At 37.8% G+C, this 64,801-nt stretch overlaps 1 protein-coding gene and 1 pseudogene across 2 annotated transcripts; one reads left to right on the top strand and one right to left on the bottom strand.

Annotated features, from left to right (window-relative positions):
- Window positions 1-96: 96 nt before the first annotated feature.
- LOC106727460 lies at window positions 97-1,027 on the bottom strand (annotated as a pseudogene).
- Window positions 1,028-28,986: 27,959 nt separating this feature from the next.
- On the top strand, window positions 28,987-53,652 carry MYL1 (myosin, light chain 1, alkali; skeletal, fast). 2 transcript variants are annotated; one of them, XM_005874181.2, is made up of 7 exons: window positions 28,987-29,284; window positions 42,334-42,361; window positions 46,309-46,452; window positions 48,751-48,924; window positions 49,858-49,935; window positions 52,812-52,854; window positions 53,348-53,652. In XM_005874181.2, exons 1-6 carry the CDS (start codon window positions 29,168-29,170, stop codon window positions 52,838-52,840), a joined length of 570 nt encoding a protein of 189 aa, XP_005874243.1. In that variant the 5' UTR covers window positions 28,987-29,167; the 3' UTR covers window positions 52,841-52,854; window positions 53,348-53,652. The 2 variants fall into 2 exon arrangements, with proteins under 2 accessions (XP_005874243.1, XP_005874245.1); XM_005874183.2 differs by lacking the exons at window positions 28,987-29,284; window positions 42,334-42,361 and adding exons at window positions 41,226-41,308; window positions 42,057-42,081.
- The last annotated feature ends 11,149 nt before the right edge of the window (window positions 53,653-64,801 follow it).

Below are 64,801 nucleotides of genomic sequence, written 5' to 3' on the forward strand. Positions count from 1 at the left end.
CCGCCCCTCTTAGCAGCCTCTATGTGGTCTCCACTTTCCATCCTCAGGTGTCAGGGTTCTCTCCAGCGAGTCTTCCGTTGATTATTCAGTAAGTTTTTCTGTATTTTAGTTGTAATTCCAGTGTGGACCTGGGAGCGTGCCCGTGCAGCATCCACTTACTCAGCCGCCGTTTGTAAGGACAATGTGTCTGGCTCTGGAGCAAGGGATGATGAAGAGCTTACCCCACACATCCCAATCCGAAATGACATGTCCACGTTCCCCTCCCAGATATCCACGCCGCTGTCACACCGCCCGAGGTCACTGAAGTAGCTTCTGTTCGTGGCGCACAGTCCCCCAGCCACTGTAGGAGACGTGACTGGTGCGCAGCTCCTTCTGGCCCTCCGAGCTCGGAAAGGGGAACAAGATCCCATTTGAAGTACAGTCCCCAGCTGAACCCTCCAGGCACCACAGGGGACGAGCTGTAGGCCAGCGAGTCCGCGGATGAGATCGATCACAGGCACAGGACCGTCCGTGGTCCTCCCTCGGCAGCCAGCGAGGGCTGCAGCCACGTCACACTCACTTCACGGTGGCTGTCCAGGAACACCAGGGCGTCTCCTGCTCCATGGGCTGCTCCTATCATTCTTCCTTGAATTAATCCCTCACACTTTGTATTTCTTATTAATCTAATTTTTCCAGGGAGGTGTTTTTGGGCAAATTCATCTAGTTCTCCTTTCAAATCATGGAAGTCCCTGTTGTCGTTCATGAGGATGATTTCATGGAGAAGCCGGGCTGGTATGCGGTCCAGGATGCTGTGCACAGTCTGCAGCAAAGCAGACAAGGCTCTGTCGTAGAAACAAATAACAACACTAGCGACTGGCAGATCCGTAGGGTATGCCTTGTCTTTACGAGCTGCATTCCTTGTCTGGCACATCTCTGTGGTAGTCCAAGGGGTTGTTAAGCATATTGAAGGCATGTTTCTGATACCCCAAGTCTCTCAACTCCTGATCATATTCATGAAATATCATACTCAATTCAGAAGAGAAAAAAAAATGGTGAGGTTAACATCAGATGGTCTGTAGACATTGTGGGAACCCTAACCAGAGTACGCCGGATGATCAAGGCCAATTTGCCATACTCGTGCATGCAGGCAGTATTATTAGGTGAAAGGCCCCTTTGTCCTACACAGGTGAGAGGGCAATGACTCAATAGTAGCAATATACATACTGTGCAAGCACACCCTATGTAACCTGCTTATGTTAATGTAGCGTGAGCGTCACTAATTGGCACGAGGCCTCTTTTGTTTGAGCGTGTATATAAGTTGCCACTGACCAGCCAGTGCGTGGCTGCTTTTGCGTGGCTGCTTTTGTGGGGCTTTTGAAGAACTACTTTGTCTGATGGCTCCTGTAGTAGCAATGGCTACTTGGTCGACAATAAAGTCTCTCCTGTATATGCCTACAACCTCTCGTGTCTTCATCTAATACCCAGCAGCCGAGGAGCTGTGCTCCCACAGATATTTAATTTGCAAGTTGTTGTTTTCTTGCTACATTTTGGAACACACACACACACATTTTTAGGCCCATGAAAAATTCCTAGTACAAAGTAAAACTAATCATCGCCTAATGCAGGGGTCCTCAAACTACGGCCCGCGGGCCACATGCAAATACAAATATTGTATTTGTTCCCGTTTTGTTTTTTTACTTCAAAATAAGATATGTGTAGTGGGCATAGTTTTTTTTTAAACTATAGTCCGGCCCTCCAACGGTCTGAGAGACAGTGAACTGGCCCCCTGTTTAAAAAGTTTGAGGACCCCTGGCTAATGGATAACATGGTACTGCTCTGCTTTATTCCCTCCACAACGAGTACAGCCCGACTTGCTGCTGAGAGAGGAGGCTCTATGGAGAGAATACTTTCTGAAATAATCTGTTCAGACATATGTCTTCCCCACCACACCTTCTGCTCCTTGTAAGAAGTGGCCCTGTCCAAGTACTGACCCCTATGTATGTACAGTGTCTAATACCTAGAGGGCACTCAGAAAATGTGTTAAACCACCAAACTGTAAAATGGTTCTCCCAGCGAGAGCCATGGACACAGAAACCTTTACTCAGGTGTATGCATGCTGATTCATGATCTTATGTTTAGCTTGGTTCTCTTTTCTAATTAGTACAACTCTGATTGGTTTAATTAACAGTAATCATCAAATTAGCAAAACCTAAACATTACTGAGTTGGTAATATAATGAAAAACAGGTTTTGTCCAGCAGATGGCAGTAGAGCTCAGTTTAATAATTTCAATTGTTAATGAGCTTGAAAAATTAATAACAATGATGGCAAAAAAAAACCCAAAAAACACTTGCCCCCACAATAGCATTTTTCTGTTGACGTTTGAGGAAATGGCATCTACATTTAAAAAGAAAAATCCACATAAGCATTCAAACATATTGGAAATGCTGCAAGTATGAACTTCCAAACATGGTGTTAATGGTCAATCAATTTCTTCCACGTCAAAGTTTAAAACAGTTTAAACTGGATGTCAAGTTATTGTTAACTAGAGTCAGAATCCCTGGAGATGAGGGACATGCAGGACTGGATATAAAAGATTATTCCAATGTGTATTATGGTGCGAGTTGAGACTTTTCTGAAGACTCAAACTTCATTCACGTTACCAATTATTTAGCTCTCTTTTCTTTCTCAAAAGTAATATCAAACCATACTTTTATGCTTAAAAGGAGAGAGGGCAAGACAAAAGGGAGCCCAAAGTGTTGTGGTTTTGTTTTTATGGAAGAAAAATTCACCAAGCCCAAAGGGTTTTGAAAGAGACTGGTGAATTCATCACACTGGAAAATGTTTATAATTACCATTATTATGAGGTTTTTCCCAGTTCTGAATGTCTATTTTGTTTCTAAGAAAAGGAAGCTTTTCCAGTAAGCCTGGAAAGGCATGTCTTCATCTAGAAGAGTATCCTGGAATGGGGCCTTGTATCTTTTGGGCTCTCTCTCTCCAGGCTCCTGTCCCCCTCCAGCTTTCTCTCTGCACTTCAGCAGCGCACCTTCCTTTCCGTGCCTTGAGGACAGATACACAAAATCACACCCAAGAATCTCAGTGATGTGGTCACTGCTGAGAGGCCACCCTGGCTACCACAGGGTAGGGCAAAGGTATGGATAGAAGGTGAATCGACGGGCCTTCAGGCTTCCTGCCACACTCCAGCTAGGGCAGGTCCATTTTAATCAAGGGGCTGCATGGTAGCTATTCCCATGTTTATTATTTCCAGCTTAGAGTAAAGAAAATGGCTCTTTTGGTGTTCAATCCCTCCAACACAGACACATAGAGACACAGACACACACACACACACACACACACACACACAGATATACACATACACATACACAGATATACACATACACACCCCTCAAACACAAAGCTCTGTCACAGTCTTCTCCATGTCTACCTGAACTCTCTCCCATCCCATCTTCAGCCCCACCCAGCCTCAGATTGCCTAACGACTCCGTGATGAGTCAGGACAGAGAGGTACTTTTATAAAAATCCCCATCCTCTGTGGCAGCCTGTTTACCGTACTTTCAAACTACCATGTCTTAAGGAAGAGAAAGAAAGTTTATATTCTCAGAAATATTAGAAGATTTTTTTAAAAGGGCAAGAAGCAACGGACTTTATTAATAACTTGGCTGGAAAGTGGCAAGGCAACATCTGGAATACTTATTACCCATTGGGCATGCTATTCATCTCCATGGGGGAGATTCAACATGACGAGCTCTGTCTAAGGGAAATCAGCCCCATCTAGTTAAATTAGAATGATTAGGGTCATTTAGACGGAGGAAGTCTAATTTGTGTGGATCTGGAGATTTCATACAAACTGGAATACCTAAGTATTTAATCTTCCCTGAAGCTCAATTTGAAATTGAAAGAGACTATTGCATGGATGTATAATGAGATGAGACATATTAGAAATTAGCTTAACTATCACTGCACTGTGAGCAAGTAGTCCAAGAAATCAAAGACTGTTTCACTGGCAGTTTGTACACAATAATAGAAGAAAACACCCTGTACAACTCATTAGCCATTCTATTATGTGATGAACTCCTTAAAGGGAAACTGGAGCATTCAGAGTGAACTTGAATTTTTTTCTACCGCTCTGTAAAAATTCTCCCACCAAATTTATGCTGTAAAGTAGATGTCAACAGAATTCAATCCTAACCTTACCTTCTACCATGGGGGCGCTGAACCTTTCTGGCGTCATGGATGCCTTTAACAGGCTGCTGAGGGCTGTGGACCCTTATCAGAATAATGCTTTAATATATAAAGTACATGGGATTTTGTTTTAAATATGTAAATAGCTTTAATATGTAGATTACAAAGGAAATCAACTATATTGAAATGTAGATATCAAAGTAGTTTTAAATGTGTGTAGTATCTGTGCTTTTCTTTATTAGCACATCTAATAAACAAAGTCTAGTGAAGTATCTGATACCTCTGATGAAAAGAAATAACTGTTATCCTGTGGTATAAAAATATGGGTGAGGTTATCAGTAAGAAGCCTTAGGTAGTACAATTACAACTGTGTTTGTTGCCTATATTAGTAAATGAGGGAAATGCTTAATTCCAGTTAGAACTGAGTGAAAATTAATGTGCGTTTGTTTTCCATTCATGTTCACAGACCATCAGATCTGCTAAACAACCACCCAAGTTTGGTGAAGAACTCTGGTTCTGCAACTAAGTAGATGGGTGTGACGCAGGTAAGACTGGGGTCACTATAGGAGAACGTAGGGTAGTCAAGCTCCCAAGACTCCAGACACATCCAAAGGAGGCACTGCGCGTGGCAATCCACCTTTCTAAACAGACAAGGTAATAAAGCAGAGTGCGAGAGGGCGGGAGTTGGGGTTGGGCAGATGACTGGTCCTCGGGGCTGACAAACCTACTCCAGGCAGACATGTGCCCCGGAGAACACTGCTACCCGCAGACCTTTGCAGTGACTGCAGGCTGCCCCCGAGTCACTGGGGCTGACAAACCTACTCCAGGCAGACACGCTGCTACCCACAGACCTTTGCAGTGACTGCAGGCTGCCCCCGAGTCACAGTGACTCCAGGCAGAAACCAAATCCGTTAGTCCATCCCCTGTCAACCTGGAGCCAAGCCTAGGGAAAGTTCCACTGCTGCTTGAATGGCATTTGGGAAGGGAGCAAATGTTCTACACGGTGCCACCTGTTGACTCTAATCAGATAAATTAAGGAGTGGGGCATGTTTCCACCATTTGGTTTGGTTTTATTTTAGTCCCCAAGTCCCTTTGCTCTCATTTGAAGGCCTCGCACTTTCTCACTCGCAAAGCACATCCTGCCTCATCACTGAGCCGCCTCCCCAGGCTGAAGCACCCCCGGCCATGAGCGTCCAGAGGGACACCCGGTCCAGCAAACCCTCCGTAACATCACAGAGGCCACCTCTTGGTCTTGACGTACTTAAGATCATCTCTCTTTATAAATACATTAATGAAGTTAAGCTTCAAAATCTCATCCAGACCTTCGCAAAAGGGAAATAGACGCTGATTCTCTACACCAGCATCAAATCTAGCTAGACCTTGAGATAAAAAAAAGTAAAAAGAGCCATCAAAACTCACATTGATCTGACAAAATAAGGTAAAGACCTTGAGGCAGGGATTCAGAGTCAAATCCCCAGAGACTAATAAGTTATGCGGACGCCTGGAGCATCCCTCGGGATTCTAGCAGGGTGGCTAGGCAGTGGGTGTTAAGTCCAAGTCGGAACCTGTAGTCTAGTGCTGTGCCACACACACCTTAGACACTCCTTCTTGCCATTTAAGATGTGTCTGAGCAACAGTTATGACAAAGAAGAGAGAAAAAAAACTGGGCTGATAACTCAAACTTGCCAGGACAAGTACAAAATGTTACGGATTGTACAATTATAGCACCATTGCATTTGTTAAACTGATGATTAAATGGGTGACGGCCTCCAAGAGACAGTACACTGAGATCAGGCAGTTAACAGCCTCCACCCTGAAGAATACTAAAAAACAAAGCACTGCATTGTTGAGCCACCTAGATTGCTAATAGGGAAGTCTCCCTGATTCCAGGTGTCTTATGGCTATGAGCATTTCCCAGCACCATTTCTTGGACTGTTCCCTTCATTTATTTTGTTCTGAGCTGCTTAGAAGAAATGGATATTGTTCACATAATCTCTGAAAACAGAAAACACAGATTCGGAAAAGGGTGTTCAGGCCCGGACTGCATGGCTCAGTGGTTGAACTTTGAACCTATGAACCAGGAGGTTATGGTTCAATTCCTCATCGGGGTGCATGCCCGGGTTGTGGGCTTGATTCCCAATGTGGAGCATGCAGGAGGCAGCTGATCAATGATTCTCTCTCATCATTGATGTTTCTATCTCTCCCTCTCCCTTCCTCTCTGAAATCAATAAAAACATTTGCAAGTATCCTTAATGTAAAATTATCTAAAATAGGTGTAACACTTCTAAGTAACTAGCAAAAAAAGGAAAAATATTAAGGAACATGTAATCAATTCTCCAAGACAGATGGCTTCATGTACAGTAGATTCATTTTTTAATAAAATTATAGTGAGATGAAATATACAAAGTTGTTACTAGGGACACTAATCTCCATTCTTTAGTGGGATTTTATTGGAAACACTTAATACTACGAGAAAGCACTACAAGGCTGGCTTCTAGAATATTTTACAATCATGTCACTTAGCACAGGCATGTTCTGTGAATATTAATAGCCTGATTCCAAGTTATTCATCAGCAGTGACCTTCAAGCATGCTAAGCACTCTTTACAGAGTTTGAATTTAAAGAAAGAGATATTTTAGCCAAGAGTCTAATTTCCTTCTACAATATAAAAATGAGGGAACTGCAGGGAATAAGAATGTATTTGGTCTCTTTCATGAATCAGACATTTAGTACTAAATGTATTTTAACCATAACCATTGACACACTTGAATATGATATTTCTCCAAGATAGAATCACTGGGAAAATCATCCTTCTGTATAACTTCATTATTATATAACTATAGTGATTGGCCTTTTAGATTTAGCACAGGCAGACAGAAATATACCATAGGAGCAGAGTAGAGATACTAAAAACAGATTCTCAGATATATGGACACTTGTAATTTCTTGGAAATGTTCTTACAAATCAGTAGAGGGGAAAATGGACTGTTCAATGCCTAGTCTCAAGACATTTTATTATTTATATGTTAAAAAATTATCTCTATTTTACATCATACTTAAAGATATAGAAATATAAAGAAAATATGGGTAAAATATTGGATTTGTAAAAGATTTCTTAAAAATGATTTCTTAAATAAAAAGCACAAAAGATTAATAAATTTGAAAACTTTAAAATTAAAATGCTGTATACAACACATGAATATAAAAATACATTACAGACTGAGAAAATATTTACAAAGCATATAAAAATGGTTTATATTCAGAATAGATAAAGAGTTCCTACAAATGAATAAGAGAAATACACACCAAAAAAAACTACCTAGTTATAAAATGGGCATAGGCTGCATAGAGGCAATTTACAAAAAGTAAATTGAATTGCCAATGAGCATATTACTAGCAATGCTCATCATCATTAACGGTTGAAATACAAGTTAAAATTAAAGGATATTATCTTATACCTATTCCGATTGGCAGGTATTTTTAAAACCTGACTTTTTCAAGATTTGGTGAGGACCTGTAGCATTGGGAACTCTCATACATGACAGAAATATACAACTGAGGTCCATTGTTGGAGGCCAACCCACAGCAATATGTAGCGAAGTTGAAGATGCCTGAACCCTATGGACTAGCAAGTCCATCTGTATACCTTAAAGAAACTCATGCTGGTGCACAGGAACACACACACAGTGGTGCTCATTTCAGCATCAACAGGAAAAGAGGTAAGTAAATTATCGTGAAATATTATACAGTCATGAAAAATGAATGAATTAGAGCAACGTATCAATATGGATAAATCTCAAAAACGATGCTAAATGTATAAAGTGAGATGCAGCAGTATGTGTAAAGTTTATTATGAGTCTGTGTATTTTTATATGCATAAAGTACTTTATAATTTTATAGGTAAGAAAATAGAATGAAAATTTTCATTATGAGTAGCAGGAAGCAGACAACTAGTAACCCTTTCTAGTGCACGCCACACCATATTTTAAGCACAGGGCTTGCCTCAAGTCCATGATGGGTCTTTTGTTCACCAAAATTTCCTGAGATTGAATTACATTATATCTAATTATTCATTACCAAAACAAAACAAAAACAACACAAGAGAAACACAATCTCTTTTTCTAAAGACACTGGGGTCTGATAGCATTAAAAGTAAGCAACTAATGAAGGGACTTCCATCACATTTCTTTAAATCTGCAAAATATCCCCACACACTGAATCACAGCACTTCCTGGCACACGGAAGCTGTTAGAGGTGGCATGTGGAAGTGTTAAAGAAAAAGCAAGCATGAACCAGTCAGCATGGTTCAGTGGTTGAACGCTGACCTACTAGTATGAACTTTCCATTCCCAGTCAGGGCACATACCCAAGTTGCAGGCTCAATCCCCAGTAGGGGGCGTGCGGGAGACAGTCTAGCAATAATTCTCTCTCATCATTGATATTTTTCTCTCTCTCTCCCTCTCCCTTCCTCTCTGAAATCAATAAAAATATGTATTAAGAAAAAGAAACAGAAGATATCAGCTGGATTAACTAGAGAAGGCTAACTGTGCAGAAGGAGGGTGGCAAGATTGAGTAAACAAAAATACTGGATACTGAGTTAAGTTTGAAACTTCAAGTAAACAACAAATAATTTTTATTTATAGCTGTATCCTAACATAAATGTATTCTCATAACTCAGAAATTCACTCTAAGCACAGGAATGTCTATTAGGAAATAATGTGGAGTAGGACATAAAGGAAATACAGAGCTTGGCTGTCTGCCAGAACTCAGTTTGAACTGCAGCTCTTTAGCTGTGTGACTCCAAGAAAAAGGTTTAACTTCTCTGAGCAACATCTCATTTCTTAAAGGAGAATAATAATATCTATCTTACAAGAGTTACTGAACTAGCACGTGTGAGAATTTGGCTCATAGTAGTTAGTCAGTAAATGACTTTTAAAAACCAATGTAACAATTATAAAGTGCTTAATATGACAATTCTTTTTTTAAATATATTTTTATTGATTTCAGAGAGGAAAGGAGAGGGAGAACTAGAAACAATAATAATGAGAATCATTGATTGGCTGCCTCCTGCACGCCCCCTACTGGAGATTGAGCCCACACCTGGGCATGTGCCCTTGACCAGAATCTAACTCAGGACCCTTCAGTCTGCAGGCCAATGCTCGGTCCACTGAGCCAAACCAACTAGGGTATGACAATTCTTTTTAGGCACTGGGGAAATACAGATGAATAAGAAATGAACTCTTATTCCAAAAGAGCTTAGTGTGTGCGTGTGTGTGTGTGTGTGTGTGTGTGTGTGTGTGTGTGTGATATTTACAAACCAGGAACGTTCTATAACATTGCTGGGTGCAAAAGATGTAGACAACCACTGGATCAGAAATCATCAATTTGACTGTTCACACCCAACATCAGATCCATTTAAGGACCCCTATGATCTAGCCTGGAGATACCTTTGCAGCTTTAAGTTCTATCCCGTCCTCTACCAAGCATGTCAAACTCGCGGCCCACAGGTCACATGGCTCATTTAAATAAGTTTGACATGCTTGTTACACGCTACTCTACTCTCACACTTCCTTGAATGTGCCTGTTATTTAGTTCATACTGTTCCCTGCCAGGCCTTGTCCTTATCTACTTGTCCAAATCCAACCCTATGCTTGAGGTCTAATGTACAGTGCACTTCCTTCTCAATGTTTCATCCATTCCCCTTAGTCAAAATGTGTCTCTCTCTCTTCTGTATTCTACTAAGCAGGTTCACTTAGACCCATGGTCAGCAAACTGCGGCTCGCAAGCCACATGCGGCTCTTTGGCCCCTTAAGCGTGGCTCTTCCTAAGCCTTAGGAGTGCCCTTATTAAGTTAATAACAATGTACCTACCTATATAGTTTAAGTTTAAAAAATTTGGCTCTCTAAAGAAATTTCAATCGTTGTACTATTGATATTTGACTCTATTGACTAATGAGTTTGCCGACCACTGACTTAGACCACTGTTGTGGAACCTAAACTTAATGGCTTTAGACTGTAGTTACTCCTGTCTGTCACCTGCACTTGATTGTGGGCGGAAACACAATTTATTCATTTTCGTGTCACCCTTGTATGTAGCATATGATTCATGTTCAGTAAATGCTTGTGCTGCCTTTCCAGATGAAACTAGGCTTTTATTTCTATAAATGCAAATAAACAATTCTGATAACAAAATCCCTTCTCAGGCAGGAGCCTGAGGGTAAAGTTTTGATTCAATTGAAACATGAAAACTTCACACATATATTTTTTGTATTAAGTGACCCAGAATTGGCAATACAACAAACTCCAGTGTATATACTGTGAACTAAGACAAAGAAAGTTGCAGATGTAAAATACAACCTGTTTTTATAAAAAAATGCAATTATTATTATTACCTTATGATTATATATGTTAGATTATGTATAGAAAACCCTTGAAAATACATGCTAAACTATTTTTGCTAGGAATTATGGAAAATTTACCTTTTCTATATTATAGAGTGCTGCATCATTTTACAATAAGCAGGTGCAGTTTTATAAACAGAAAAAAAAATGAACTTCAAAAAAAATGAATTAACCCAAGGAGTTATGTCATTAAGTCTTTTGCCTGTTTTCATGTTAACATTTTTACTTTTGTTTAACATAAAATAAGACTTTTCCTAAAGTAAATGAGTGGCAGTAGTTCTAGTTTTCAAAGTAAAAGAAAACAAACACTTCTTGTGCCTTCCTTCCCTTCTGTACTGGGGACCCAAAAGAAACAGAAACGTTGGATCATGACAACAAAACTTATATAAAAGGCGAAAAGTATCAACCAAAATTATTTCCTGGCTTTTCCCCCCTCCCTGTTCTTGTTAGTCTGACACACTTAGGAACTTCATTTTTGGTCCGCCTCTCTTCAATGTGAGTTGAGGTTTTTTTCTAACACTGCAAATGATGAGTCAAGTGGGAAGCAGTCGAGTGCAGTATTGATTTAGCAGAGAGATAAGGGGAGCAGGCTCTTCAGTATGTCCCTGCCTCCCTTGGGACAGCTGAGGAGAACTTGGCTGAACCTGAAGTGGTGTAAATATCATCCTGAGATGAAGCCCCTTTCACAGAATTGATGTAGGGGAGCTAAACGCTGTCTCAAAGCGAACGCGCATCTTCAGTGAACAAGCTCACAGCTGCTCAGGGCAGAGGGCAGAGACACAGCAAGGGGGAGTGGGATACGGAACCAGCTTCCCAAGTAGGTAAGGAAATATAGCCCCAAACCATCACTCAGCAAATGTTCTTTTCGACACTTAAGGTACCGCCGAGAAAATTTTTAAAAAAAGAAGCATATCTCATCTTGAAACGTCTTGAATGTTTAGTGTTTAATTTTATTTGGGGAACATCTTGATCTCAGGACAGCTGTGAAGCAAGAACTTCCCTTTTCCAGCTTTCTGAGAGGGAACTAAATGATGGGTGAACTCAAACCAGAGCTGAGATGAGAGGCAATATTCATTTCCATTAGGACTAGGGAGAATCAACATTACAAAGATATAGTGCTTTTCTACAATGCCAGGGGAATAAGGAGAATAGGGATATGGGACTTTCAACTTTTTTATTTCTGAAGTGGAATAGAATTGATAGGTGATGTTTAGTTCTCGGGAGTATGATTATATCACTGAGTATTCCTCTTATTCAACTTTCCTTCTTTAATTCATGTATTCATTAATCTATTCAGTGAATATGTATTACATCTCACTATGTCCAAAGCACTGCTAAGTACATATGATACCATTTCACAAATGCTTAACACCCAGGAATACTGGTAATAGGTTTCTGCTTCTCTCACACAGAGGAAGGAAGGAATGTTACTCCTCCTCCCTCACACTCTGCCCAGCGGCTCCCATTTCTGTCTGCATTGGGCCTTGCTTTGGAGAGCATTGACCTTTAACAAGTTACCTTTAATCTGCATAAACCGACTCAACGGGAGTTTTCAATCACATTTTTAAATAATTTATAAAAAATATTAATAATTTAATGTGTGTTTCAAAACTTTACTGTACATTGAAATAATCTAAAAGAGTCTTTCATTTTTTGATGTCCAGTCTGCATCCATACTACACAAATTAGGATCTCTGGAAATGAGACCAGGCATCAGTGTTTGGGTTTTTTGGTTTGTTTGTTTTTTAACAACTCCCCTAGATTTCAATGTGCAGCCCAGGTTGAGAACCAATGCTTTAATGAAACTTGGAACAACTATGTCCTTGCATCTGGAGTTTATTTTTCCTTATTCCATAAGATTTTTTTTCTATATTTCTGACAGCTGGGAGGATGGAAATTTCATTCTGTGAACATTGGGGTGTCATTTTCTAAAGATTAAAGATATCCTATCTAACAAAGAGGGGATATGCAAATTGACCATCACTCTGCCACAAAGATGGCGGCTCCCAGTCCTCTCAGCCCTGCCATAGTCCCCCAGTCCAGGGGGGGCCACCGCTGAGAGCGGGCAGCATGAGTGGCCTGGTGGAATGCTTGATCCTTTGCCCTGGCAACGAGGCAAGCGTTCCACCCCAGCTGCAGAGGGCCTCTGGCCAGGCTGGGCGCGGAACACTTGCGTCATTGCAGGCCGGGCTGAGGGATTCCCTGCCGCACCCTCCCCCCCCGTGTATGAATTTTGGTGCACGAATTTTGTGCACTGGGCCTCTAGCATAGATATAATTACTGGAATTTAGAGTAGTACAGATATTCCAGGATAGCCAATGCCAAGCATCAAGACCTGTATTTCACCAACTAAGGATAGAATGCTCAGAGACTATATGAGGGAAACCCCAAAGCACTTATACAAATTTAATCTGCAAATCTCTAGGCACTTGCCTAGTGACAAAAGTATAGCAACTATATCATATACAGAAGGGGGGGAGGAAGTTAGCCACCCTCAGAGAGTCCCTTCCTCCATATCTTTCTCCCTTCCTTTTTCTGACCAGCTTTGCAACACTAGAAAAGCAAATAGAAAGAGCAGGAGAACAAGTATTCATTGAATGTTTAAATATTTTTTAAAATATATTTTTTTATTGATTTCAGAGAGGGAGAGGGAGAGGGAGAGGGAGATAGAAATATTAATGATGAGAGAGAATCACTAATCAGCTTCCTCCTGCACACCCCACACTGGGGATTGAACCTGCAACTCAGGCATGTGCCCTAACTGGGAATCAAACTGTGACCTCCTGGTTCATAGGTCGACACTCAACCACTGAGCCATGCTGGCTGGGTGAATGTTTATATTTTAAACATTATTTAAAATATGTGAGAAGAGGGAAGTAGTTGAGAAATTCTTGAGAGGCTAATTCTCCCTTTTGTAACCTGGATTATTTTCGAGGATCTTTATTTTTAATACCCAAAATTTTAGACCTTAATCAAATATTACAGCCAAATAATACATTTTAGGTCAAAAATGACCTAATGCAACCAACTCACTTTTACAGATGAAAATGAGAGAGGGCTACATCTGATTTTACACAGAATAATTACCTGGATAAAAGATGAAGTCAATGTTGGATGTAGCAGAAGTCTGTATAAAAAATGTGGACACTCCAGTGAGAATTATTGCATAAATGTTGTTTGCACATATGTTAGGCATTGTTATAACCCTATTCCAATTCTCATCATCAAGCCACCAACTTATAGTTCTCAGACGATGTCTCCACTTTGGATTTTTTAAATTATGAAATACTCTGCAAAGTAAAAGTATAAAGTAAAGGTATAGAATAAAAACCATATACCTACCATCAGGCACAAGGAATAAAACTACAATTAAATGCCTCTATCTAACAATCCCAGGTCCCATTGACTCTCCTTCCCTCTCACAAAGAAAATTTCTATATTAAATTTGAGGTTTGTCATTTTTATTGATAGTGTTGTATTTTCATTCTGTTTAGGCCATAAATAACATATAATATTGGTTTGCATGTTTTAAGCAATACAAATGGAATCATGCACTATGGATGCTTGAACAACTTGCTTTTTATCCTTCAATATAATGCTTGTGAAACTCACCCATGTTGATATGTGTACTATTTTATTCACTTTTGCTTCAGTGGAATGTTTCATTGCATGAATTATATCAATATTTTATATTCTTAATGCCTTGTGCTGTCATCTGCTTTTGTTTTTACCTTTTATGCTTTCCAATTTTTTTTATATAACAATGCTGCAGTGTACAGTTTCAGGCCCAAGTGGTTGAGCATCTCTACACTGAGCACTGTTATTACTGGGCCATAGGATATATACAATTTCAACTGCACTAGATACTGTTAATTGATCTACAACGTAGTTAGCCCATAACTATATACTCCACAAGCACTGGATGAGGGCTCCTAGTTTTGATTTTTCTGGCAGTGCTCTAGAAAAATCTCTTTAGCAAAGTCTAGCCACCAAATCACTTAATGAGAATTATAATGAATGGCATTCTTATGGCATAAAATGTAACTCGATGCTTCACTGCTACAGTTGGATCATACAGTTTCTGAACCTTTGAAGAAAAGATAAGTTGGGTGGGTTATTGGAGTGTGGATACTTTTACAATTCCAAAAGCATTTTACAAGTAGGATATAAATGTAATGATAGTAGTTGAGGCCAGAGGGATAACATTTATAGAATAGTTTTAGAGATGGATTATGACTAAGGCAAGTAGGTATAGAATTAAAAATATCCATGCTGAGTGTTAGGCATTAAATTTAATGGTTGAATCAAACTCACCAAATGTAAATACTTTTTAAGAAAAACCAAAGAAGAAAGGAATAAAACTGCCCATGAGTGAAAGTGAAAGAACTGTCTGGTTTGTGTTGAATGGGATTCAAGTCTGATAGGCATCTACCCAGACTATGAAAATTAAAAGGTAATGGCCCATTTAATTCTTTTTGATTAAAATCGATGTGTATTTCTGATGTCTGGCAATTGTGTATGTAAATCACAGCACAAAACCAGCCCTCAGGTGCATGAGGGAGACAAGTCAATCCCTTTGTTTACTTTTTTCATTCTCTTGTTCAAAAAAATTCTATTTGTTGAGAACCTTCTAGGTGTTTGTTACTTAAGCAGGCATAATGATTGGCCTGAGGATATCTCTGTGCATGTGAAAATTGATACTAATAAGCACATACTGTTTTCTGGAATGCAGATCTCTACTATAGGTCTCTGTGCCCTGAAATATCTCCTTATTAGAGGGTTGATATTGCTATTGGCTGAATGAGGAAGAGAAACAGGGATGAAAAACCCCAGAAATCAAAGGACACAATCATGTAGGGATCTGTGGAAGCAAGCCTGCAACATGACCTCTAATGACTCTTGCCTTCTGATATTGACATCCTGTATCCCCTCTCACACTGGATAGGGCTGAAGAGTAACAGACAGCACATTGAGAATAAAGATGTGTGACTCCTGAAGCGGTCATAGTAGACACTGCAGCTTCAGTGTGCTCTCTTGGTTCACTGGCTCTTGGAGAACCTGGCTGTCATATTGTGGACACTCACGCAGTCATTCGGAGAGACCCATATGGCAAGGAACTGAGCCCTCTTGTCAATATCCAGTCCCTACAAGGTGGCCATGTGACTGGACCACCCTGGAAGTGGATCCTCCAGCCCCAGTCAACTCTACAGATGATTGTGGCCAATATCTTGATTATAACCTCATGAGTCTCTGAGCCAGAACCACTCGTGTAAGCTGGTCCTGAGTTCCTGATCCATAGAAAGTATATAAGCTAATAGATGTTATTGATGCTTTAGGCTAAGTTTTGAGGCAATTTCTTATAAAGCAATAGATAACTAATTCAGGGTTAGAAAGAGGAAATAAGAGCAACTCTCATCCTTTCTTTCTCTAAAACTCTAATAAATGCTTCTCTTTACTTTCTTTTTATTTAAAGAATTATAACAGTGTCCCAGACTGGAAAACATCTAAGATACTTACCTCAATAAAAACTTGGTATAGTAAAAAAAATCACCTAAAATGAGTTTTTTTCACACACTTATGCAACAGATATTTACTGAGCATACTATATGTCAGATACCGTGCTTAACTTAGATAACTACAACAGTAGACAAGATAGCCATGAATGCTGCCTCCTGGAATTTACACCATAATAAGTGAAATGCATGACAATCAAGTAACTAAATAATTCAAATTCTTATAAATGCCATTAGTCCATCAAATGAAATGCTGCACTGTGGAATGGAGGGAATAGAATATACGTTAGGTAGTGTGAGAAGTAAGGCCTCCCTGAGGAGACGATCTGAACTAAGACTTGAAGAAAAGGGGGGAAAAAGGTGAGAAGGGCAGCCCAGGGAGAGAGAACAGCATATCTTAAGGTCCTGAGATGCAGAGACACAACCACTAAACTGAAGAAGGCCAGAATGACAGGGTCCAATATTTGAGGAGGAAAGTAACATGAGATGAGGTGGGAGTTCATCCATCTTATTCTACATTCTAGGAAAACTAGACCATTGTGAGAAGGCATCTAAAAATTATTCCACCACATACAAGGCCTGATTTAAAATTTTTAAATATATTTTTATTGATTTCAGAGAGGAAGAGAGAGATAGAAACATCAATGATGAGAGAGAATTGTCAATTAGCTGACTCCTGCACACTCCCTACTGGGGATGGAGCCCTGACTGGGAATCGAACCGTGATCTCCTGGTTCATAGGTCAATGCTCAACCACAGAACCACACCAGCCAGGCATAAGGCCTGCTTTAGATAGCCCTCTACTTCACACTTAAAGAAATATAATTTGAGGGAACAAATGGGATCAAACTCGAGCACTCAGAACCTACTGGCTCCTCACTCCTCCAACCTCCAAGCCAAGGTCTCCCTTTGCCAGCATATCTTGGATTTGTTGACTTGAAATATCAAGGCCCAATACCATGGACGTTTTCTACACACTTGTGATGGCGGAGTCCAGTCCTGAAGTTGGAGAAATGTACACGAACATGTACACATCTCAGAAGACTAAATCAGAGGGGAAAACTCAAGGCACATTGGATTTAACAGCTACTGGAGACATTAAAAAGGTTTAGTTGGAAAGTTTCTGGCCCTTCTCAGGGGACTATGTGACAGCTTTGGATTTCGAAGACCAACTTTCCGGAGTGTTCAGACTTAAAATTCTGCCTCTGTGCAAGACCTTTCAGAGTCTGTTTGCTGAAGACCGAGACTGTGAAATGTAAAGCCTCGAAGTCACACTGTAGCACGGCTGGCTGGCCAGGTGCTGAGGGACCTTGTGCTATTTACTTAGCCATGTCCTAATGCCCTTTCCAATCCCACATTCATTCTTGCCTCCAGAAGATTATTGAAATGGGGCTTCTGAGATATACCGTCTATTTCAACAAACAGCAATCTCATTCTTCCTTTTCACAGTCCAGGGAAGGGAAAAAAATCACCTGCCAGCTGGTACACAGGCTGTGCGGCTGGAGCTACAAGAGTCCTAACTGCCAAAGGGGCACCGAGGGGATTGGAATACATACAGTGCGGATGTGTCAGAAGAAACATTTTATGAGGAGCTTAATCTGTTCATTTGAAAAAGTGCGGCGCGAACCGCCCCACGGGGCTCACTCCAGGGCAGACAGCGTTTTCACTCTGTAAAGAATCCCACTTGATGAGAATCAATACACGCGCTTGGTCTTGACTACAAATAGTTCATTACCAGCGGAGAAAAGAGCCTGGGCATCCCATTCTGCCTTTTCCCCAGCTTTTATGGTCCCAACTTCCTCCACGGGAGAAGAGCCCACAATTATTTGATGCCCAAGAATGAATCAGGCAATTAAAAAACTAGAAATCTCACGATGACATTTATAATGACATTATACAATTGTATGCCTGAACCCTATATCACTTTATGAACCAATGTCACCCCCAATAAATTCAATCTAAAAAAAAAATTGTAATTAGAGAAAAACAGGTGTCTCGCGTTTTTTAGATCCTGGTGCCGGTTTACAGCAAGACAAGCGTGCCCTTGGTGCTGTCCCCGCCTCTAAAACTCCTCCAACTGCACAGAGGCCGCTACTCCTTTGGGAATGCTCAACGTGCCACAGTGTGGCCTCCGGAGACATGGATACTCTCCTGGGCCCGAATTAGAAAACCTTGACCGGGACGAGGAGAAGCAGATGCACTGTCAGCCCCGGCTATTCTTGTCTCTGCAGTTGCTGCCGGTCTCCAGAATGAAGACAGCACCCTCCTGCTCTCTGAGTCCCTTACAATAAGTCCCTTTGAGTCCATCCAATGTCATTCCTTTTACTTTGGAGGGAAGTAGTGTGTCGTTTCCTTATGGAAGTTTTTATTAAAGTGTGACTTACATTCAGAAAAGTGCAGAAATCTTAAGTGTACAGCTTGCGAACTACCCCAAAGTGAACGTATTTGTGCAACCACCCTCGCTAGCCCACCCTCCTCTAGCCACCATCATGTCTTCTAACACCATCATTAGTTTCCCTTGGTTTTGAACTTTATAAAAATGGAATCATATCTGAGTTCTTTAGCTCAACACTGTGTGAGATGGATCCACGTTATTAGATGAACCGAGGTAGCATCTACACCCCGTGCCCTTCTGTGCCACTGTCCGGGATTTTCTGTCCCTCTCATACTCCCCTCTTGCCAGAATCACATACTACAGGACCAGAATGACACTATGAAGCAAGCCCTGAGCAATTTTAATCACTATAAATGCCCCTCCTTGAGAAACCTTACACCTCCCACCGTCAGGGGAAGTAAAGAATCACACTGACTCCTTTTCCACCGGCTCGCCATTTCCCTCAGAAGATGAGACTCCTGAGCACTGGCCCTGCTTGTCTGGGATGTTGTGTGACCTCTAACAAGGTAACTAAGACCAGAGGAGAAAAATAATACCAGTCTCCTACTTACACACAGATGAGATGTATTGAGTGCTGAAGAAATAATTCTACTTAAAAATTTAGTGATGAAAGGAGTGCAAATAATCCCCCCAAAAAGAAAAAAAAACTTTATTATCTACTTTTAGTCTCTTAGCAAGCTTGCACTTAAACTATTCTTTTTTTTTTAATTTATTTTATTTTATTTTTTCCATCACCATTTATCCCCTCTATGCCCTCTCCCACCTCCATCTGCTCACCCTGCAATAACCACACTGTTGTCCATGAGTTCTCTCTCTCTTTTTTTCTGTTTTGCTTAATCCCTTTACCACACCTCAACATCCTCTCCCTTTGAGTTGTCTGCCTGCTCTCTATGAGTCTGTCTCTATTTTGCTTAGTAGTTCAGTTTGTTCATTAAATTCCAGCCGAAACCGGTTTGGCTCAGTGGATAGAGTGTCAGCCTGCGGACTGAAAAACCCAGTAGGAGATGTGCAGGAGGCAGCTGATTGATGTTTCTCTCTCATCGATGTTTCTAACTCTCTATCTCTCTCCCTTCCTCTCTGTAAAAAATCAATAAAATATATTTTAAAAAAATAAATTCCAGACATGAGTGAAATCATATGGTACTTGTCTTTCTCTGACTAGCTTATTTCACTTAGCATAATGTTCACCAGGTCTACCCATGCTGTCCCAAAGGAAAAAATTTTCTTCCTTTTTATGGCAGAGTAGTATTCCATTGTGTAAATATACTCTCTTATCCACTCTTTTATCCACTCATCTACTGATGGACACTTGGACTGCTTCCAAATCTTGGCTATTGTAAATAGCAATGAACTAGGGGTACATATATTCTTTAAGTTAGTGTTTCAAATTTCTTGGGATAAATATCAAAGTATAATACAAGGCCATAGTAATCAAAACAACATGGTGCTGGCATAAAAACAGACATATAGATCAATGGAACAGAATAGAGAGCCCTAAAATAAATCCACGCCTTTATAGTCCATTAATATTTGACAAAGGAGGCAAAAACATACGATGGACTGAAGATCATCTATTCAATAAATGGTGTTAAGAAAATTGGACAGATATGTGCAAAAAAAAAAAAAGAAAACTAAACCACCTTCTTACACCACACACATGAATAAACTAAAAAATGGATTAACGACTTACATGTTAGACTCAAAACCATAAAAATCCTAGAAGAAAAAAACATAGGCACTAAAATCTGGGACATTTCTCATAGCAATATTTTTTTCTGATATATTCTCGGGCAAAAGAAACAAAAGAAAAAATAAACAAATGGGACTATAACGCACTAAAGAGTTTTTGCACGGCAAAGGAAACCATCAACAAGATGAAAAGACAACCCACTGAATGGGAGGAGATTCGCCAACGTTACATCTGATAATGGGTTAATATCCAAAATTTATAAAGAAATTATAAAACTCAACACCAAAAAAAATCTTATTAAAAAAAGGGCAAAAGACACTTCTCCAAAGAGGACACACAGATGGCCAATAGACATATGAAAAGATGCTCAAAGTCACTAATCATCAGAGAAATGCAAATTAAAACCACAATGAGATATCACCTCACATCTGTCAGAATGGCTATCATCAATAAATCAACAAACAACAAATGTTGGCAAGGATGTGGAGAAAAGGGAACCCTTGTGCACTGCTGGTGGGAATGCAGGATGGATGCAGCCACTGTGGAGTTACCTCAAAAAATTAAAAATGAAACTGCCTTATGACCCAGTGATTCCACTTCTGGGAACACCCAACTATTTTTTTAAATATATTTTTATTGATTTCAGAGAGGAAGGGAGAGGAAGAGAGAGATAGAAACATCAATAATGAGAGGGAATCATGGATTGGCTGCCTCCTGCACATTGGACTGAGCCTGCAACCCAGGCATGTGCCCTTGACTGGAATAGAACCTGGGACCCTTCAGTCCACAGGCCGACACTCTATCCACTGAGCCAAACCAGCTAGGGCTTAAGAGAAAATAGTTTACAACATTTCAGCACACTTTTGAAGTATCTCATAATCCCCAGTTGGTAAGTTATTTATTTTAACTGAAAATCTTTTCACTCATCCCTGTTAGCCTCACACTAAGAACTAATGACTATTCTCTTAATAGTTAAACTTTACATAGTGAAAAGTGTTTTTAAGCCCCCATTTTCTCTTACTTCAACTAAATATAATGCCAAAGCTTTTATCTTTTCAGAGTGGATTCTACCCACATAAAAAAACATCCGAACCTGGAGAGAATTTTTATAGGGGTTTATTTGATGACATATGCTGGGGAGCAAGATCTCAAATGTTCTGGAGAATAACAGTTTCGTAGTTTTTTATGTGTTTGAAATTAAGGGTGGAAAATATGGAAGATCACATGGAGGTGGGAGAAAGCAAAGCGGGGATTGCATTACAGGATAGTTAACAAGACTATGTGTTCCCTGGAGAGTGGTTGCTGCTTATTTCAAGGGTGTGTAGATGTATATGCACCAAACAATCGATGGGGCTTGCTTAAGGCAAAGATAAACCTTTTATTAAAGAAATTATATGCCTGAGGCTTAACTACTGACCATGACCTGCCCAGTTAGGAATTTATGATCAGATCACCCTGTAAGGTTACTTCCCATAGAACCACTATTTTTGTCCACAGTTCTCATAGCCCATTCTCTACTCATTGCCATTCTTCTCCTCTAGCTACTCAAGTTCTTCCTAGCTCTCAAATTTTGGCACTCCAAACTGTCTTGGGTAATTTATTCATAATTGGCCATCACCAAAACCTATAACATTCTTTCATTTATTTATTCATCCAGTCAATAAATAAATATTTGTTTGGGGCTTACTATGATCTGGGAGCTTGAGACTTAGCGTAAAGCCAGACAGGTGAGTCCACGATCTCGTAGAGCTCACTTCCTATATATATTTGAAAACAAATTAAAAATGTAAAACTTATAAAGGCTACAAAGAAAATAAAACTGAATGCTGGTCTAAAGAATGACCGGAATAGGAGCTGCTTAAGATAGCATGATAGGAGAAGGTCTTTCTGAAGAGGTAACATTAGGGCTGAAATCAAAATGATCTCAGGGTTTAAAAAAAATGATCTCAGGAGGCTGCCATCAAAAGGTGTGTGGAAAAGTATTACAGGCAAAGGGTACAGCAGTTGCAGGCCCTGACAGGGAAGGTCAGTGTGGCTACAGCATCAGCTGCAAAGGGAACAGAGCCCTGAATACAGGGAGGCAGTGGGTACCAAATCAAATCCAACCTGTTGGCTGTCCTTAGGAGTCCCATGGAAAATGCTCCCATTAATGAAATATATATATATATATATATCCCCTCTGGATAATAAACGCCACGAGTGTGGGTCTATCACTATTATGTGCTCTCTTCCGCTCTGTGGTTCCCAGTACTCCCAAGGTGTCCCTGCCATCAGCACCTCTGCTAGCGTCCTAGTAGTTCTATTCCACCTTAATGCCCCTCTTCTTCTGAAAGGTAACCTTAAAGTGGGTCATTTTTTACAAGCCAAGATTTAATTCTGTCATAACTGAAGGGCTGAGGTGCAATCCTCCCATAGTTTTTCACATGTTAATTATTCTTCCTTCAGCCAATAGGAAGCAATGGTTAAGAGCTTAGGCTTTAGATTGCATCAAAACCAGGTTCTGTTTCTGTTTTTTGACACTTATGCTGTAACTAGAGCAATACTTTACCTTTCTGAGTCTTTTGATCTGAAAATTATTCATTTTGTAAGGATTAATGAAGATCATGCACATTAACCCTCAATGGATGGCCATTAATAATAACGATGCTATTCAAAAAGCAAAAACCACAGAACTTTGCAGCACAAAGAAATGTTTGCTCTTACCTCATACATTCCTCTCATTTTATATTTAAGTCTCTCTGAAGCTAAAATAATTTGTCAATGATCACAGAGTCAGGTCAGTGAGAACTAAACCAGATTTCTCTAGTCAACATTCTGATTGAAGAATAATTCAACCATTCACCACTTGCTTTAGATTTGAGGTTGGGCTTTATGAGCTACATAATCATTATCTGAGTAAATCACAAATACAGTCTGATTCTTGCTGGGGCAAATTGTGATTGGAACAGTGTGTGGCTTAATAAATGCTATGTATTAGGCTTGACAGATTCAGAACCAGGAACTATACTTTTCATTCAATTTGTTAAGTGGGAAAGTCAATAAAAAGATGTGATTTCCATGTAGTTCTCATCCACCAAATGTGGATTGTAATTTACAGACAAAGCTCAGACAAGGAAATAAATTGCAGATGATAGAAGAGCTTGGGTAAGCAAATTATTGAGCATAGTGGGTATGTCAACTTTGGACTAAAATCTAAGGAAGCAGCTGTTAGGGCATGTAATTATGTGAAACCTGCCAACTACCAGGAAAGGGTCTTCTTCTAAGCTGAAATGGCAGCTGAAAGCGGGTGTCCACTTCACCTCAAGTAATTATTTTCATGGCACTTGGTTTGTTTTCTTTGTATTGCTTCTGACAACTTGAAATCATTTCATGTGATTGATTACTATCTTTCACAGCCCCCAGTTTCCAACAGAACTTTAAGAGACCAGAAATCAAATCTATCTTATACACCTAGTAACCCCAATGCCTATTATAACATAGCCCAGCATATAATAGGTGGTCAATATGTGTGGAATTAGTAAATTCCTGTGGTTGCCTAGTAGTAGTTAAGCATGTTAGGCTGTGGTAAGGACCAGTGAAATGAAGGGGAAATACTGGTTAATCTCATTTCCTGAGCCCCACCTCCAAAAAAAGGAAACAAGTATTTTATCTTAGCCAAACAGAACCTAAAACCTATCATATAAGATACAGGTTAATGTGTGTCAAATCTTGGGTGGAAAACCCACAATGAAATTAGAAGGTAGAATATAAAGAGCCATCTTTAGTAATGAACTTGTCCCTTCTCGGCCATTCTCCTGGACTTTGGTAAGCATTTAAAAAAAAGCTTCTACAGCAAATGGTACAGTTAAGCATGAAGAACACTTGGAAGATCTGGGCACGGAGTGTATCAGCTGTCACTAAGAACATGATTCCTCAGCTGTTGCCCGTCCTTCCCCTTAGAAGTCACTCTTGTCACACAGTCCTTCAAAAAGGAGGGGTCAAGAGAGAAATTTCATTTTGATTATCACATAAAATGACTCAAGATCATAGTTTCAGAAAGCTACTAAATTCTTCTTTCTATGCACATAATTTTAATAATGCATAGCTAAGTGACACACTCATTCTGCACAACAGGAAAATCAGTTTTTAAAAGGCCACAAGGTCTCAGTGCTGTAAATAGTGAAGATTTTGAGAAGTTCTTTCTATAATATACCTGACCAAAACACAAAAACTAGTGGCTAAGTAGGAATGCGATCTTATACCTCATTTCTTCGAAGTTTCAGGGAGAATTCTTTTTAGTTCTTGGGGGGTTTTATATATTTTTTTTCTTTTAGGAAATTTTAGGTTTGCAGAACAGTTGAGAAGAAAGTTTCCAGTTTCCTCTATAGTTTGCATCTTACTTTAGTATGGTATCATTTTGTAAGGATTAATGAAGATCATGCACATTAACCCTCAATGGATGGCCATTAATAATAACGATGCTATTCAAAAAGCAAAAACCACAGAACTTTGCAGCACAACATTTCCCTCAGAGTTGTAAGGATTAATGAAGATCATGCAAATTAACCCTCAATGGATGGCCATTAATAATAACGATTCTATTCAAAAAGCAAAAACCACAGAACTTTGCAGCACAAAGAAATGTTTGCTCTTACCTCATACATTCCTCTCATTTTATATTTAAGTCTCTCTGAAGCTAAAATAATTTGTCAATGATCACAGAGTCAGGTCAGTGAGAACTAAACCAGATTTCTCTAGTCAACATTCTGATTGAAGAATAATTCAACCATTCACCACTTGCTTTAGATTTGAGGTTGGGCTTTATGAGCTACATAATCATTATCTGAGTAAATCACAAATACAGTCTGATTCTTGCTGGGGCAAATTGTGATTGGAACAGTGTGTGGCTTAATAAATGCTATGTATTAGGCTTGACAGATTCAGAACCAGGAACTATACTTTTCATTCAATTTGTTAAGTGGGAAAGTCAATAAAAAGATGTGATTTCCATGTAGTTCTCATCCACCAAATGTGGATTGTAATTTACAGACAAAGCTCAGACAAGGAAATAAATTGCAGATGATAGAAGAGCTTGGGTAAGCAAATTATTGAGCATAGTGGGTATGTCAACTTTGGACTAAAATCTAAGGAAGCAGCTGTTAGGGCATGTAATTATGTGAAACCTGCCAACTACCAGGAAAGGGTCTTCTTCTAAGCTGAAATGGCAGCTGAAAGCGGGTGTCCACTTCACCTCAAGTAATTATTTTCATGGCACTTGGTTTGTTTTCTTTGTATTGCTTCTGACAACTTGAAATCATTTCATGTGATTGATTACTGTCTTTCACAGCCCCCAGTTTCCAACAGAACTTTAAGAGACCAGAAATCAAATCTATCTTATACACCTAGTAACCCCAATGCCTATTATAACATAGCCCAGCATATAATAGGTGGTCAATATGTGTGGAATTAGTAAATTCCTGTGGTTGCCTAGTAGTAGTTAAGCATGTTAGGCTGTGGTAAGGACCAGTGAAATGAAGGGGAAATACTGGTTAATCTCATTTCCTGAGCCCCACCTCCCAAAAAAGGAAACAAGTATTTTATCTTAGTCAAACAGAACCTAAAACCTATCATATAAGATACAGGTTAATGTGTGTCAAATCTTGGGTGGAAAACCCACAATGAAATTAGAAGGTAGAATATAAAGAGCCATCTTTAGTAATGAACTTGTCCCTTCTCGGCCATTCTCCTGGACTTTGGTAAGCATTTTAAAAAAAGCTTCTACAGCAAATGGTACAGTTAAGCATGAAGAACACTTGGAAGATCTGGGCACGGAGTGTATCAGCTGTCACTAAGAACATGATTCCTCAGCTGTTGCCCGTCCTTCCCCTTAGAAGTCACTCTTGTCACACAGTCCTTCAAAAAGGAGGGGTCAAGAGAGAAATTTCATTTTGATTATCACATAAAATGACTCAAGATCATAGTTTCAGAAAGCTACTAAATTCTTCTTTCTATGCACATAATTTTAATAATGCATAGCTAAGTGACACACTCATTCTGCACAACAGGAAAATCAGTTTTTAAAAGGCCACAAGGTCTCAGTGCTGTAAATAGTGAAGATTTTGAGAAGTTCTTTCTATAATATACCTGACCAAAACACAAAAACTAGTGGCTAAGTAGGAATGCGATCTTATACCTCATTTCTTCGAAGTTTCAGGGAGAATTCTTTTTAGTTCTTGGGGGGTTTTATATATTTTTTTTCTTTTAGGAAATTTTAGGTTTGCAGAACAGTTGAGAAGAAAGTTTCCAGTTTCCTCTATAGTTTGCATCTTACTTTAGTATGGTACATTTGTCACAACTAATGAACCAATATTGATACATTATTATTAGCTAAAGGCCATGCTTTATTCAGATTCCCTTACTTTTTACCTAATGTCCATTTTTTATTCCAGAATTCCACCCAGAACAGCACATTACATTTACTCTTCACGTTTCCTCAGGCTCCTCTAGGCTGTGACAGTTCTCAGACTTCTTAAATTTTTTATTTTATTTTAGAGAGATTAAAGGAGAGGAGAGAGAGAGAGAGAGAGAGAGAGAGAGAGATCAGCTACCTCCCGAACACATCCCAACCAGGGATCAAACCCTTAAGCTGGTTTTGTGTCCTGACTAGGAATTGAACCCACTACCTATTAGTGTACAGGACAACACTACAACTAACTGAGCCACACCAACAAGGGCACCACGACAATTTTTAACTGCTTGTCAGTATTTTGTGGAATGTCCCTCGATTTGGTTTTGACCTGTTTTTTGTTGGAGTTTGTTGTTGTTGTTGTTGTTGTTTTTGCATGATTGGACTAGGTTATGGGTTTAGGGGAGGCGCCTGACAAGAACTACCTCAGACACATGGTCAAGGTTAAAATCAACAATAACATGCTGGTGGCATGTACCCTTCATATGATATGAATGGCACTCTACCTTTGTGCTTCTACTTTTCAAGTAGAAAATTCTGCACCAGCACATTTTCTTCTGTGAAGTCATAAATCATGATATACATTTGGTAACATTAAAGGATTTAGAAATATAGTAAGATCAAGCCATTTTCCCCTAAATATGAAAAATAAATGTGTTCCTATTTAGAATTTTTGCCTTGAAACACAAAACTCTTTTATCTGTAAACCCGTCATGGGTCTTAAGAGATTTCTGCACATGGAACAAAGTATTAATACAGGCTGTGAGCTAGAGTAAGAGCATATCCACCATGCAATAATTGCAGGAAAACCCCATCTACCCTTTGATAATCTAAAGGAAAGCAAACTGGTGGACAAATTCTAGCTATTTACAAAAATAGCGTATATATGATAAAACATGGCATTATTTTTAAATTCTCCTCTAATTATTTAAATTGGAGACAAAGACTATACTTAGATAAAATATGCTCAGATTCTCATGACTGTCTTATATGTAAGAAATGAGTATCAGCATATATATTTATATACATAAATGTATATATGTATATGTGTATATATGCTCTTATATATGTAATGAATAAATATGGCTCTTTTAAAATCTCAAATTAGCTACTGCTTGTTTATTAATTAATGCCTACTCATTAATTAACCTGAAAGAACAGAAGTAAGGATAGTACAATAGTTATTCTTACCAGTATGCTTTTTTTTAAAGACATGTTTTGATTGATTTCAGAGAGAGGAAGGGAGAGGGAGAAATAGAAACATTAATGATGAGAGAAAATCATTGATCAGCTACCTCCTACATGACCCCTACTGGGGATCCAGCCTGAAACCAGGCATGTGCTCTGACCAGGAATTGAACCTGCAACCTTTCGGTGGTGCACAGGACGACACTCAACCAACAGAGCCACTCCTGCTGGGCATTCTTATGCTTCTTAATATGAGAGTCTAGCCTTGCAAACTGAGGACCCCAAGGACAGAAGAGAAACCTGTTACTCACCCAAACAAACTTACACCATAGTGATAATTAAAGTCCTTTTCTCTTTTTATTTCTCTGGCCACTTAGGTTAATTTAAGAATTTATCTTATCTCTTTAGTATGGATAAAAAAAATGTAGGTGATAAATAAATAATCAGACTTTATGCCATTTAGGAAATAAAATGGGTGTCTACTTTGAAAGTCACTGTTAAAAAGAAGTTATTTGACAAGAGGGTAAATCTTGTTGTCATTTCCATTCCATTTGATATTTTTCATTAAATTATAGAAAGAAAACTAAGTTATAAAAAGTATTTTTAAATTATTTTCCTTTAGCATCCACATCCAGTTTAAGAGAGAGAGAGAGAGAGAGAGAAAGAGAGAGAGAGATTGTGCTCCCTAGAAAGGAAACCAGTTTAAGACTTGATGGGCTCTCCTTATACGTCTGCTTTTTATTTTTAAACATCCCGTCCTCTTTGCTGACCAACATATTCTTGCGAGTTATGGCAAGGGGGGAGGAGCATGAGCAAAGGAGCTGGGTGAAAGTTGGTGACACTCCCTGCCAAAATTCCAAGTTGAAATAGAATCCTTCAGTCCGCTTCTTAGGCATGGCGTGAAGAAAAAAAGATTTACAACTTCAGCAGAATTATAATTCCACGAAGAAAATAGTATCCGTCCATCAACTTTACTATCACCAAAGGATCTGAGACTGGCTTTGGCATACGTCTTTCTCTTTTATAGAGGGAGGTGGGGGGAAAAAAAAAGCAAGAGGAGTTTAAAAAAATATGATGAAGCCCTGACCCTTTAGACTCCATTTATAGACAGAGTAGGAATGCCATCCCCCTTGACTAGCGTGCTGTCCAATCCAGCCTCATGTGCGAGATTCTGTTAGGCACTAAGTGAAATATATACGCAGGCCCTTATGCCACTTAATACCCTGGGGCCACCTTCAAGACACTGGGCCGTGGATCAACCGCACCGCCACTCCTCTTCCAAGAATCACTTTGACAGGTTCTTTTGGAGGTGCTTCTTCTCTCTCTCTTTTGTAAAAACCCATTCTTTTCAACAAAATGGCACCAAAGAAGGACGTGAAGAAACCTGCGGCTGCTGCTCCTGCCCCAGCCCCTGCCCCAGCACCTGCACCTGCCCCACCCAAAGAAGAAAAAATTGACCTCTCTGCCATTAAGGTAACTAAACGGGTGAATAGTTTGGTCACTGAAACATCTTTCGACAGTAGGGAACTCTAGAAACTTGCATAAGGTATATTTTTTTCATCGAGACAAATGCCATTATTAGGCGAACTGGTAGATTTGGAGAGGAGAGAATCCTGATTAAAAGGTAAATGAATTCTAACATATAATTTCAATAAAATTACCATGAGTATGGTAATTGCATGTGGGACCTTGATTTTCTCTATATTTTTGCTCTCTAGTTTCCTCCCCCCCCCCTCCCAAGTTGTTAAAGTGCAATTTGGGGTAATTTATATAAGCGTAAAGGTGCTTTACAAATATTTAAACAAATACTTGTTTTAATTTTTTATAAAATCTCTGTAGAAACTAGATCCCTTACTTTAAAGCTATATCAGAAGGAACGTTTGGGTCCCTCCAGTGATTTCCAAAAATTTTAAAGCAGCTGAAGACCCAGTTGTCCTGGATGTCCTTATTTGACAGCAGCTTTATGTCATTTGAAAAAGAGAAGATTTTTGCAATTCAAGCTAATTTCCCCCTCAGCTTTGCTTAATAAAACTTGATACAACACCAAATGAGATCTCAGTGCAGACAATTAGGTACTCAAGTGTTTCAGTGACTATAACTGTCATCTTGTTTATTTATACACAGGATTTAATTCAGAATGCGTGAGCTGTTTCTAAATGAAACTAACACAAAAAATACTGTAAAGCTTGGTTCTATGGCTTTTAGTTTATGTCTTTGAGCTCTTGCATCCTTGAACTAAGGAGAATGTGATTGATTTTTGTGTCAACACTTTACTGTGATCACAGTTCTTGAATAGCAAAAGGTTAGCTGCTTTTAGAACAATGATGCAATGCATGAGGCTGCTACCTCTCAGTGATGTAACCCATCAAATGTGCCCCTTCTCCTCATTCACTGGGCTGAGATTGGTCCAAAGGACAGTTTTAAAATCTTCATCTAAAGAACCCTGCCTAATATGGAAAACTCATGGGTGAAAGTGCCTATGCATGCTCTTTTCCCTGAAGCCAAAAGTTCAGTACACAATAAATCTGAATTTTGCTAACTTAACACTTTACTTGCAGGGGTGATGCTGACCTATAGATAAACACTTCATTGACTATTTTACTATAATTGTAAATTTTAAAAATATTCTTAACATAAATATTTACTTAGATCATCTTTAGATATATGTGCTGAAGTTAAATAAATACATTCATAATTCTTATAACGTTCCAGTTAAACATGAAATTTTATGTTTCAAAGTAGGAGTAGATTATCATAAATATTTTATCTTGAGTTTATAGATAACTGAAGTCAAATTTTCATAGAATCTAATAGTGGTGGTTAGGAACTATTTTTTCTTTGTTAGGAACTATTATTTTTAATGAATATCTACTTAGGAAGAGAAATGCATGTCAGACCTTCTAATAAATATACTTCCACCATGAGGACTGCCTGCATACAGCTCATTAAGAGAAAACCAAATGTTTCATCCGCACAACCTTGTTAATGTAGCTGTGCAGATGCACACTGACTACATTGTACAGTAAGCGTGATTACAGCCACTCCAGTGATTCTGGCTGCCTCTATCCTCTGATTCTGTGCTCTATCCTAACATTAAAGATAAAAATTAATCTCAAAGCAATTCTTCTTTATATTTATTGTGATTTATAAGACAATACCCTCTCTTTGTATCTGGGACTACAAGTATCTGGAAAGGGGAAAATGTACCTTTATCTTAAGAAGAAAAAGAAGTAACTCACTAATGAAAACAGGCATTAATGTTCTTCCCTGAGAAACTGTGTAAGAGTAAGTAAATAAATAAAATGTTAGCTTGGCAGGTAAAAAGACTCCAAGACAAGACAAAACATCACTCTTTTAATCAAGAGATTAAACTGATTCCTTTTTTATAGTCAGCAGAAAATTGGTTTATCTTTTCCTCTATAGGTTGAATTAAAGCTGGTATGAGCTAGTGCAACTAAGCAAAAGAAGGAAATACTCCTCGGAGTCTCTATATATATGGGGTCTGTTCCATCTTCATTATGTCACTGCAGAACCAGAGATGTGATAGGTCCCAGTAAGGGACACAAACCCAAAAATAAGTTAAGTAAATCTAGAAGAAACAGGAAGAAATTAACCTTTATCTTTAATTCAGAGAGCCAATTACTTTTTTATATAATATATTTTTATTGATTTCAGGGAGGAAGGGAAAGGGGGAGAGAGAGATAGAAACATCAATGATTAGAGAGAATCATTGATTGGCTGCCTCCTGCATACCCCCCACTGGGGATCAAGCCCTAACCGGAATCAAACCATGACCTTCTGGTTCATAGGTTGACACTCAACCACTGAGCCATGCCAGCCAGTCCAGAGAGCCAATTCTTGATAGAAAGAGAAAAGAAAGAAAATATAAGTGGAATGAATATATTTTTGTGAAGGAATTTCAATGCCTTCAATGATTTTCATTTATCAATATGAAATGAGTATGTATTTATAGGTATTATAACATGGCCAAAGAATGTGATGCAACTTGAGGACTTTATAAACTTAATTTCATCCAAGTAGGTAACAAGGCTAATTAAAATGCACATTGAAACATTTCATATTATGATGCTTTTAATCACGTAATGATGTTCCTAGTTATATTACCTCATATGTTATAAACTTTCTTCAAGCAGAGAAAATGAACTTTAGAGAAATTAATAGAGCTATTCTATGTGTTCATTAACTTTCTAAAAACTTAATAAAAAACGTAATTGGATTTTAAACTTTCATAAATCATATGATTTAGAAATCTATCTGTCCTTTAGACTTTGAGTAATGCTAAAGTTTAAGCATAATGATCTTTGTGTAGTATTATAATCATGGTAATATTGAATTCCTCAATATTTTTCCCAGCCAATATCTGTGTTTCATATAACATACCATGTTTAACAGCCATATATTTGACTCACCATAAACTCTGAACAATCTTGTAGATTAATTAGTTTTATCAATTTCGTAAATGTGTGTTTTTTTAAATGTGCTTTTAAATTTGATTTCCACCCTAGTCTGTTTGGCTCAGTGGACAGAGTGTCAGCCTGCGGACCAAAGGGTCCCAGGTTCAATTCTGGCCAAGGGCACGTACCTAGGTTGCAGGCTCCTCCCTGGCCGGGCCCTGGTCAGGGGGCGTGCAGGAAGCAACCAATCAATGTGTTTCTCTCACATTGATATTTCTCTTTGTCTTTCCCTCTCTTCTAGTCTCTCTAAAAATCAATGGAAAAATATCCTTGGGTGAGGATTTTTAAATTTTTTTTATTTCCTCCTGATTTGTTGGTCATTTGTTTAGAACAGTTTCTTCAATTGTTCTGACATAAAACCTTTGATATCTGAGGAAATGCTTATATGATGTCTTATCTCCATGGATTTTCTATGAGTATCCTTTTTCAAAAGCACATTTTCTGCTGATATTTGACCATTAAAGTTACTGTTCCAGGTGGTTCTGCGAGCTCTTTGCTTTCACAGAGATGATACTTCCAGCAACACCGCCCTGAATAAAGAACACTGCCTGACAGAATCTCAAGTGTAGGAATTAAAACCTACCCTGAATAGCATAGTTGTAGGTGCAAAGAATTAACACCTGATGCCCAAAATTACAACCAAGTGAAATAACAAAAGTAAATAAGTAATGAAATGACCATGCTACTAGATTTCTAAAGCTCTTCAAGGTGTAAGTGAATATTTTGCATGCTGCATGCCATAGCTTGTATGTCAGGATTGCTGTGAAGTGATGGGACTAAGAATCATGTCTCTCATTGTGTGGCTTAAATTTTAATTCTCGTTGTATTTACCACTCAATTGGGTCATCTCTGACTAGATTGCAGGCGATATTACAAAAAGTTGTAAAGGTACAAAATGCATTGACAGAAACTCATTCAATTACAAACCTCACAGCAACAATTGACCATGTGCTTGGGAAAATTTAAACTTCCAATTTAATAGGCAAGGTGGAAATACAGCATTCCTGATAAATACATCTATTTACTTATGGATATTCAGTGGAGGCAAACATATGTATACATTGTGACACCTAACTTATTCTGGTCAGGGTGTAGGATTGTTAGTGTTAATCTATAAATTCTTTTTCTCACATCTAACCAGGCTAATACAAACCCAATCCCACTTAGGAGGATTTTTGGAGAAATCAAACAAGGTCATGGCCATGAAAGGTTTTGAAAATTATAAAGTTCTTTATAATAGAACAACTACATTCATTGTGAATTTACTCTGTGCCCTATTATCTTATTTAATCCTCAAAACATTGCACTGAGATTGTTTTAGCCTCATTTTGCAAGAAAAGAAACTAAAGGGTCTAAAAGAGATTCAGTGTTATATCCATGATCAAATAACTAGCAATGATGAAGCTAGGATTAACCTCACAGGCCAATCCAGAGTCCACTGTGTTAACCATATTACAACCTACCTGCTGTTTACAAAGAGTGAGTTGCTGTTGGTAAGAATGTGTAAAGGAGACTCTTTTCCTCTCCAGCATGTGAAGTAGAGTGGTTCTTATATTACCCTGCACAGCCCTGTGTCGCCACGAGAGGGAGGGACAAGCACACCTCAGAGCAAGTTCATGCCTTAACCTTGGCCGTTCACTACCGTTCTATTCTCCGCAGCTTTCCTATCTTATCATCTGTTGCTGATGGGTTGTGTTCCCTTTTACCCATGGGAGGTGGAATATTAGGAACTAAGAAAGACTCCTAGCCACTGTGCTACAGCTTCCTATAAAAAGTTGGAAACAGAACATGTATATATTTTTAAACGCTGTTATGAAAGTAGATTGGTAATTGCCAGGGGTGGGGGTTGAAGTGGAAGGAAAGAGTGAAGTGGTCAGAGGATACCAACTTCAGGGTAAGAGAATAACTTCTGGGGATCCATGTACAGCACGGTGACTAGAGTTAATGATACTGCATTGTGTATTGGAAAGCTGCTAAGAGAATAAATCTTAAAAGTTCTCACTTAAATAAAAGATACCTATGTGAGTGATGGATGTTTTAATGAACCTTATTGTGATAATTATTTCACAGTATCAAAACCATCACATATCAGATCATCACGTGTACACCTTAAACTTACACAATGTTATATGCCAGCGATTTTCAACCTTTTTCATCTCATGGCACATAAACTAATTACTAACATTTTGTGGCACAATAAGAAATATATATTTTTTTGCTGATCTGACAAAAATAGATATAATTTTGATTCATTCACACTGGACAGCTATCATTGTGTTGGCTGTTGTCATTTTTTATTTGACAATCTAAGGGAAAAGCAGTCAGTGCTCCTGACTAAATAGTCAAGTATTGCACGTTTTAAAACATCTTGCAGAACACTGGCTGAAAATTGCTGTGATATGTCACTTATATCCCAATAAAGCTGAAAAAAATTTTAAGTTATACCAAATTATTTTTTAAGTGTTGTTAAATGTAGTGAAGCTGATTAAATTTTTTAAATGAGTATGTTTTTATTTAACATACACATATATTAAATCTGAACTACAAAACTTGCCATCGGGCTAATATTCTGAGAATGGTATGGGATTTCTATTTACAAGTAAACAACATGGTTTAAACTGGAAATCCCAACCGTACATTAACTGGGGTTATTTATAGAAATATAATGCCACATGTATAATAATAAAACCTTAACCAGTTTGAGGAAGAGAACACATATGGCCAATTTCTATTTAGAAGGAAAGGGGAGGAACATATATAAGTTGTTTTTATGTTTTCACTATGTAATTATAAGAGTTTGTCTGTGTTTACTCTGGTCTTTCAATAATATGAGTTAATTTTTAATAAAATTATAATGTCAATCAATTGTAATATTAATATTTGTGATGTGAATATAACCTCAGGAGAAAATCAGAAACTATTTAAAACTATCTCTGAGTGTCTGCATCAAGTTTCCACTTTCAAACACTAAGGTTGTAAAAAAAAAAAGAGAGAAAGAGAATAGGTGGAATGGAGTGGAAAAATATTAAAGGGCATTGGTATCTCTCTCTAATATTATATTCTGAATTACAAGCAACTGGCTGATGTCTTTGTGAAGTAAAATGCAGTTTGGAAAGGAATAGATGTGTTCACCAATTAATGGCGAGTAGCACTTTCAATGTTAAAGATAATGAAATCTTTGCAAGTCAAGAAGATCATGAAGTGACAGCACCAAATTTAGCCTCTCGACATTTTAGTGCTGCAACTGCACCAACCCCTGGCAAGTTGTCTTTAGAAGTCAGTCCATAATTACCAGCATTCAGCACCATCTGACTCATGGAAATTGTGGGAAGGATTATATTTAGTCTGCTGATACTGCACTTTCTTCCATGTCTTTTCATACTGAAATACTTTTTGTATGAAAAGAAGGTCTTTTAGAGTTTGCTTTTACAATCAAGACTCTACCCATTGCTTATCACCCAAATCAGAATTTGGAGGGCAAAATTATAATATATATACAGGAAGGGCTTCAATGACACTAGTTAAAATTTAAATTATATGGATGATAAATCCTTGCTATTCTAGTCATAAATTAATAATGGTGAGCTGAAGCCAGAGAAGAAACTTCTCCCTAAAGATAAAATCACATCCTAATCAACTTTTTATACTTATTTCCACTGTGGTGAATGAGGTTCTTTGAATCTATCAAGTGCCCAAAGTTATATACTGTCTCCTGTTTATAAAACATCTGACTCAACTGAACACAGTGTGTGAAATTATGTTTTGCTTAAATTCTCTTTAACTAAACTACTTCAAAATAATATTATTAATTGAATTTTTGGGCACCCTACCCTTTTCCACTAGAAAAAGTGAGTTGAGGTAGATTCTACTAACAAAAAAATGGAAAACTGTAGTACCCTAAGCAACCCTAGAAATCATTAACTATAATAGTTTATATTTGAGGAAGCTATGATACAGACAAGAGAAATTATTTAATCCAAAGACACATGATTTGTTATGAGAACCAGAACAAAATTCTGAATGGTTTAATCCCTATCTAGTTTTCTTTCCACTATATCAAAAGACCTGAAACCTCTAAAATGGTAATGCCAATATTCATGTATACCTATTATCACAAAAAGAACTTTTTCTCCAGATAAGTAGGAAAAGGCAGATACTTATAATTTCTTATAACACACACCACAAATTTTTATGATGCTCATATTTTAAAAATCAAAGGAGGAAAAAACAAAAATACAAGTTGGATTTTTAACAAATTACATGCAAACAAATACAACTAGAAAAAATACAATTCACAATAAATTTTAGATGTATTTATCAACTATTAACCATGGGAAAGCTGATGAGAAATCTGAAATGTAGACTTGGGTCACATTTTCAATGTTTTATTAAAATTTACATAGGTCTCTCTGTTAATTCTTGTAGGTCTGTAGGTCTGAATTGTGTTGCTTTAATAATTTAGCCTTTGCTCTAATGTGCTTGAATTTAGTTGACTAGTCTAAGCATCTTTGCAGAGAATTAATCATTTCTTCATCTGTTCAGATCAATTATCCAACATAGCCATTTATTATTCTCTCTCATACTAGACAATCTGAGCCAGTACTATATTCTCATTGTTCTTGATTTTACCTTGTTATACCATTATTATAGTCACCAGCCTAAGTATATCCTTTGTTGAGGTAAAAACAATGCAACAAAAAATATTTATTTCCTTTAAATTGAGTTATTCTGAAATACAAAGCTCAAAGTTTTAAAATAAGACTTCTACTGGTATTTTACAGTGATTCCTAGTAAGTCTGTGAGTTTGGCCTGAAAAATTAATGAAGTTTTCCTTAGGGTTTGCATACATCCAGATCTTTGTCTCTCTGCCAGACAATGAATCAGAGAACCTGCAGCGATGTTTTCTTGATGGAAAGCTGGCCCTGGTAGATTGATTGTTTTACTCAGCCTCACCAGTGATCAGTCCCATGTACCTTGCAGTGATGATGAAGTTGTTTAAAGACTGTGGTCTATGTTCCTTCCTAGGGCATTTCCCTCAGTATCAACAACACATATCTCCCAAATCACCTTTTACTATAGCTCTTCTTGTTTTACTACATCTTTTTTAGCAGTTTTTAAAAATATTTTAATTAAATTTATTGGGGTGACATTGGTTAATACTACCAAATCATAACATACATCAATTCCAGAGCCTGTCTGATTAAATGCATTTTATATTTTTCCTATAAATTCCTTCTATATACCAGAGACTTTATCTTTTTTTAATCAGATAACCAAACCTCATGATTACTTTTAGAAAAATGCTTCTCAAAGTGAGAAAATACCTATAAATATTGCAACAAAAATCATTTTTAGTACCAGTACCTTGTACACTACTACCTACCTAAATCCAAAGCCAAACAGTGTATGACTCACAAAAATGTGGAGTGTAATTGTTTTACTATCAGTCTAATATAAGTATGTAGGTGGAGATGGAAAAAAAAAACAAATTGAGGGTTTGCAAAGTAGTAGTCTTGATCATAAACATTTACACAGAATCTAAGCAAAGGCTCTGGAAATCTAAGGGCACATACATCAATAACTCAGGAAGAGCATGCCTATGTGTTTGGCAGTTCTCAGGGCTGGAGATGGCGTGTCAAAGGAGAATGTAAGCACCTCTCCTAGAGTGTGAGCTCTTGAAGGGACTGATGAAGTCTCTTCCCTCAGGGAATATAATATCCTAGAGGAGGAGCTTATGTTCGAAGGAGGAGCTTACTAGGCCTATGTTCTAATGATTTTAACTTAATGAAAATCCGTTGATCATCTAATGTAGGCAGGTATTTTATAATTATGGGGGATAACATCGAAGAATAAAGGCGGGGGCAGCTCGACAAGAGGGAGAGGTTGGAGTAAGCCTGCACCTGGGTTCATATCATGGACAAAAGCTTTCATAATGCCCTGAGCTACCCAGAAGTTTACAATCGGAAGGTTAAAGGTCATCTTTGAGTGGAAGGAGGGAGCTAGATAAGCAGAGAAAAAAGGTTCTTTTCAAGAGGAGGATCTTTTATCAGGACTTTGAAGAATAGTTAATTTCTAAGAAACAGATATGAGAAGAGAGACTTAAATCTAATTTTTAAAATAAACCAAATGATGATATAGCAAACTGAGCTCAAAATCAGCTGCCATTTTGTATTTGTCAAAGTCATGTTCAAAGGGCTGGTTATTTAAATAAGGGAGGGGGGGTGTGCTGGTTACTTCTCCATTATAACACCAGAAGAGATGCCAGAGAAAGTTTTTGTCATTTGTAAAGGTGTACCAGAAAATAAATAGCACTTCCCATTTATTCTATGAGCACAGCACCTGGGTTTTCTAACTTGAAAAGTATAGTTTATTCCCTGGACTAGACTATACTGCAGCCTTCTCCACAGTTGTCAATAACTTGCTTAAATGTTTACTTTGATTCCCAATAGATTCAAAAAAACTAAACTCTCATTCTCTATGTGATAAAGTTCAGAGAAAAAATAGAGTTAAAAAGTTTGGCAACTGCCTACCTCTTCTATTTTAATAATTGAACCTCTACATGATATCCAAGTGGTAAAAAATAGCTTTTTCATAACATAAACATAACTTTTAAAATGACTTCCCAGTATACTCAACAGATTTTATACAAATTAACCATATTCTATATATACTCAAGGATACACATCTCTACTCAAAAAAAAAGGAAGAAAGAAAGAAGAAAGAAAAGAAAATGATCATTATGTAGAGAAACTTTGATGAGTTTACTTTTTATTATTTGTATTTATCAGCTCTACTAAAGATATATGCTAGCTCTCAATATTACTCATAGGCAATTCAATACATAAAATTACAAGACTAAAAAACACAATGAAACATGGTTTGCTCTAAAGCCTTTTTAATTTTTGCATCAGAATCATGAGGCTCCAAAGTACACAATTATCAATTGTCCCTCCCTTCTATTTTCCCCTAATGATTCAAAGCGTTTAAATATTTTTATTAACTCTTTCAAAGTGTCAATCTATTTATGAAGATATGCTTACCTAGGTACTAATATTGTTTAAATTATATTTCCAGTCCTCATTTTGGAACTCAAGACCCTATGAGATTTTTTTCACTATCCGTAGTCTTTGAACAAAAAGTAATACACATTTACCAGTAAGTGCTGATTTCTTTCTAAATGCATAAGGGAAAGCTGCAGATACACATTTGTCTAGCAGGGGGAGACTTTGTGCTTTCTGTGACCATTTCCTTAAAAGTAGTGCGGAAACAGTACTTACATTAGAACTTACTTCCAACATTCTTATGCCTGTGAGATGCTTTAAATAAGTAGAAAACTGATAGATATGTGTGAACATTAGTGGACATTTTAAGACCAATCTTTCCTGTACCATTTTGCACAGTACCATTCTAGGAAGAGAGTGCCCTCTATTTTCAGATCAGCTACCATGAGAACCCATTACCGGCCACTCCCTGGGATACATTTCAAGTTCTAAAGTACAGTTTTGCCTTCCTCAGCCCCGTTCTGGGTTCTTTTGTTTCTCAGTCTATAGACTGAGCCATCAAATGTTTGACATGACAGAAACAGAATCAGCACGTTCTACTAGGAACTTACATAAAAATTTAAAATCTCAAATAGAAGGAGAGAAAAAGAATGCAAAAATGGTCTATCAACAGATAACGGTGATTACCAGAAGGAAAGGGGGGAGTGGGGAGGTTGAAGGAGATTAAGGGGAATCTATAAATATATGGTGACGGAAGGAGGCTAGGCTTTGGGGGGTGAGCGCACAATGCAGCATACAGATGGTGTATTATGGAATTGTATGTTTGAACTCATATAATGTTATTTTTCAATGTCACCACAATAAATTTAATGTCTTGTTTTACTTTTCTTTTTTATTGCATTAATTGGGGTGACAATGGTCAACATGAACATACAGGTTTCAGGTGTGGGTTTCTATGTTACAAGATCTGTATACTGTACCATGTGCCCACCACCCAAAGTCAAATCTTCTGTCACCTTATATTAGGACCCTCTTCTCCCCCACACCCTTCTCTCTGGCAACCACCACACTGCTTTTTGTATTCATGAGCTTCAGTCTTATATCCCACATATGAGTGAAATCATATACTTCTTAGCTTTTTCTGACTGACTTATTTCACTTAGCATAATGTTTTGTTTTAAAAAGAACCAGGAATAAAGCTTATACAGAGAGAGAGAGAGAGAGAGAGAGAGAGAGAGAGAGAGAGAGACTGAGACTATCAGCTTTCCTGCCTAGAAGAACTTCAGAAATTTGACTGATCAGCCACTATAAAGATAACAGGGAGGGAAGAAAATACCCAAATGTAATAAGTGTACTAAGGGAGAATGGTGAAAAACAGAGATCAAACCATTCCTGGTTTAGATAAGCTTTATACTTCTGAGCATACAGATTGTAAAAATTGATTAATCACAGATTTTCAAGAACTGGCCAAATTAGCACTTGGGTGAACCCTAAGAAACTCACAGAATGTGGGATGCCTCTCAGGTCCTCTGAACTTTTCCACAGTTGCCAATTGAAACCCCAAACCAGTCCTATCCAATACGTTTCATTAATACCAAGACGGCTCACTTGACGTTTGCAAAGTCTAACATTCACTGGGAGCAGGGGTCAGCTCAGGCCCCTAGAGTAATTTGAGGCTCCTCTGCCACTGAACAAATAAGCGTCTTAAAGGAAGACACTCCAGGAGAGCATCTCAGAGATAAAGACCATAAAAGTACCGACAGGCTTCGGGCTCACTATGGTTTCTGGTTTCCTAAAAATAGCCCTCAGGGTACAGATCCCTCTCCCTCTTTGCCCTAAGAAAGCTGAAGAACTCTCCGAAGGGAGTGGCCACCTCTCTCTGAAACCTGAATCGAACTGTGAGGTCACAGCTTCCCCCACAATAAAAGGCAGCCTCCACCAGGGTGGCCCCACTCAGGGATTGGAGCAGCCCTCAACTCCTCATCTTCGCCGCTGTTTTGCAGCCCAGCAGCTCCATCATGGTGGGTCCTACGAGAAAAGAGTTTGTGATTTGCAGGAGGAAAGAGATAGGGGCTATCATCTTACTGAGAAAAAAGGCAGACATCAAACAGAATTGGGGAGATAGCATATTCAATATGAGTCTTTAGAATCTGCTTTGGGTTTTTGGTGAGGTGGGCTGAGGATAGAAGAATTAGAGCTATTATGCCAGCTGGAAAAATAAGACTTAGTTCCCAAAGTAGTACTTTAGGCTTCATCAATTTTTGCAATATCACATAAGGTTTATTATATCTAAATTTAGAAAGAAAAAAACCCTCTGCAACTATAGGAAAATATTACATCTTAAAAAACAATCCAGTGATGCCAATTTCTAAAGCTGAGTAATCTACTTCCGATGCATTAAGTAAAAATGTGATGGCTAAACAGAAGAACAACTTGTGGTGATTCTTTGCAATGCAATGCATCTGTACTTCTTAAAACAGTGTACCTGTTTTAGACATATCTTCAATATACTCTAGATTATTATCTTATTCCAGGAAGTATTTGACTTGGCCTCTGCTAAAGCATTGATTCATTAAAGAGAGATGTTCCCTAACTATCTTTTGCAATAGCTTTTTATTTATCCTAGACTCCAACGTATCCTCAGGCAACCTTCTTACTCTATGAAACCTACATGGCTTTTTAAAAATCTCAGGACAGACAGCACTCAATTCTGTCAATGCATTTGAAAGAGTACTAGCTGTTTTTTCTTTCTCCCTCTCGCCACTGCAGTCCTTCAGTGCTGACCAGATTGCTGGTAAGTGAATTGAGCTTTTCTACTTCAGAAGTAGGCAGAACACTGCCTAGTTTCAGAAATATCACTTCTCTCCAAGGCATGTGACTAACTGGCTCAACCTGTTAGTGTCCAAGCTATGCCTGAACTCTGAAAAGTAGGCTGACTTTGGGAGCTTACTTTAAAGATGACTCAGGGAATGAGCTTGGATACACTGTAAAGTCAGGACAATTTGGTTGGTTAAAATATTCTTTGTGGTTAATTTCTTTCTGACAGATCGAGTTCTCTCAGGAACAGCAGGAGGGTAAGTTTAAAAGATATTGCTGTTGATATGCGCACACTCAGAAAGATGGGTTTGGAAAGCCGACTCCCTCTGGATGAGATTAGTTCTTCCTAATGACCCCCCACTGGTGCTGCCACTCTAAAAATAAATGCTCTCAATCACTCTAACTTCTCTCAGCACCCCCAAGCAGCCCTTTCTTATAATTAGTAATCAGAGGTTAAAGCAAACAATAGATAAACACTACAAAATAGGCCCTTATATTCACTGATTTCTAAATATCTATATATACTAGTATACCCCCAAAAGATGTAGATTTTGGATGGCTAATTTGTTAATCAAATACTTAAAGAGAGATTTTGCAAGTCTGAATTGTTCAATTTGGAAAATAAAATAATTATTATAAAACTGCCAATGACCAAATCTACATAATCTCAATGGGCATTATAATGCATTGAGAGAAATGATGGGTAAAGTAGATATAGAATAAAAGTAAATTCACAGACAAAGAGGGAAGAGTATTTGTCATAAAACTGTGGGGGGAAACAGTAGAGTCTCCTGGTCCATCTTTAGTGACACAAGACAGGTTGCCAGGGAGGGGATGGGACTTGCTCAGGGAACCTAAGAATTAATAATAGGATCAAAATCTGGTATTAGTTTAAATTCATTAGAATTTCTTTCATAAAAACAGTTACTAACTAAAAAACTTAAACTCTTATGATTCAAGAGAATCAGAATACTTTCCCTAACACTCCCATTTTTTTCTCCTTTCAGTCTTGGAATCCAAGAATCCTGTGCCCTATAAGATCCTATTTTTTCACTAGAAGTGTACTGAGGCATGTTTTATGGAGTGAGAGTGTCACATATTCAAATAAAGTGAGATAGAAATAATCTATAAAAGAGAAGGGAAGAAAAATTAGGTGTATGATATATAACTTAGAAGATTGGTCATAATAAGTATCAATATTATACATGTTATGGTATATTTTATGTAATTTTAAATATAGGTGATTAATAAGGACCTATTCAAAGACTCAGTTCTCCACCTAAAGAATTCCACAGTTTCCTGTGTTTTAGTGTCTGGACTATCTCATGTTCAAACATCAATTAAGGAAAAAGAGGATATTTGCTGTAGTAGCTGTAGTACAGACTCACATGTATCCACATCATGGTTGATGGCCTCATGTAGAACAATTAGATAACTTCATGACTCAGAACTCAATATCCTATAAAATTATACTAAATAGGACTATTTTTTATTCAAAATAGTTGGTACTTCTACTATAATTTGTTTGATTTTTGATACATTTTTAACTAGTGATGCTGCAACATTTTCAGCTAATTACATCCAAGTCCTCTTAAATATCTACTTTACAGGGTCATTTTGAAAGCCAAACTATGGTAGGACCAAACAATAGAAGACTTTAAAACCCTTATAGGGACAGAAGGGAAGTTTAAACCTATTAAACTATTACATTGAGACCTATTACTTCATATATGAAATAGGTTTTAGATACAGAGTTTTGGTAAACATTGGTGTGGTGGACTGGTTTTTCTCTTGTGCCAGGAAAACAAATGTTTCTTAGCATTTTAAATGAAATGGAAATCTGATTTGTTCAGAAAGGAATGAAGACTTTCTTTGATTACTTTCTTGTTTAATGATTAAATAGTTTTACTCAAGGCTGTTCTATTTGAATGTTTCACAGGTTTGTAGGAAAGAAGAAATAACAACTAGAAAATCATAGCATCCTAAAGGTCTAAGTCCTCCTATGCTGTCCAGTAGAGTTACCACTGGCCACATGTGGCTATTTAAATTTAAACTGTAAATAGTTAAAAAATAAATTAACTATTTTAAAATAGTAAACATTTAAAATTCCATTTCCACAGTTGTACTAGTGGTCTTCTAGTGCTCAAGAATTGCAGGTAACTAGTAGCTACATTTTGGGGCAGCCCAGATATAGAACATTTCAATCATCACAGAAAGTTCTAGAACAGTATTGTTCTAGACAAGAGGCTGGAAAAAAAATTTTTAAAGGATCAAAGAGTAAATATGTTAAGCTTTATTGGCAAATGCAGTCTCTATAAAAAGAACCCAGATCTGTTGCTGATGAAAACAGCCATAGACAATACATACACAAATAGCTGTATTCCAATCAAACTTTGTTTAAAAAAACAGGTGGTCAGCCCCTAGGCAGGAGTTTGCTAACCCATGTTCTAGACTCTTCAAGAGAAAAACATAAGCCTTAAAATTCTGGGGTAGAAAGAACAATATCTTTCTGGCCTTAGCCTTTAAATCAACAGAAGGTTTAATGTCAGGAAGATTCTATTACAGCCCATAAAATTCCTATTTCTATATCAAGCATCTGACCAGGGTAATAGTGAGCCCGCTGAGCGATTTGTGCATGAAAGCCTGGAGCCAGTAACAGGAATAGTTCAGTTTCACATGTCCCTTAGAAAGATGAAACAATATTTAACTAATGAACCCACAGTGCCTGGGGCATGTTTTCAGATTAGGGAAATGATCTTTTATGGTTAAATTGCAGAGAATATGAGGGGGAAATTTTAGCAAAGGAGGGAAACATGATCACAATAGTTGACAGTGAAAATGTCTGGTTCAATCTTAGATTAGGGGATGGAGGGACAGTAAAATAGGGTATTTTGCTGAGTAATCCAGAAGGTATAATTTGATCCTGAACAACTAATGGCCTAAAAGAAGACTGCTTTCTCCTCTTTCATTCACAAATGATTTTTGAGTATTGTTAGTATTAACTCCAACACGTTGCCATCAGTACTTTTGGGTTCCCTAGGAAATTAATTTAGTTAAACTTAGAAGGTTTTATTAAAATGTCTTTACTGGCCCCTAATCCATAGTAGTACCTCTTTCTGTCTTTTTGGTGTACATGCCTTAATTCTTTTTTAATGTAATTCTGAAAGGCAAAACCATTCTATTAAAGGAGAATGACAAAATTTAGGAAAATTAAGGAATATAGTGATTGTGATAAAAAAAATTACACTTTAAGAATATGTACTTATACACACACACACACACACACACACACACGTACAAGTAAAATGGAAATCTGAATAAAATTGGTGGTATCTATCAATGTGAATATCCTGATTTCAATAGTATACAATAACTTTGCAAAAGGTTACTATTGGGGGATACTAGGCAGAGTATTTAAGACATCTGTATTTTTTCTCAAAAGTGCATGTGAATTTACCATTATCTCCATAAATTTTTCATTAGGATATATGTACTTACAACTAACACAGCAACATGTTGTCATATGTATGATCTGAAAAAAAAGAATAGATTACCATAGCAACAGACCCAAACACATATTCCTCCTTCTGAATAAATTATACTAGGAGCCTATTACAGTCCCACATTGAAGTGGTTAAATGACCACTTATAGAATTTAGAGATTTGTCTCACCTTTCTAGATTTTTCTTTCTGAAAAAATGAAGTTACTCCTGAAGAAAACTGGTTAAGGGGAGTATCTAGGAAATTTGTAACTCAAGAGGAGGTTTTTTCCATGTAATTTGAGAAGTTTGTGTTAACCTCACAAACACAACCCCATTTGAAAATGTTTCTTGAAATGTTAACTTAGTTAATTATATGAGAGGTTATATAAGGAATTCTTAAAGCCTCAGAATGTCTTAACCCATTCCTGCTTCCCACGCAGATGAAGGAAATATGAACAAATATGACTAAGGGCTCCAATTTTCATATCTGATTAATAATAACATATGACTTGAAATGGGAAATGCTGCTTTAAAATAGCCCCCACGTGAAAGGGTGTGTCCGTGACTGTTTGAACTAGGAAAAGGGAGAATCTAGCAATCACAACGTTGGAAAAACTTGTAAAATAGCGGAGAGTTTGAACTGGATCTTTGATGAAATTAGGGTTAACTTATAGGTCTGAGGTAGAAAAAAAAAGCCCCCTAATGCTTCTTGCTTCTTGCAGATTTCAAGGAGGCGTTTCTCCTGTTTGACAGGACAGGTGATAGCAAAATCACCTTAAGCCAGGTTGGTGATGTCCTCCGGGCTCTAGGCACAAATCCCACCAATGCAGAGGTCAAGAAGGTGCTGGGAAATCCCACCAATGAAGGTAACCCCATGTTTTCCCAATAAGTTGAGAAATATGTGGTGTGTGTATGTGTGTGTATGTGTGTGTGTGTGTGTGTGTGTGTGTGTGTGTGTGTTTCAGAGAAAGAGAGATTTATTAAGAAATAAGTTTCACAGAATAGGACTTAATTGGCTTTTGATGGTAAGTGTGCCACTTGACTAGAGTCAGTTTTTTCCCTCATAAAGTAAGTTAACCTTCCTTTGAGAATTTGCAAGCTTGATAAAATTTCATGCTAATGCAAGGAAATAATATTTAATGCTAACATCATTATCATCATCTTATCTTAATGCTCATAATTTAAAGGTTAATGAAATGAAATAATACCCAAATCTACAAATTTTTTCAAACCTTCAAAGGCAAAATTACATTTTGACAAAGATGTTAAATATGACTAAAACATAATGCACTTTGCAAATAACTCCAAGTAAATTATAATAGCACACCCCGAGAGGATGTCTACTCTGATAAAAGCCAGAGAAATGAAATCAATGTTTTCAGGGAGACAAAATACCTGCTAACTTTGCCCAATGGCCTATCTTTTAACACCCTGCTTCTGTAAGTCTCTTAAAGGAAACTCAGCTATCTTAATTAACAAAAACAGTATGACATCTTAATAAGAGTATTTTTTTATGTCCAGAGAATTACAAAAAGACCTAAAAATCTAAGCCAAACCTGCATTCAGTCACCAAGTTAAATCATGGGATCAAAGTCAATGACATACATGAGTGGCAAAATTGCAGAATTTAGTTGCTCAACACAGAAACAACCCAGTCTTCAGTCTAGAGCAAGAAAAAAAATTTTTAATCCCAAAGGTTCATGGCAAAATATAATAATCTATTGGAAAACAAACAACAACAACAAGACCAAATTGACGTTTTTTCAAGTAGATACATGGGCTGTTTATCTTTGCCATAGGGAAAAAAAGAAAACAAATACTTTCTTTTTTCTTTGATAATTAAAATGACAATTTTCTTGTGTTGCAAAAGAAAAAAATACTTCAAGAAAACCTAACTCTAAATCAGTCTGCTAGACTATTCATCACAGTTCATTTTCTTTGAAGGAAAATTTCCAGGTAAATCACACAAAATAATAGCTGAGAGAGTGAGATAAAGTAAAAGAATAGTAAGTCAAGTCTTCCTTCTTAAGTGCCATTTCTAACTTATCAAACATCCATCTTTAATGGAATTATTAAGTAAATATTCATTTATTCAGCATTTCCATTCAATCTTTTTACTATTATTTAATGTACTAGATTTGTATTCTATGAGGAGAGACTAGTAAAAGGGAATTCTGATTTTAGAGGTACATAACTATACACTGCATACATCTGGATAGTCCATTTTATATTTCCTGTGAATATGATTCACCTTGTCAAAAATTACTAAAGATAGTCCTATCATCTGCAGGCCTCTAAACTACAAAAAAGTCAGAAGATCACAAAAAATTTGACACACTCTTTCCTCATAAGCTTCTTTTTTAAATTAGCTAAAATTTAAAGAAATTGAAGGCCCTACAAAAGCTCAGGACAAAGTTGGACTATATATTAAAGTTCAATTAAGTTTTACTATATTTACATGCTAATGGGTTTATTTTATCAGTATAATTTTATATAGCTTCCCTAGTATTTATAAAAATATTAAATTAAGCCCGGCCAGTGTGGCTCAGTGGTTGAGCATTGACCTACAAACTAGGAGGTCTCAGTTCGATTCCTGGTCAGGGCACATGCTTGGGTTGTGGGCTCGGTCCCCAGTGGGGAGGCGTGCAGGAGGCAGCCGATCAATGATTCTCTCTCATTGATGTTTTATCTCTCTCTTCCCCTCCCTCTCCCTTCCTCTCTGAAATAAAAATCAATAAAAATATATTTTTAAAAATATTAAATTGACAATACTAATAAAATAGCAGCTAACATTAAGTATTCAGTTGTCCCAGGTATTGTGACAAACTTGGCTTGTGTCATCTTATTTACTAGTAATTCTCATACTAGCACTATGAAATATCTCTATTTTAGAGATGAAGAAGCTGAGACATAAATTGGTTAATAAACTTGCCCATAATCACATAGTTGTAAATGGTGGATTGGCGATAAAAGGTCAAGGACTAGGACTCCAGAGCTCAGGCTATTAACTATTACCAAATTTTTCTCATCAGCAACTTACCAACTGAAATTTTCACTGTATGAAGATTTTTCAGGTCATCTAGAATAAACTTTGAAGTTTAATTTGAGACTCAGAGATGGCATTTTATGTTTGCTAACACTCTCCAAATTGCAATTTCTTCCAGAGATGAATGTCAAGAAAATTGAGTTTGAACAATTTCTTCCCATGATGCAAGCTATTTCTAACAACAAGGAGCAGGGCACTTATGAAGACTTTGTTGAGGGTCTGCGTGTCTTTGACAAGGAAGGCAATGGCACGGTCATGGGTGCTGAACTCCGTCACGTTCTAGCCACACTGGGTAAGGATATTTTTTCTAGTGGAATTAGTAGGACAGAATATATAAGAAGGAGTATGACTTGAGGGAATCATGTTATAACCAAGGTAGATAAGGGGAAAGACTACAAAGGGAAAATGTAAAAGAATATTCAAAAGTTAACGACCATTTCAATTAACTACAGTGTCAATGAGTGAGTTTGGGGAAAATGGTAACATAAATTACTGGTAATGAATAGTAAAACACTGTAGTCCTCATGGGATATAGTTTGAATATCTATACTAATAAAAGCCTAGGTGGCCTTCGCTTGTGACGCCATCACAAAATGGCCGCCACAAGATGGCTGCTACAAGATGGCCACGCGCACAGCGGCTGCATGGCCCAGTGGTTGCTTCGTGTGGTGAGGCCTGGGGGTCCCGCGGCTTCACACAGCATGGAGGTAGCTGGTCCCAGCGTCTCCGCCACCTCACGGAGGAGGCAGGTCGTGTCAGGGGAGGGCAGTTGTGGGCAATCAGGCCGGCAGGGGAGGTCAATGGTAGGAGATCAGGCTGGCAGGCAGAAGCGGTTTGGGGCTATCAGGCAGCAGGCAGGTGAGCAGTTGGACTCAGCGGTCCCGGATTGTGAGAAGGATGTCCAATTGCTGGTTTAGGCCGGGATGGGGCATAAACCGGCAGATCGGGCCTAAACCGGCAGTTGGACATTCCCCGAGGGGTCCCGGATTGGAGAGGGTGCAGGCTGGGCTGAGGGGCCTCTAGTTCGTATATAATGTGCACTTAATTCACTGACTCAAAAACATTTATTGGCAACCTACTAAGTGCGAGAGGAATAAGAAGGGCTTGGTTCCTATCCTCCGAGAGCTTAGTCATAGTCTCCAGGAGTTCCAAACTGATCGCTTACGGTGGAATTTTGAAAATATTCTCTGACTTCCTTTCTGAACAAAGACTTTTGCTTCATCAGGTGAAAAGATGAGAGAGGAAGAAGTGGAAACGCTGTTGCAAGGTCAAGAAGACTCCAATGGATGCATCAACTATGAAGGTACAATCTCATGTGCTCTGGTAGTTACTACATCTCTTAAATGATTAGATTGATTATGGACTCCTTTTGAACTTAAAATAATTTCTTTTTCTTCACCTCCCTTATTAACATACACATGCTACTTATTATCAATGAACTATATAATAACTCTAACTCTAAAAAGATATCTTGTGAAGATTTGAATATCTATAATAATAAAAGCATAATATGCTAAGTAGGCCAGATGACCTTCTGGACGAAGTCAGCGTTGCGAGGGAAGCACCGGCTCCGGGTGCCAGAGGGAAGCCAGTGCCAGCAGCCAGGGAAAGGAAGGCCTACTCTTGCACAAATTTCGTGCATCGGGCCTCTAGTATACATATACAAGATTTACTCCAGTGGGTTTTAGCACGCTTGTATATTGTTATACAGCTTAAAAATGTGTTTTCACGTGTACTTTTCTTGTTAGACCTTTATCACATCTCTTTAATATAGACAGGGTTGTGTTAGAATAAAATTTATTAGAATATTAAAGTTGGAGAGATCTTAAAATCCTTTACATAAAAGAATTATAAAATGAGGAAATTGAGGGGCCAAAAAGTTTAGTTATTAGTGAAGGTCACATCATTAATGATAGGCATGGTGCTATATGAAAGTCCTCTCATAGTGTCCAATTATCTATTTCCTGCTACCAATCTACAGCAGCTTCACCCAGAGGATCTGAAAAGCAACACACTACACAAAATAAAGATGCAAAATAAAGTTGCATGATATAACATGTAAATTAAAATTTTCCAATAAAATTGAGAAACTTATCTATTCCCCTAAAATGCTAATCTAGTCACATTTCAATAAAGCTATGTTGATAGATTTTTTTAAAATTGATTTCAGAAAGGAAGGGAGAGGGAGAGAGAGAAAGAAATATCAATGATGAGAGAGAATCATTGATTGGCTGCCTCCTGCATGCGCCCTACTGGGGATCCAGCCTGAAACCCAGGCATGTGCCCTGACCGGAAATCGAATTGTAACCCACGGTTCATAGGTCAACGCTCAACCACCGAGCCACACTGGCAGGGCTGTTGTTAGATTTCATGTAAATTTAGACTTGTGAAGTCTGATGACTAGAGGAAAAGGGAAAAAAAAGAAAAGCAGAGAGAAGAGGGGAAGAAAGAAGAAGAAGAAGAGAGAGAGAGAGAGAGAAAGAGAGAGAGAGAGAGAGAGAGAAGAGGACAGGAGAAAAGGAAAGTACTCAGCCAAGCATACCTTCACTGACAATCTTAATTAAACTTCACTTCTTTCCCATAAACAATATTTTAAATTTGGTTATTATCTTAAGTATATTACATAAAAGAAGAATCATTCAATAAATACTGTTTGGACAAGTGGATAGTAATCTAGAAAATTAAATCAGATCTGGATCTTATACCATAATAAATTCCAAATGGGTCAAGCATTTAAATGTAAAAGAAAAAAGCATAAAAGCCACAGAAGAATTATTTTATAGCTTTTGGAACTGGAAGACCTCTCTAATACTTATATAAAACCCAGAAGGCACTTCAAATTTTGACAAATTCAACCATATAATATTTTTTAATTTATATGGCAAAAGCCACCAGAAGCAGAGTTAAAAGACAAATAGCAGACAAAAATATATATATATATATTTGCAATCAGTATTGCAAAGAGCTCATTTTCCTAATAAAAAGCAATTACAAATTTATAAAAAGACCACAACCTAATAAAAAAACTAATAGATATATGAACAGACACTTCATAGAAAAGAAAAGTATATACACAAATACAATAGAATATGCTAAACTTCATTAATAACAAGAGAAATGCAGATTGATACTACACTGAAATACCATTTTTAAATAAGCTGATTGCTGAAGATTAACAGTTTGACCAAACTTTGGGGTGAGAAGAATGTGTAGAAAAAGCCGATCTTATGCATTCCTGCTGGGAATGTAAATCATTTAAATCCCTGCGTGGTGATGGGGTACTAACAGATCTAACAAATCTACTTCAAGGAATGTAGACATTCTTGCAGTCAAGTGAATGAGTGATACATGGTTATTTGTCAGTAGTGCTGTTTGTGATGGTCAAATATTTGAACAACTTAATGTTAATCAATGTAGGATGTATCATATAGATTCCAGTACATCTACACAATGAAATACCCTACAGCCCTAAAAAAAAATGACATTCTCGTTTATGGTTATGGTAACATCTCCAAGTGTATTACTGAGAAAAATAAGTGCAAAAGAATTTGCAGAGTATGCCACCATTCGTGTAAAAAAAATTTTTATAAACATATATTTGGCCCTAGCTGGTTTGGCTCAGTGAATAGAGCGTTGGCCTGAGGACTGAAAGGTCCCAGGTTTGATGCCAGTCAAGGGCACATGCCCACGTTGCAGGCTCTGTCCCCATTGGGGGGCATGCAGGAGACAGCCAATCAATGATTTTCTCTCATCATTGATGTTTCCATCTCTCTCTCCCTCTCCCTTCCTCTCTGAAATCAATAAAACTATATTTTTTAAAAAGAAGCATATATTTATATTCTCTCATATGCACTTAATAGCTCTATGAACTTAGCTATAAAGGAGAAACTAAATATCTGGGAGACAGTGGTGAGAAACTTTTTTTTTGTTATAAACTCTTTCATACTTTAAAGAAGAAAAATTTAATCGTGTGAATGTACCCCTTACTCAAAAATTAAATTTATAAAATCAGGGAAAGGTCATAAATCCAGGAATAAGTACAGCGGGCTGTACAGAGCATAAAAAATAAGCTCCAGTGTTATAGCTAAGATTAATTAAGATTGAAGTAACTTCAGAACCTCTTTTTTTTATTAAATTTGACTGTTTTCTAACTCTCAACTGTCTGTATTGTGCCTACAGCTTTTGTCAAGCATATCATGTCTATCTAAATGGAGCTCTCAAGGTATATATGTTTCCTCTTTACTATTTAGACTTTCTTGATTTTTTTTATTTTCTTTAACTGCTTCACTTTATATTCTGTCGATATAATTAGTATTATTTCTTAAAAGTTATTTATATGAACCAGAAAACTTCAACTCCCTGAAATGAGTTATTTAGAAATAGATCACTTTGTATAAGCAAAAACCTCAGAAGTTTAATACATAAATCCTATCTTTGTACCATAAGTATGCAATGGAGAGTCAACAATCCAGAGTAGTTAATTAATTTAGTTGGAACGTAACACTAATAAAAGTATGGGCCTACGTTTTCTGAATAACACATAGTTTTTAACAGTTACCACTCTAGCAAACCATGTTATCACAGTTAAGCACTTGCTACCATGTTCTTACAACGAGGAAATAGTTTACCTTGAAAGTGTTGGCTCATTTGTGTTTTTTCTTCTTTTCACTTCACATTAAAATAAAAATCCAACTCATTTCCTTTTTTCTTTACAGATCAAGCATTGTTTAGGAAGACTGGCTGGAAACTTATTTATAACACCCATGTCCAGATCTGTTTACCATCGTTCAGAAAAACAAAACAATGTAGACCATTCTAGACTGAGGACTTCCTGAATTTTTTTATACCTACATTTCTCTCTGAATTGCATTCATATAACACAAACCAAGTGTCTCCCGCTCTAGACAAGGATAAAATACTGACAATCTCAAACCCAAGCACCACTCTTTATCTTCTACCATGGGTCAATTAACATCCTTAAATTAAAAGAGCAATAAATAATTTTGGTCAGTCTGGAATATTCAAGTTGCATTGTGTTTTTATCTTCTTAGAGAAAATAATTTTTAAAACCTCAATTCTGTTGTTCATGTATAGAATATAGATGAATTAAAAGAACAAATCAGTACAGTCTATATAGAAAATAACAGAACGAATAGTAGTGATAATCATATATTATTGAAAAAGTGAAATGGAGCCCTAGCTGGTTTGGCTCAGTGGACAGAGCATTGGCCTGTGGACTCAAGGGTCCTGGGTTCAATTCCAGTCAAGGGCACATGCCCAGGTTGTGGGCTTGATCCCCAGTAGGGGGCATGCAGGAGGCAGCCAATCAATGATTCTCTCTCATCATTGATGTTTCTATCTCTCCCTCTCCCTTCCTCTATGAAATCAATAACAATAAAAATTAAGAAAGAGAGAGAGAGAGAGAGAGAGAGAGAGAGAGAGAGAGAAAGAAAGAAAGAAAGAAAGAAAGAAAGAAAGAAAGAAAGAAAGAAAGAAATGGAGAACTGAAGAAATTCAGAGGACCAGAGATGTTTTAATATAAACTACCCAGGCAATTCAAGATGAAAGCAGGCTTCCTCAGTTTCATGTAAATCATTGTATTCATGGTTTGAACTATTTCACTTCTAGTGATAATCTGGCCTATTAGAAAATTCTAATAAGCCATAATCCCTCTCACTGAATGTCTTCAAGGATAATATTTAACGCACCTTTCAGCTGTCACTTAAAAAACCTCTCTGGGATAAGACTGTTATTCAAGAACATAGCTATTAATATGCTGTCTCCTGCTATGCTCCCCTCTACTTCACATGCCTGTGTCCCCAAATCTTGGTTCAATCTTCTAATGCATGTCTTAAATGGTAAAATAATTCATAGAAAAATTCAAAGTGTAAACTTACTTTACCATATCATAATGCTATCATGTCACTTTTCTTCAGAACAAAGGCAGAATTTGCAAGCTAATAGTTGTATATTTAGAAGAGATGCGGTGATAAATAGTTCTCCCACTCTCTCAAAAGATATCAGAAATATAGGAGATTATACAATCTCTGAAAAGTACCTGCCTGCCTAGACATTTTTGGAAGCTGAAACAACTTTTTCCTGATGTTAGGTGTTTCATGACCACATGCTCCTCAACTCTAGCAAAGGTCTCTCGGATTCCAGTAATCAACAGCTTCAACTCTGACTTAGGCTTTTGTAGCCAAGATGATGTTGGGACATTACATTCAGTCATAAGGGAAATTCACAATGGCCTCAAGATCTTTAAGACTGAGTTAGCCTAAGACCAGGAACTGGAAATTTCACACAGCACCGTCCAGCAGAACTTGCAGTAAATCTGTATCTACATTGTTCTATTGGGTAACCACTAGCCACATGTGGCTACTGAGCACTTGAACTGTGGCTAGTGTGACTGTGGAATTGAATGTTTAATTGTATCTCATTTTAATTAATTTAAATAGACACATGTGGCTCGTGACAACCATACTGAACAATGCAGGTTTCAATACATAAGGCAATAAAAAATGTTTTTATTTTTACTTATAAATGTCACCACGTAGAGAAGTTGACTGGCACAAAGAGCCCAATCATAAAAGGCTAATTTTGGGGGGAAATATGTAGTTAAATTTCCTATCTTTTATACTCCTTTAACATCTTTCACTTAGAAAAATGTGACAAAGTTTTTGTCGCAAGCTTCATATTTAATATTTTTCCCACAAGACTTTATAAAACTGCTTTAACTCCACAGGGGATAACATCTAGTACACTGTCATGGGACCTAACCTTATTAAATTACCATGTGTGAAGTATCCACAACTCAAGTAGCAGCAGGTGCAAAACAGAGTAGCGGGTGAAAGAGTGACAGTAATTTTTAACATCTACACCAGCTGGTGAAAATGACAGGTGCTTAATTCCTCAGTCTTTAAAAATAACTTTTGAAAAGCCTTCACTGGATAAGCAAATACTTTTAAATTTTTTAAACTATCTTCAAGTTACTTCCTGACCAAAAAAACCCCCAAAACATTATTTTTGCCTCAACATATATTTGAAACTTATGTCACAGGAATTTAGTTTATCCTCCTCTATGAAAAAAAATAAATGTTATTAAGTTGGAGAAGTAAACTTTTATTTTTAGACATCATGATAATATTTCTCAAGAAACACTATATCAGAAAGAACTCTTCATATATCTTTCTCTAATTGTACTTACATATCTTTTTTGATATTAGAAAATATAACTTGGAACTTAATAGAATGGAGAAAAATGTCTTCCTTTAAATTCTAAGCCTAGAGAAAACCATGAATCTATAGATTGTTCAGAAAACCAAGTCTATATCCCAAAAGAACAGAGAAGATTAAACAGCAAGTATCTGGAGTCCAGACTAAAGAGTTACGCTCCCTCGAACTGTCAATATAAGGGCAGTTAAGGAAGAGCTAAATGGTAGAATAATTCAGGCCATGATCTCAATTTGACAATTTGATGAGGGATCCCTAGAATAAGGAAAGTCAATGCCAAAGAAAGAGTGATGGGGTTCCAAACACCTGCTGGGAATCTTTCCATAAACTTCATATCAAGATAAATTAACATTCGGTAGGAAAAATAATTGGCTATACCTTCCTTGGCCTTCAGGTGCCAGTACCTACACTGAGGCTGGCCAAGGCTACCTTGCTTCCACCATGGCCATGCAAAACTGAGAAGCAGAATTAATATTGGCCAGGGATCCTTTGGCCCATGTCCCAGACCCCACACTTGAGAAGGCTCCACTCATTCTCCTCCAGCCACACACCGCCAGAGCCAAGGATTCTTCCCAGAAATAGCGCATGCCACTTCCAGAGCTCTTGTTACTATTCCTTGACCACACTTTGGATACCCAGGACCCCAGAATTCCCTGCCCAAATGACCCCTACTCTCTCTTCTAGGACCTGTGGTATCCTTCCTAGGTCCATTCTCCTAAGGGGAGACTGTCACAAGTATGTGCAAACCAAAGACCAAGGGGTGGCCAAAGCCAATTTACATCTTGTTTGGTTGAGTTAAGCACATGGCCCTGGAGCTGGGGGTTGGAATCAGAGAGCAGGTCACCACTCTCTTGGACCCCCAGATGGGTAACTTTGATTATATCATACATAAAATAGAATATTTACAAAGCCCTGTTATGAGAATTAAATGACAAAACATAGATAAAGTGCCTAAATAAGGACAATTTACCACAAGGGTTAAATATACAAAATGGTGGCTAATATAATCATCATTTCTTGAAATTACTATGAAAGTTCCTATTCAGAAAAATTATTTTACATCTTCCAAGACTTTGCTCAGGTACCTACCTCTTCCATTGACTTTTCCCCCTTTCATCCACTCATGACCACCCACCATTGTGTGCCTATAGCATCTTGTACCTATTATCGTGTTTATGATACAGCATAATTATTTATTTGCATCACAAGATATCTATATCCCCAGAACCTAGAATGGTGCCTGACTCATGGTTGGCACTAAATAAATGTTTTTAAAGCATGATTGAATGTATGAGTGAAACTGTTCCTATGTCTTCTATCCCCTTAACTTTGAAGGTAAGAAACATGTCCTACTGACATTTGTATCCTGAATGTTTAGATGAGTAATAAAGCCCGATAAGTCCTCAATAAAAATTTAGTGAATGTATTCATGAACTAATGAACAAGAATATGCTGATGAGTGAAAATTCCTACATTAGTAATAAGAGGAACCTGAAGGATATATCCCATGATTTGAAAAGACAAGGATAAAGCTATTTTTGTTAGGCAGTACTTTGCAAGAAGGTTCAGTGTTACATTGATTTCAGTAACTATTGCTAAATAATTTTGTTGCTGGTCTGTTGGTTTCTTTGCTTAGCTTTTCCTCTCATAATGTGACGTGTGCACTATCCAAGATGAAGTTAGAGCAAAGCGTAAGAGTGCTTCCAAGTAAAACCACTTGGTTTGCTTTCTGCATTGGTGGTCCGGAAGCTCAGAACCAACTTAATATATTTCCCAATTCTCCCCATACAATTATTTTGTTCTTTTCTTTATATCTTTTTTTGTACCTCAATCATTACCTTTACTTTAACTGCCCTGTTGAAATGCTTTTACTGTCAGCCATATCAAATCTGCTTGGAAAGCTTGGTGGTACAAACTATAATAACCATATTGATAAACTTCATGGTTTCATCTTTCCAGATATAAACTTTATTTACTACCCATGAAAATCAACTTCCTGGATCAAATTTTAAAAAGGTGATAAAATGGTTCGTAAGGTTTCTGGACATCAAGCATTTTCTACCAAATAATATTTCAATGAGTAATGTGTAACTAAATCAGAAACAGATTTAATATCCCTTGAAGTTCACATGGCTTTAGACTAAGAGTTAACATATATTGTTTGCTGAGTTTGCTAAACCCAGAGAAAAAGAGAATTAGCTAAAGTTTTCTAAACAAACAAAATTCTAATTTATTTCTGTTCAAACTGAAAAAAATATTGAAATTGACAAGTGTCATAATACTATAGTAGAAACTATGAAGACCCCCCCAATGGAGTAATAATAATAAAATGGACTCTCATTGTGGATTTCCTTACTGTAGAGACCAAACTGAGATTTGAAAATCCCTTCATAATAACATATACTGTTCTTTATAAACTGAGTTGTGTAGAACAAGAAGCCATTACACACACTGACGACATTTTTTTTCCAAATGGCAATCTCTTGATTCTTAAAGAGATAGAAATTAACTATTCATTTCACATAGATTTTTCTCTTAGAGAAAGAATAAAAAGATTGGTGGTTACCAGAGGGGAGAAAGGGGGAGGGGTTTAATGAATGAAAATAGGTGAAGGAAGTTGAGAGGTACAAACTTCCAGTTACAAAATAAATAAGATTTTGGGATTTGATGTACAAAAACAATAATAAGTACTAGGATGTAATATACAACATGATCACTGTCGTATGATATATAGGAAAGTTGTTAAGAGAGTGGATCCTGACTGGCCAGTGTAGCTCAGTGGTTGAGCGTCAACTTATGAACCAGGAGGTCACAGTTCAATTCCCGGTCAGGGCACATGCCTGGGTTTTGGGCTCAGCCCCCAGTGTGGAGCATGCAGTAGGTAGCCAATCAATGATTCTCTCTCATCATTGATTTTTCTATCTCTCCTTCTCCCTTCCTCTCTAAAATCAATAAAAATATATTATTAATAAGAGAGAGAGAGTGGATCCTAAGAGTTCCCATCACAAGGAGAAATGGTTTTCTGTTTTCTTTTCATGGCATCTATATGGGGTGATGGACAGTAACTAAATCTATTGAGGTAATCAGTTCACAACATATGTAAATCAAAGCATCGTGCTCTACACCTTAAAATTATATGTCAATTATTTCTGTATGTCAATTATTTCTCATCAAAACTAAAAACAAATCTCTCTCTCAGAATTAGGAAAAGTCCTGGGGAATGGATTTTTTTCAACTTCATAACATTGTAAAATCTGAAACTGTTTTTTTCTCTTTGCCATGATCTGTTGGACACATTTGCAACCCACCTCTAGCTTCTGTGCAGGAAGGACTCCATAACATGAGTTTCTGTGTCTGAAACTTTGAGGTTTGACTTTTAAACAACTTACTAGAGGCCCGTTGCAGGAAGATTCCTGCAAGAATAGGGCTTCCTCAGGCCTATTCCTGCAAGAATAGGGCTTCCTGCAGCCGGAGCAAAGCAGAGAAAGGAGCAAAGCCTGCCTCGGCGGGCTTCACTCCCTTCTCCGCTGCCTGGCTCCACTCCCGTGTCCGCTGCCTCAGCTCCCTCCCTTCTCCGCCACTTCGCTCCCTTCTGCAGCGCTTGGCTTCCTTCTACACTGTCTTCAGCCTGCATATGCAAATTAACCACCATCTTTGTTGGGTTAATTTGCATACTCATCCTGATTGGCTGGTGGGCATAGCGGAGTAACACCAATTTGCATGTTTCTCTTTTATTAGTGTAGATTAGTGTAGATTCCTTTGAACACTATTCAGAGGGACCCAGTGACATTCTTTAACCACTTCTCATATGCTAAATTAACCTCTTTATTTGGGGCCTCCAGTCAAGTGGCTGCTTCCACCTGTCTTTTTATGTCATTTCCTATCAACTAACAGTTCACCTTTGGCCAGCAACACTATCTGGGTTTGTACCAGGAATTGCCTGCACCTCTGTCTCTCTGGAAGTATTTGATATTTGTGGTATTTTGTACATATTCTATAATAATTAGTTCAAAACTGAAAACTGAAAGCATTTATGATATTGACAAGAAGCATAGGTTCCATAAATTTAAAATAAACAGACAAAGATGGGAATTATTAAGTACGCCCAACAACAGATCAGCCTCAATTCCACACTCGTGTGCTGGTTGACTATTCAATGATGAAATAGAACATGTTTAAAATACTGGAAATGCATTTTTTATATATTTTATTTTTTACAGAGAGGAAGGGAGAGGGATAGAGAGGTAGAAATATTGATGAGAGAGAAATATCGATCAGCTGCTACTGGGGATGTGCCCGCAACCAAGGTATATGCCCTTGACCAGAATCGAACCTGGGACCTTTCAGTCTGCAGGCCGATGCTCTATCCACTAAGCCAAACCGGTTAGGGCTGGAAATGCATATTTTAATGTGGTGACTGAAAGACTAGGAGGATTTCCCCTTATTATGTATGCCTTTGGGTCCATACTTGCAATACAGCTTTGGTGTACACTGTATAGTAACTTCACCTCTCTCGATTCATTTAGTTTGCTTTTATTTTCCCTGTGCTTAGTTTTCTTTTCTCTTTTACAGCCTGTTGAGTTTACTCTATTTGCTTTATAAGGGGCCTCATCCTTTTTGGAATGAGGTGGAATATACAATTATAAATTAAATATTTATTAAATAAATGATGGTTAGCTTACTATTTTATAAAGTACTGAGGAAAGTTATTTGAATTTATTGCATTCTTTGGGCAGGTTGTTGTGATAGAAGGTTATGGCTAAAGAGCCAGAAAGACTTAGAAATGAGATTGTAGGCAAGCCACTTAATGTTGCTAAATTTGTTCCCTTTTCTATAAAAACAGAGCTGAAAAACAAACAAACAAACAAACAAAAAACACCTTCCCAGTAATGATGGAGACTGGGCAGCCTTGTGTGTTAGATGACCTTGCCTGCAATTGGCATATATAGTAGATACTCTCTAAGTCTAAGCTACTATTCTGATGGCCATGTGTGGCTTACTGCTCTGTGTTTTATATATGCATCACATATCCCAGCAAACATCTTTGATTTCTACAGTTAACTTTTCTTTGTTTGTGTTAATACTCATCGAGAATATATTTTTCCACTGATTTTTAGAGAAAGAGTGAGAAGGAAGGGGGAGAGAGAGAAAAAGAGAGAGAGAAACATCAATGTGAGAGAGACACATCAATTGGTTGCCTCCCACACACACCCCAACCTGGGTTAGGGATCAAACCTGCAACCCAGGTATGTGCCCTTGACCGGGAATGGAACCCAAGACCGTTTGGTGCTCCGGCTGGCATTCTAACCACTGAGCAACCGGCCAGGACAACAGTTAACTATTCTTTAAATATTTGTGGTAAGTTATCTCTAAAAGGTCCCTTCTGAATTTAACACAAAAGATACTAGGGAGTGAACGATTGTGACTTTTACCCTAATTACTTACCCACATTTAGAGAATTACCTGGTTGTCTGCTATCCCAAAGATGCCTGTTACTATACTGATAGGGATAAAATAATTTTGGAAAGGAAATTGTAAGAACTGGGCTCTTAACAAATACTTAGAAAGCCATTAAAATGACCGCCTAGAGGCAGGAGGGATTCGGTGGGTCTGCAGTGACTCCCTGTGGTCCAGCAATAGAAGGAGCTGAACTTGCAGGACAGCAGCAGCAGATCCGAGTGTCATTGCAGTGACCCACGTCTTTGAAGTGGAGGAGAGTGAAGTGGGATTAACATGTTTCAAAAAGCAGGATAAAAGCTCTCCTCCAAGGAAAAAGTCCCAATTTTCTTAATAACTGACACTTATTATCTTGCCTTGCAAGCTCTAATTATGTAAAGCAAATGCATTGTTGGTTCTTTCCATTGAATAGTGCACATTTTGGAACAGGATGATCATTAAATAATTAACAACTGGAGACGGTCTCTGTCAGGAAGACTCCTCTAGTCCAATGCCTATGAAATCAGACAGGGAACAAAGTCAACCAATGAAAGGATATTTTTAAAAGAATATTTTTATTGATATCAGAGAGGAAGGGAAAGGAAGAGAGAGATAGAAACATCAATGATGAGAGAGAATCATTGATCAGCTGCCTCTGGCATGCCCCCTACAAGGGATGGAGCCTGCAACCCAGGCGTGTGCCCTGACCAGGAATAGAACACTGACTCCTAGCTCATAGGTCGATGCTCAACTGTTGAACCACACCAGCCTGGCTGAAAGAATTATTTTTCACAACTTCTGATCTTATCCATTTAATGGTACCATTCATGATTGATGTACTAAATACAGTAAAACTTTTCTTGGGAAGAGTGTTGCATATGCTTTTAAGAAGTGCTTTAATACGCTAACTGAAAATAACAGGAACCTTTTCATTCATAAGAACACTGGAAAATGCATTGTAAGTGATGGAGAATTTGATCTAGGAGGGAAGATATTCAACTCATAGAGTACAGGAGATTGGCAAGGCTGAAGAAAGTTGTTTCCTGCGTGTACCTCATTAAGGTCAGCCCACTCAAAAACATAGTTATTTGGGGCAGTAATTTCTTGTTATTCTGCCTCTTTCACACAGGAAGCCGCCTTTGCACTGAGGCATTCCATTTCTCTCAAAATTAATTACTAGATCCAATACCCAAAGAACTACTTTTCTGTGATTTTTTCACCTCCCCAAAAGTCATTTTCTTCTTCATTGAATTTGACCATCCAGTTAAATTTTAAAATCTATTTTTCGTGCATCACATGCAATGACTCTCCCCAATCACCTCCTTGTCATTTTGTACCTCTTCAGCTAGCTCGCTTTTATGAAAGTTACTCCTGGGGTGTGGAGGATCACTCCTTCTTATGTTATGAATTAATTGTGGGTTTATTTGGAGGTGGCTTGTACAAAAGCATAAAAACCTATCAAATTTGCTCTCCTAGAAAAATAAAATAACATTCCTATACGAATCACACCAGGTCACATTTTTCCCCTAAAATCTTTGTAATGTTTGACCTCAAACAAAGTATTAAGTATGAGATGCATTAAGTAGCGTATCTCATATTTTATTTGTGTAACCAGATTTACTTCAGGCTGCCACCAGCCTGTGGGGGCAGATGGGCAAAAAGCCAGGTTTAAGTAATGTGTCCTCCCCGCCCCACACACGCCACCACCACCACCTTATTAAGGCAAGACCTCCAGCACCACTGCCTGACTGAGCGACCAGGACCAACCACCATGCACCTGAGCTTGCTGGCACCTGTTGGATACTACCAATCTGCTGTGTTCTTGCCACCTTCCACGGGAACAATAAGGCACCAGTATGTCTGCTGGACACCCACAATTTGCCACTGTGCATTTGTTGCATTTGGCCATGTCTGCTGGGCACCACTATCTCCTGCCCCTACTGAGTCATTGAAGCATCTTAAGTTGTCAAAGGAACCTAGTTTTCTGTCTAAAGGTAGACAACAATGCCACTCTTCCATAATGTTAAATTTTTTAAAGGGTCTCTATACACGCTGCTAATATGGCTGATAGCTGATAGTTTAAATCAAATTAGTTTTTTGTTATGGTTTTATATCCTCCCCAAATAGGGCATGCCTGGGAGACTGCATAAGAGTGTACAGTTTGTGCCCAAATGAAGAATTAAGCATTCAAGTCAACCCAAAAGAGGTGCCTTTACGTAGTTTGCAAAACAGAGCTACAAAGAAGGGCAGCAACCCAGGACACACACATTCACTGGGGCTGGCAAAGGAATCAACTCAAATGAAAGGCAATATTCAGAGCCACCCTGCCCCCACCCCACCCCCAGAACCAACCAAGGCTTTCTTACTTCATCAGATGCATTGTGCACAATTCCATTTTTCCTCAGTGAGTTGTCTTAGGTGCTCGTGGGAGCTTCTGACAAGCCCTCTCATCTAATTTATCAGATATGATTATAGATTAGTATCCCTTAGACAGAAGCTAGAATCCTACTGTCATTAAGCAGTCCTGTTCAGTGTCTGAATGCTTGATGTAATTTTTCATGAAGTCCTTTCTGAAGTAATATTTTATATTTTGAATAGCACCTTGTTCCTAAAATTGAAGTAAGAATAAATAATAAATATTGCCAGATATTAACTACTTCCAGGGTCCACATTCCCCTTGGGTTGCACTGACTTGCCCTTAAGATGCTCTAGGCCTCGGTGCAGGGGTAGCAGCAAGCATGGAGATACAGCTTGCCCTAGCCAGTTTGGCTCAGTGGGTAGAGCATCAGCCCTGGGACTGAAGGGTTTGATTCCCATCAAGGGCAATCAATGTGTCTCTCTCACATTGATGTTTCTCTCTCCTCTCTTCTCTCTCTCTCTCTCTCTCTCTCTCTCTCTCTCTCTCTCTTCCTCCTCCTCCTTTCCACTCTCTCTAAAAATCAATGGAAAAATACCCTCTGGTGAGGATTACCAAAAAGAAAAAAGAAAGAGCGAGGGAGAGAGAGAGAGAGAGAGATACAGCTTGCTCCTCCACAGGCCTTTAAGCAACATCTGCTGAGTTGAGAAGCACTTTAAGTCGGAGGAGCACTAAACTCAGCATCAGACGACTTGGGTTCTCATTCTGGCAAACCCCTGGCTCTGGCCATGGCTAACTTTCTAAGCCACAAAATGATGGCAAAGCCAATGCTGCTTATTTCAATTGATTGTTATGAATATCAAATAAGAATATTTGAGAAAGTACTGGATAAATAAATGTAAATTGTTGTTATAATCTGCTATCCACAAGGACCTAGAAAACATTTTATAATGAACAACTTTCATATAATGATACTGAAATGGAATATTGTGTAAATATACAAATAGAAGAAATATCTACACTAATAAAAGAGAAACATGGTAATTAGCGTACGACCGATACCCTTTTCATTGGCTAATCAGGGAGATATGCAAATTAACTGACAGCCAAGATGGCGGCCGGCAGCCAGGCAGCTTAAAGCGAA

Source organism: Myotis brandtii, unplaced genomic scaffold, assembly GCF_000412655.1.
Source record: "Myotis brandtii unplaced genomic scaffold, ASM41265v1 scaffold43, whole genome shotgun sequence".
Lineage (NCBI taxonomy): Eukaryota > Metazoa > Chordata > Mammalia > Chiroptera > Vespertilionidae > Myotis > Myotis brandtii.

Bases quoted from the DNA above. Each gene is read 5' to 3' on its own strand.
- MYL1 (XM_005874181.2), top strand. From the start codon at position 29,168: ATGGCACCAAAGAAGGACGTGAAGAAACCTGCGGCTGCTGCTCCTGCC. The intron at 29,285-42,333 runs GTAACTAAACGG...TCTTTCTGACAG, and splicing joins TTGACCTCTCTGCCATTAAG to ATCGAGTTCTCTCAGGAACA. The intron at 48,925-49,857 runs GTAAGGATATTT...TTGCTTCATCAG, and splicing joins TCACGTTCTAGCCACACTGG to GTGAAAAGATGAGAGAGGAA.